Genomic DNA, 72,089 nt, shown 5'->3' with positions numbered 1-72,089 from the left:
TGATTTTTTTTGCTGACCACCCAAGAAATGGGGCTGCTTTTGGGCGGCCAGATGGGATGGGTGGCAGAAGGAGGATGGCTTGCGGAGGAAGCTGGGGAACAGAGAAAGAAAAGAAAGAAAAGAGGGATCAGGGGCTTCGGCTAGAGGGAGGAAGAGGAGACTTGGTGGAAGGAAAAAACCAGAGAGAAGGAGTTTCCTCGGGCGCGGTAAGTTCCCATTTCTGCATGCCTACTTCACCATTTGATAATATATTTCATTGTTTGCTATGGACTTTGAGGGCCACAGGTTTGGTTTTGGGTTGAACCCGTTTGTATGCACACTATGCTCTGTTCCCGTTTTCATTTCTCTTTGGTGTCCATCTCTGTACATGTATGGCCGTTATCATTCTTATGATCCTTGTTTCGGTCTCTATACATGCCTCCATCGTCATGCTCCCTTAGTGCATCTCATTTTCCTTCTCTGAATTTCATGGGTCCTTCACGTCAAAATATCCTCCCCCCCCCCCCCGCGCGCGCGCGCGCGCGCGCGCACCACTTCCCTCTCTACACCGCAGCCATGCCCATTCTTCCTCATTACTGCACCAGTCGCCATGGCAGCAACGTCGAAGACGCCGCCGCGGCAGCACCTCCTCATCGCGTCGCCAAGCCGCCGCCACCCGCCCGGCCACGCGTGCGCCTGCACTAGTCGCCATGGCAGCAGCGTCCAAGACGCCGCCGCGGCAGCACCTCCTCATCACGTCGCCAGGCCGCCGCCACCCTCTCCGGCCACGCGCGCGCCTGCATCGACCACCATGGCAGCAGCGTCTTCTAGACTCCGCCACGACTCCCCTCTTCATCGCGCTGCCGGTGAGGGAGGGCTCCCTTCGAGGTTGACGCACAGGTGGAGAGACGAACGGAGAAGAGAATGGTTGCTTGAGGTTTGCCCATGAGGACCTTGGGCTTGGATTGGGGCACTAGGCCCAAGTTTGGGGTGGTCTGGGCTTGGGATAAGGCAAGGCCCAATTTTGTGTTTGGTTTTTGGATTTGGGCTTGGGCTTGGGGATTGAGTTTTTTATGTTGGGCATGGATTTGGGCTTAAGGAGGCATGGGCTTGGGTTCTATTTATTATTATTATTATTATTATTTCAAAGCCCTATTGTTGTTATTAGTATTATTATTAAAAATCCATATCCTAGTAATTTAATTTCCTAAAGTTCATTTCCTATTATTATTATCATCATCATCATTAATTAGAACTTTCAAAACCTTATTATTATTATTATTATTTCAAAATCTTATTATTATTATTATTAACGGATATTATTATTGTTAATTATTATTATTGTTATTATTATTATTATTATTATTATTATTATTATCATTATTATTAATTTTAATAATTATTATTGTTATTAACTAGTGTTATTATCATTCTTAGCAGATATTATTATTATTATTTATTATTATGGTTGTTATCGGATATTATTATTAACGGATTATTATCATTATTATTGTTAACGGATATTATTATTATTATTATTGTTAACGGATTATTATCATTATTATTATTAGCGAATATTATTATCACTATTATTAGCGGATATTATTATTATTATTATTATAATTATCATTAGCGGAAATTATCTTTACTAGTTATTATTATTGCTATTATTATTATCAATTGTTATTATTATTACCATTGTTATTATTATTATCATTGTCATTATTATTATTTGTTCATTTTTTCGAATTTTATTATTATTATTATTATTATTATTATTATTATTGTTAATTCAACTTTTTCAAAATCCTATTATTATTATCATCACCATGGTCATTATTATTATTAATTCAATTTCTCGAACCTTATTATTGTTATTATTATTATTATTATTATCATTATTATTATTTCTATTATTGTTATTATTATTGGTTATCATTGTTACTATTATTATTATTGTTATTATCATTGTTCTTATTTATCTTATTATTGTTATCATTATAATCGGGTCAACTTTCAAAATCTTATTCTTATTTTTATTAATCCAACCTTTCGAAATCTTATCATTAATCTTATTATTATTATTATTATTATTATTATTATCATCAGTGGTTTATTGTTATTATTGTTATTATTAAAAATTTGTACCCTCGCAATTTAATTTTCTAAAGTTCATTATATTATTATTATTATTATTATTATTATTATTATTATTATTAAAAATCTACACTCTAGCCGTTCAATTTCCTGAATATCATTTCTTATTATTACTATTATCATTAAAAATCTATACTCTAGTTGTTCAATTTCCTGAAGTTCATTTATTATTATTATTAAAAATCCATATTTGCGCAGTTTAATTTCCTAAAGTTCATTCCTCATTATTGTTATTATTACAAATTCAACTTTCAAAACCCGTATTCTCGCAGATCCATTTCCTAAAAGTTTATTCCTCATTTTCTTTGGCAAATTTCATTTTAATTATCGAAGCTCTAATCTTTTAAATTTAATTCCCAAAATCTCCAATTTTCCAATAAACTCCAAGAATCTAGTTTTCACCTGAATAGTTTTAATTCCATTTCAGTTCCTAATTAATCTTCTGATCTTCTTGATTTTACATAAGCAATAGTGAATTTTCCATAATTGTAAAACACGGAATTTGTAAAACTAATTCATGAACCACAAATTGGGCTTTGGTGGGGGCCCGATGTTTGATCCCTTTCGATTGTCAACTATTGCACTTAATGTATTTTGTCTGATCTTCATTTTGCACTTCGATATGCATGAGCTGTATTCCGTATTCATTAATTGTGTGCTAACCCTGTTTCGTGATGGCGCATTTGTGGCTCGTGGCCGAGGTACGCATCCACTCCCATTCTAGTCAACCTCATTGCGTGTTTTGATTTTCATATTGTGCATGATTTAGGCGAATATCCATTGATTTTCTCGTTGATTGCCACGTCAGTTTCATTGTATTAGTAGAGACCCGACTTTAGGGGCTTAGAGGGGTGCTACGGTCTCTACCGTACCTTCCCGATAAGTAACCTGACCCTCGAACCTGATCCGGTTTTTCACAGACCGTCTTTTCCAAAATAAGGAGTCACACTTAGGGTTTTTCTTTCTTATTTTGTTTACCCTTTTAAAAATAAAACAAAAATAAGTGGCGACTCCTAGTTAGTTTTCATAATCAAATAAAATCAAATTTTCAAACAAAAATCGAGCTCGCCATCGAGTGGGAAACACATGAGCCGAAATGCGGGGTCCACACATAGTTATGACATGTATAATCAATGAATCAATAAATGTACATGTCTAGAGCATCGGTAGTGGAGATAAGTCTTACTTTATGACAACACATTTTAGTTGCCCATTTTGACCGCTGCCTCTTCCACTCACTCAATTTCATATTTGATAGATTAAAAAAAAAAAAAAAAAAAAAAAAATACCACACACACAAATTTCAACCTAATGATTTTTTTTCCTCAAATCTTATCCCCATTTTCTCTGCTTCTTGGATGTTTGATTCCCAAAAATAAAATTAAGAGAAATGCTAGGCAAAGTGAAAGATAAAAAACAAATAAATAAATAAATAATTAAAAAATAGATTTAAAATTAATAAAAAATTTATATGTTAATGTAACTTATTTTAATTCTTTATATAAAAATTAAATAATTTTAAAATATATATGTTTCAAATTAATTTTAATTATAAATTTCAATCTAATGATTTTTTGCTTCTTAAAAATATGTTTGATTTAAAAAAAATCAAAAAAATTGAAAGAAACTATCATGAAAAGTGGAAGAAAGGTTAAAAATAGATCTAAAATTAATAAAATTTCTTTATAATTTATTATATAAAAATTAAATAATTTAAAAATATATAAATTTTTAATTAATTTTAATTATATTTTATTTTCTTTTGTATTTTTATAATAAAATTAAAAAGAAATCATTTTTTAATACTTTTTCAGCTTTAAAAAAGGATGTTAGTTCTCATTTTGACATTCAACAAATAGTATCTCAAGTCCATTGGATGTCTTAATCAGCTTATCCAGAAGGTTTTATTCCATCCACCCAAGTGGGTTGTTCCCCCCCCCCCCACTAACTCGTCCCTATTACAGTCAACTCATGGATATGAAATTCAAATTGAATTCCATAACCTCTACCTCACATCCTTTCCAAACCACAAGCCACTTCCATATAAACTCAGTGCTGATACACCAAAAATCATACAACCAAAATGGAGGGGAAAATCATATACATGGTGGCGGTGCTGCTATCTTTACTGGCTTGTGCCACAGCCCAACAGTGCGGCCGCCAGGCCGGTGGCCGGACTTGTGCCAACAACCTCTGCTGCAGTCAGTATGGCTACTGCGGAACAACGGCTGAGTACTGTTCTCCATCCCAAAGCTGTCAAAGTAACTGCCAATCCGGCGGAGGTAGCAGTGGTGGCGGCGGCACAGGTGCTAGTGCAAGTAACGTGAGGGCTACTTACCATTACTACAATCCGGCGCAACATGGATGGGATTTGAATGCAGTGAGCGCCTACTGCGCCACTTGGGATGCCAACAAGTCCTTGGCATGGCGCAGCAAGTATGGGTGGACTGCTTTTTGTGGACCTGCTGGCCCTACTGGCCAAGCTGCCTGTGGCAAGTGCTTGAAGGTAAGATTTATCATATGAAACCGGTTCCTCAATTTCTTATGTATGTTTGTTTTTTCTTAACATTTTGTTGAAAAATGTGATATCCCTCGTTGAATAAGTACGAGCTTCTTTTAATATTGTACATGCATTTTAAAATCCTGAGGCTCCTTTAGATCAAAAGCAGACTACATGGTTGAATGCGGGTTTTGAAATCTTTATCCTTTATCATTAAGAGTGTTTAACAATGAATTTAAGAAATATTACTAATATTTTTAATACTTGAAAAATAAAAATTTTGAAGTGTTAGATATTTTTTAAAATTACTGTCAAACACATTCTAAACTTGTTTATAAATAGTACCATGATTGCTTAATCTAATCATTCTTTCTCGAAGTGTTTGAGCTTCTCCATACCTCTGTTATTTGTTTTCCGATCAAATTCATCTTGGTATCCTGAATTTTGAGGGTCCAGTAGCAAGAAACTCTAGTAATTTCTTTGAAAAAAAGAAGATATTAGTAATTAAAGCCGGTAATTCAAACTACAATATCTTTGGCAAATATTTATTTAGTCAACAATTTTATTTTTATCCTACAAATTTTAATTTTGACAGCGACTTTATGTGAACTGGGCATATTTGCAGGTCACAAATACTGCCACGGGGACACAAGCAACAGTGAGAATTGTGGATCAATGCAGCAATGGAGGACTGGATTTGGATGTCGCAGTATTCAACCAACTGGACACTAATGGGGTTGGCTATGCCCAAGGTCACCTTACAGTCAACTACCAGTTCGTGGACTGTGGTGATTAAATCACTACTCTTATTATTAGTAAGAGATCTTTTCACCAAGAGAAATAAACATGAAGCGAATAGCTTTGTGGAATATTTAATAAAATGATGTCAAGTCTAAGCTTGACTTCAGCCTAAATTTGCAAGAGACGTTGAAAAATTACACCATCTGTCTACCACAAGCTTTCATATCCATATCACAACAAACTAATATAAGTTAATCCTTTAGCTTCTTCAACTATCATCACTGGATTGATTCTTCAAATTAGACTTCCCGATACCCATCCAAGTTGAGGAATAAATAATTCTTAGAATAATCAATACATGCGGGTCATGTTTGATATATGAGAATAAGGAATGAGATTTTCATACGTATTTTTTCTTAAATATGAATTAATTTGGTAATTCTAATGTTATTTGTTACACACCCATAATACCATTCCGTATAGTTTAGGAACGTGACCCATAACCGCTCTGAAATGGGGAAGCCACAACTCTAAATATCAGCTTTTGGTCCCCAAACTCTTGTATTTGGATGTATATAAAAATATAAGATTAAAATGATTATTTATTTCGGTTTCAATATTAAGTAACAAAACAACAGGAATCAGAGTTAAAAAAAAGGGGGAAAATAAATTGAAAATAATATTTATATATATAGTTGAATGAAAATAATATTTTATTTTCATTCAAAAAAAAAAACTCCCACATTATATATAGTTTAAAATAATTTTTAAAAAAACTTTTTTTTGCTAAATAATAAACCTATTTTAGCTTATGATTTAAAAACATTTAAAAAAAAATTAATACTATTGTTTGATTGTTGTTATTGAGAAACAATTTTTTAAAAATAATAAGTTTAATAATTTTTAAAAATAGTATTAACCATTATTAATTTTAAATTATTATTATTATTTATTTTTAACAAAATAAATCAATTATGCTTTTATAAGATGTTAATATCCATATTTTTTATAATATTTATTATAAATATATAATTTATGATTTTATTATAATATTACTATTAATATTTTATTAAAAATATTTTTAAATTTATTTGTAATTAAAAAAATTAATAAGACTTGAATTAAATTTATTTTATATTATATAAATTAAATTTATAATTTGTTTATTAAAAAATCAAAATAATAATGATTTTTATAAACAACTCATCCAAAAAAGTTTTTGGTTTTTTAAATGTTTAAAAAGTGTTTTTAAAAAATAACTTGTATAAAGGAATCAAAATACCTTCATTCTAAGAATGAACTGAAATCCACTTTTATATGAAATTTTATTTGTTTTGTTATCATTACTGACTTCTAGGGATGGCAACGGGGCGGGTTTTTTCGGGTACCCGCCCCGCCCCGCCCCTAATGGGACGGGGTTTAAATTTAATAAACGGGTTTGGGACGGGCATGGGATTTTTTTTAAAACCCGGGGCGGGTTTGGGACGGGTTCGGGTATTACCCCATCCCGCCCCGCCCCGCCCCGTTTACATATAAAATTCCCTGGTACAATATGATTTGTTTCATTCTTCAACTATACATCTGCTTTCAGAGCAACCCATAATCAAATTACAGGAAAAAAAAATTAAAAATAAACATAAAGATAACAGATTGAGCAATGAACTCAAACAGAACTTCATCAAAATGACAAAAGCAAGGATTGGAGTGAAGACCGAACAACAAAAACACCCAGATTGAAAAATGAAACAAGATCAGGAACAAAGAAAACCAAAACTACTTTTCAAGCCAAGAACATGAGGATCCAGGATCAAAAATGCACAAGTCCACCCCGGAACCATAACAATTCCATCAGATTCTCAGGTCATGATTCAATCCCAAAAATTAAACGAAATCACCTTCCCTCTTAGTAAGTCCTCTGTTCTTCTTCTTCTTCTTCACATATTTGCAAAAGATAGTTAACATTCTCTATCTCTCTGTTTTCTGCAGTATCGAAGGGCGGTGATTCGAGCTTGGAGCCATCGTCTTCTTCGCTGAAACCTGACCTAGATGAAGAGAACTCACCGATCAAACAGGTGGCTCTGACCGTGCCCACCACAGACGACCCTTCTCTGCCGGTGCTCACCTTCCGAATGTGGTTCTTGGAACGGTCTCGTGCGTGCTCCTCTCGTTTCTGAACCAGTTCTTTTGGTACAGAACAGAGCCGCTCACCATCACTACAGTCTCAGCTCAGATCCGTGGTGTACCATCAATACGATTCCCAATGGTGTATGTTGAAAAAAACTAAACGGGCCGGGCCGGGCCGGGTACGGGGAATTTCCATACCCGCCCCGCCCCGCCCCGCCCCGTTTAATTTTTTAAACGGGACGGGGATGGGAATTATTTTTAATAAATGGGGCGGGGTTGGGATGGGGACGACCCGTCCCGAACCCGCCCCGTTGCCATTCCTACTGACTTCATTCTTATCATCACTTAAATTATTCAAATAAATAAATGAATGAGAAAATGAATAAGATGATCATTCCTGACCTCATTCCCGCATACCAAACATAGTTGCAGTGAAATTATACCAAAAAAATTCATCACATAGAAACTTGCTCTTATACTAAAATGTTGATTACAATAGACACGATCAAAATGGTAATGAAGTACAATTCATTGACTATTTCACCAACAAAAAGTGTATATCATCATATATGAAATTGGTGAACTTGCTCTTCATTAAAATTCATATTTTTTTTTTAGGGAGAATTGTGTTTTGGGCCCAACTGAGTCCAAAAATTAACATTTGGTCCATATATCATGCATATTTAAGCCCAATACCCAAACAAAGTATAAAAATTAAGATGGAGGATATTATATTTCATTAATCCTTAAAATACCCTTAACCCTAACATAGGCACAAGTGACTGTGAATTTCAAATTTTTTGTATTTTTTTTCCCTTTTCTATTCCCTATTAAGTATTACTCATTTCTAATTTTTTATTTATTTTTCTTCCAATCTATATTTCTATTTTATGTCAAATAAAAAGCAATAATATTTTTTTGTTTTTCATTTTTAAAGATATTGAATCTTTTTGCTCTTATTATAAGCAATGATAAAAATTTTGGGATTTTTCATCCAAATATTTTTTTTATTTATCTTTTAGTTTAATTTTCATTTTTTATTTTAAATTTATATTACCCTTTCATTTATATTTTTCTCTTATTTTTAATTATTTTTTATATTTTCTAAATTAACCATATTTTAAAAAAATTTAAAATTAACTATCACTTCACTTTATTATATATATCCTTTTAGCTTTTTAATTTTTAATGTTTTTATTTTAAAATTTTTAAAAAGATAAATTTATTGAAAAAAATAACTAAGATATGAAGTTCTAAGATTATGTTAATAATTTTTTTTATCTAGATAGACTAATGCAAAGTATTTTGACTCACAACAGGAAAATTGTCAATACAATTTTTTAGTTAAACTTTAGAAATTAAATTTCAAATAAAATATATTATATAAAATTTTATCTAAAAATTATTGAAAGTAGTATTTAATTTTTTTATTGACTTTCAAACTTATCTAATTTTTTACTTGAAAGGTAATAGAACATGTTTACAAAAAAAAAAAATTAATTTTCATTTTTTAAATAAATGAGTATAAATATATTAAAAGAATTAAAGATAATCTTAGTAAAAAATTTGATAAATATGATTATAATTTTAAATAGAGATTCATTTGGATAAAATTTTACAAAAAAAAAAAAAAAATAGTGGAAAGAAAGAACATTGCTAAAACTACAAAAACAAAATATGCAATTACAAAATTTTAATGATGAAATTTAAAAATAAAATTCGAAACAATTCTTGAGTGAGAGAATTTGAGTGGGGAAAAAATCTTTGAGTGGAAAAAAAATGGGAAAGTTTTTCAAAATCACTTGAAATCCTTAACAAAAAGTAGTCTTGTACACCCTTGTACAATTAGTAAATTTGTCTTGTACAGTTAGTGTGATACCTTTGTACAATAACTCAAATTTCATACATCATCTCATGAATATATGACAATAGGTCGGTTAACCATGTTTGCATTGGTTTGATTTTAAAAAAGAAGAAAAATTGTTGTATAATTTTGTTTTACAATCATCATAAGTGAGATACCTATTTAAATGATCATATACAAGTTAGATAAAGTGTATGAGATGAATGTATGCTTAATCAATATGTGTAAAGAATGTCATTTATCCTCGGTTAGGGGAAATAAACAAATAAATTTTTTAGAATCACTTAAAATCCTTTACAAATAATAGTCTTGTACACCCTTGTACAATTAGTATATTTATCATGTACACTTAGTGTAAATGCATTGTACAATGACTCAAATTCCATATACCCCCTACTCAATGTGTAACCATAGGTAGGTTAACCATGTTTTCATTGGTTTGTTTCAAAAAATAGTGGAAGATGGAAAAACAAAATTTTCTCTCAAACATCATTAATGGGATAAGTATTCGAATTATTATGTGCGAATTAAATAAAGTGCATAAGATGAGTATGTAATAGAGGAATGTGTACCTTAAGAGTGTGCAATCCTTATATGACAAGACAAAAAAAAAAAAGTTGTCCAAAATTGATTAAAATCTTTCACAAAGGATAGCCTTGTATACCCCTTATATAGTTAGAACATTTGTTTTGTACAGTTAAAACATTTGTCTTGTCCAATTGAACATTTACCTTGTACAGTTAGTATAACATCCTTGTACAATGGTGCAAATTTCATCCATATGCATACATTATGTGCCACATATGATGTGTGAACCATGTTTCCAATGGTTTAATTTAAAAAATGATATAAAACGTAAAAACAAATTTTTTCTCTAAACATCACTATTAAGGTAAGTATTTAAATTGTTATATGCAAGTTAAATAAAGTACATGAAATAAAAGAATTTGTGGTAGGAGAACGTGTAATCCTTAGATGACAAGAAAAAAAAAAATGTTCAAAATGTACAGTTTTGTACACCCCTTGTACAATTAGTGTAATAACCTTGTATAATGGTATAAATTTCATATATATGTATAAATTATATTTACATGAGTGTGTAAACTATGTTCCCAATAATTTGACATTTAAAATAATTAAAACAAACAAAACGTTATTTTATTTTATTTTCAATGCAAAATCTAATTAAAAATAAGACAAAGAAATTACTTAAAAACTATTATTTAAGTCAAGTTTATTTATTTATTTCCTTTTATTTTTGGAAATAAAGAAAAAAGAATAAAAAATTTATTTAACCATAAGAAATATAAATATAAGATCAGTTAGAAAATACCAAATTTATTTATTTATTTATTTATTTATTTTTGGAATTAAAGAAAAAAATAAAAATTTTATTTAACCATAAAAAATATTGATATAAGATATGTTAAATAATAGAAATAATCCCAAATTTATTTACTTATTTCATTTTATTTATTTAAATTAGAAACTAATTTATTTTAATAGATTAAAATGTGCACAATTGATTTATTATTTTGTTAATTATGGATATATTACAATTTTCTATTAGACAAAAAATAAATAAAGAAAATAAAATTAAAAAGAGTAATAAATATATATATAATTTAGTTATTTAATTGTTTTTCATGTAAAAGATAGTCCCACAAAAAACACATAATTGATCAATTTCTTTGTTTAATTGTAAACATACTATATTTTTTTTATTTTATTATTAAAATAACTAATGGAAAAAATAAAAATGGATAATAAATGAAATTTAATTCTTTTTTCATATAAAAAATAGTAGTAAACAAGGCTTTCAATTTTTATTTTTAAAAATAGTTTTCATTTTTTAATTAAATGTTTTTTCAAAAAGAAAATATAAAAAATATATATCATATTACCATTTTTTTAGAAAGTATTTTTTAAAATAGTTTTTGAACATAATTTTTCTTTATTTATAATTAAAAATAGAAAATAATGTTGATTTTTAATTATTTATAAATTAAAAGATCCGCCAATCAATGCAAGGATCTAAAAAAAAACCTCATGATCTTCCACTAGATGGCTTGGTCTTTAATTCTTAACGCATACATAGAGTAACTACACACCTTCATAAGAGCGGAGGATAGGGGGGAGGCTAAGGTTTTTGGAAGACTACTAGTTTGAAAGTTAGAGTCTACCTAAAAGCCAAGGGGTTTATATAGACTCTTTTTGGAGCTTAAGTGAGTTTGGCCCAACTTAGACTTAAGTTACTTAATCCAGTTCACTAGATCCCAATTAATTAATTAATCCTAATATATTCCAATTAATTAATTAGTTTAATCCAAAAAACTCAAAATAATTAATCATAAATTCTTGTACAACCATGCGTTTTTACAAAAACATCATTTTACATATAAATGATTAACTTTTCATAAAACCTCACGACTTTGTACCAATAGGATTGATAGCGCGATACTAACTCTTTTAGAATCTAATTCTAAAGTTGACTCAATATTTTCTTAAAAATAGTTAATTCCACTTTGGTATCCTATGATGTTATATTGAGACAATTTAATCAACTTTTTGGGTTTGTAACTTACTATCCAATACATGAAAGCTTTTCATAAATTAGTGTTTATAATCTAACAATGTGAAAACTATCAACTTCTCAATATTACCTTTATCATCCTTAAGTTTTAGATCTTCCTATTATGTGATTACTTGACATGTTTTACCTCACAAAAAACATATATCAATTTCCATTAAAGGAATTACCATAACCATATATTTCATCATCACAAGTCTTCAGTATCATCGAAAATGATACACTATCTCAAATCCATGAGATATCATGGTGCCTATCTTGACAATACTTGTTGTTACATACCTTAATTAATACTGATTTAATCCATAGAATATATAACCACCTTAATATCTCAATCGTAAGTTAAAGTCACTAAAGACCTTAACACTATCTCATAAGATTGAGAATTCAATAACATAGTAGTTTGACAAAATCATAACTATTTAATATCATGATTTTTTATAGATCTTATCCGATATGTAACTATATGCACTAATGTGTTTACCATAAAAAAATCTATTTCGATAGAAGACTAAAGTTGGATGTCAAGATATATCAAACAATAGGAGAGTTTCTCTGTGATATTTTGAAAATAAAATAAGATCTTTGAATAAAGATGCAAAATCACAAACAAGTGACATCATAAGATTTGTATTTTAATTTCTTGAATTTTTTCAAACCATTAATGAACCAAAATTGGAAGGATGTTTCCATCATTTACTTGAAAGTACCTTCCACAAATAGTATATTAAATCTTCAAATATAAATTTATTATTTATAGGTGATGATGTTGAGTTAAAAGAACCACTATACTATTTTTTTTTTGTGAATTAAAAAAAAAATACTAAAGATAATCCAAAGTAAATAATCAATTACCTTGAGGAGATGTTTTTGCACAAAACAAATTTAATATGGAATGTCCAATATTGTTATATAACATATGACAAACACTTCATTTGATTTTTCTCTTTTGTATTAGTCATTTTTAATAAAGATGGATATAAATTTCTTACCATGTGCATAATGGTTTTTTAATTAACTCCGATATCTCATTTGTTGTCTTCCTTATATTTAACATTATTTTGTTGTAAAAAACTCATGCAACATAAACCTTATGTCCAACTTCTCATGAAAATTGTATTTTTAATGAAATATTTTGGTGTGGTTAACATGATAGTACCCCAAGCTACCCATAATCTCTAGTTAAATACCATTGAAAATGTCATTAATGGATCACAAATATCCCATTTACATTTCTTACCCTCGAAATGAAAACAATGTGAAGAAGTTGTTTACAATCAATATACCCTATAAATTATATTCAATTGCACATCATCCTCGAATTCGAAGTAACTATTTCTAATTTTTGACGAGCTCGCATCCTTGCGTCAATGTAACAAAAGGTACAATTATATCCTATATTTAGAGCATGTTTGATAGTACACTACAAGGAAAAAGGTATATGGTGACATTTATAACGAGTCACCATAAACATAGGGTGTCACTACAACATAGCGTCACCTTCTCCACTGACACCATAGAGGGTACCAATTGGTGACGTATTTGGAAGTGACACCAAAGTAGATAAATGGTGACCTATTCGGAAGTGACACCATATATTTCTAGTGATGATAAGGTGTCACATTTAATATATCATCTTTGAGTTATGATGTCACATTAAATGCATCACTTTTGAGTTATGGTGTCACATCATTGTAAATTATTGTAGAAGATATGATTGGTTTTAGTTGTTGATTTTTGTAATGCTTATGAATTAATAAGATTAACCTGTTTATATTTTGTCCATAAATATAACAATCATATTATATTTAACTCATTTTTCTGTAATGTTTCTGGAATAACTCATAATACATTGATCATCTAATAATATTTGTATATCAAATGTTCACAAAAGGATAGTATGTCCAACATATCAAACCCATCAAAACTAAAAAAGAAGAGTGAATACATACCAAAACATGATTTATTAATGTTAAAGATCCCAATATTCATGTATACCTCCATTTCATAAGCATAAAACCGGCTAACTGTAAAATAACATAAAAGTCTCATCTAAAAATCTAAATTTCTCAGTTGCAATTAAAGTAATGTTTATGTCCTACAACGTATGACATAAGAGTTGCATTTAAAAACCCAAAATCTTGTTGTCGTCTTCTTTCTTTTTATTCTCCATTTCACCATCCCAAGAGTGTATACCTGCATTTCATAATTTAATGAGTTTTAGAGATTTTTATTGAAGAAAATAAACATGGATCGATGTTATCATAAATGAACAAATCTAAGAAATTTTTTTTTTTCAAATAAAAACATTATTCAAAGAATAAGCAATACTATACAATACCTATGGAAAAATTCATGTAGTAGCTAAGGGACTCACCATGCATGGTGATCATGATGCATCAACATGATTCATGATTAGTTGTAGCACAAAAGTAGCCCATTCTCCTCTAATTTCATCGAATTCTACTTGAGAATATGTTTTTTTATCACCAAACTGAAATCAAATAAGAAAATAACATTAAAATGCATAACATTTGGAAGCCTAAAACTATGTACAATTCATTAAATAAGTAATACCTTTGAAACAATAATTGTAGGATAAAAAATTATCTCTTTAATGAATCTCATAACAAAGTAGCCACATTCGAACCCTCCTTCTTGTCTTGGACACTAATCAATCAATTATAAAATAACATTAGTAGTCACATATATAAATGGTGCAAATGTATAAGCAAATGTGTAAAGAAAAATTTTTGGATGTCACCTGCACTAGTTGCTAAGATGGCTCCCTCTTAGATGTTTTCTTTGCAGATATTCGAAGAACCCTATATAAATAAGTTCAATGGGTACATTTTTAAAATAGGTAAATGTTATATGTCTTAGTATATATAAATAATAAAAAAAATGTGTTTGAGGTGAATGTATTTTTTTTTATTTTAAAATAATACTATGAAAAATAATAGGAAGAACTTACATGTTTACGATATCCTTTAAGTCCTCACATCGTTTGTGATTTATAGGGTCAAGATAGTGGACTATCATTTTCCTTGGCTCAAGCACTACCAAGACCCAATGAAAGCTAAAACATTAAAAACAAAAGTAGCATCTAATTAGAAATATAAATCAATCATAAAACCTCAAATTAAAGTATAATATTCGTCACTTACTCGGGGTTGTAGGGTATGAAAACATATTTAGCATCTTGGCACTCTATTAAGCGTTTTGACAATAATTGTGCTCTTTTCTCTGTTTGAGGAGTACTAAAGCCTGCTCGTGATATTGTAAAAGGATTAACAAATATAAATTGTGATTCCTTTTTGGCAATATGTAGTTGATCATGCATGCGCCTATTATTGTATCAAAACACCAAAAGAAAATTATCATTAGTCATATCCAATCTCGTTCAACATGGGCAACTCATATTAAAAAATAAAAACAAATGAAAATAAAAGGTGCACACCATAAATAGAAGGAGATGCAGTTTGATGACACCTCTAAAGATGAAATAATGTATTCACAATCCTCTCTAGATATATATGTTTGAAATTCGACACCAAATAGTGAAATGGGGAGTTGTATTGGGTATGTCTTGTCATTACCAAGACAACCATCCACAAATTTTTGAAAATTTTTAATGACCGGATGATTTTGAGGCTTAGATTTTCGAATAATTGGTGTCTTCACTATCTTCTTCTTTCCTTTATCCAACACCTATGAAAAGAGAAGGAATGTTAGTAATATATATTCCTAAATAATAAAATACCAAGTTACAATCAAATTCACCACAGACATAAAATGACATACATGAGGATGTTCAGTTTCAAGTATGACAAGGCTTGTTGGCCAGTCAAGCTCAAAGCCAATAGCATCCCCAACATTGATAATCTCATATGGATTTGGAAATGGGAGTCTAGCATTTGGCTTGTGTGCAACATTTATTACAACCAACCTATTTGATCTTTTTTCTTCTATTAGTGTACCAGTTGCAACAACATTTCCTTTTCTTTCCATTGCTAATTTACATTTAATTACCTTCAATACAACAAATAATATCATTTGCATAGGCTTTATATCACTTATATTAATCTTGTATTATTAGTAAGTAAATGCAAAATTGATAGTCTTCAACTCCTTCATCATACTCAACTAACCTTCTATCTTTTGACATCCAATCTCGATTTTCCATTTCAATTAAAATAATGGAATATATATCCTAGACAAGAGAACTGCAAAACTTGTTAATATTAAGAACAAAAAAAATTAAGTACATCTTTCTTCAACATAATATTGGATATATTTAAATAACTAAATGTAGCTTATATATACAAGAACAAAAATTAATATGCATTAGTACACAAAATAGTTGTAAAAAGTTTGTGAAAAAATATACATAAGTATATGCATAAAACTTTGTAACAAAATAAAACATATAAGTATACAAAACATTTGTGAAAAGTTTGTCAATTAACTAATATGTTTAATTAAACAAGCTTCAAAAGCATAATATATAGAAAAAAAAATTAAAATATGGAATGTTTAATTACCTTTACAAGGTAATTTTATCTTCCTTACAATTGATACTATATAAGAGCATGCAATAAATAAACGTACACTTACACTTTTGATAGCTTCTTTGATAATGAATTGCTTACTATTTGAACCTATTACAAAAATAATATATTATCAATATAAAATGTTACAGATTAAATTTTATTTATTTTTTACTAAATGGCAAAATATTAACATAAAAAAATAATAAATAATAAGTTACAAATTTTATTGCAAGAAATATAATTTTTTTAAAAAATAGTTTTTTTTTTTTTAAATATCTTCTTAAACTCCTAAAACACAACAATTGCATAGAATCAATAAAAACTAAAAATAAACCATTTTCAAACGTAAATATAATCACATGGGTTGACTCAAACTAACTAACAAAAAAATTCCTAAAACACAGTCTAAAGTGAGATTGATCAAGAACTGAATCAATATAGAAAAATCGAAACTTGAAATTCTAACAATCACAATTAATCAATCCAATTCTTAAATCTAAAAATCAATCAACTCATAAATTTGGAATCGAAATAATGATAAACAACATAATCAATCAATGTTCTCAATGAAAAAAAAAAAAAAAACCAAAACAAAACTTGGAATCGAAGTTAGTTAACAAAGGAATCAAGAATCTACACTACACAATTAAAAAATTTTGAAACTTGGAATCAACAATAATCATAAACCTAAACCTTGGATGCGTGTTTCTTGTGCGTTTGTGCGTCCTCAGAAATCTGGGCAATGTGTTTGAAGAAGCGTGCCGTTGGTCGCCACCCCTGGACGCGTGCTGCTGGCTGCCTTTTGAATTTACGGACCATGCATGCTGCAGGCCACCCTTATGAATGTTTGGTTAGTTTTCCTCCTAAATCACTCCGGCTGTGTGTCAATCCTTATCAACATTGGCAGCCCGCGTGTAAATCGTCCAATCATGCGCACTGTATATATCTTTTCCGGACTGTGTGTGAAACTCTTTTAATCCCAATATGCTACGTAACCCTCACATCTCCAAGTGGCAGCCCGCGTCTCCTCGCCTGTGCTTCATCCACCCAGACATTTGGTACCTTCTCTTTGTAACCAAATTTTCGGAAACTACAACAACAAGGTATTCCAAGTGATTTTCCAATATGGGGTTCACTTGGGTTCTGCCGGACCTTAGGTTTCACTTCCGGGTTCACGCCGTTGCAACCAAAGCCCTTGGGTTTAATTCTTGATATCGAGAGGGTAAAGGATCGCTCATCCAAGGACATTGCTTTGATTTGGGATGATGTAATAATTTTCATACCCTTACCTTTCATTCTTATTACGAAATCACGAAATCAACAAATCAACAAATCACGAAATCAAGAAATCAAGATCCATGACCTTCACAGAGGCTGAATCAAGAGGCTGCAAAACGAACCTGTGTCGGATACCGATAATCCCGCACTGACGAGTTTGAATTCGGATCCGATGAATCTAAGAGGGTTTCGATTTTCAAACAATTACTTATTAAAAATTATTCCTTTTTTCCTATTTTTCACTTTTTTTTTTTAAGGACTTGATCATGTGTTTGGTTTAGATTAAAAAATCAATTAATCTACAGTTTTTTCTTCTATGTTAGAAGATTAAACCTAAGTTTTCTTCCCTACAACTCAAGAAAACACAATTCACAAAAACCATAATTCAAAGATGTTGAAACAATTAATATAATAACATTAATAAAAGAAAAAAAATAGATTTAAGAGATTTTGAGTTACCTATGAGTCCACAAAGTGAAGAATGTCGGTTGTGAGCGTGTTGACTATGGGTGAGAGAAAACGTAGAAGAAGACCATGATTTTATATATAGGGTTTATATATTGAGATATTTTGGATTGTGGGTGAGATATGGAAACAATGGACTTTTTATATATTATCCATCATTATTAATTCTAAAAGTGGGCTCATTAAGTTATAATACTTAAAAAAATTTATTTTATATGATGTCACTTCCCAAAAAATGACACTATAAATATAAAACTAATATCATCTAACTACTTCAATTGAAGATTTTTTATATAATGTGTCACCTTTATTAATTATAAACCCTATGGTGTCATTATTTTAAAAGTGACACCATAAATAGTGACACCATAAACTATTTTTGTAGTAGTGGTAATTCTAGGAAACGCTTTTAATATTTTTAATACTTGAAAATCTTCATCATTCAAGTATTATAAATGTTAGACACGTTTTCTAGAATAACTCTCAAACGCACTCTTAGTGATCAACTCCAATATCTCATGGTGTTAAGAAATCAAGCTTCTTGTGAGTATGAAAATTGAATCAAGGGCTATGAGTACGGATACAGACCTCCATAACTAGGCTTAGAAATGGACCTGCGGCTAAAGAAGATGCCTTCAATGGCCTAATTGAACCAATTATACTCAAAATTGGCACATGCCTTCAACGACAATAATTAAAACAAATATTAAGAGAGAAAGACAGAGGGTTTTGAATCAAATACATGCTTCACCAAATGAAAATGGCTTAAGCAATAATTAATACAAAGATCTAACAAACCATTTTCTTTCATTTCTTCTCTCTACGCACCCCTCTTTCACTCTTCAGTTTAACTTTGTCCTTTCGCTCACAGGGACATCCCAGACTCGTCATCCTCCTCGAGGGTGGCAGTGTAGGTAAAGTAGAGAGCCCAGATCAAACCAAACACACCGAAAAGTATCCACCCAAGAAGGTTGTTGCTCAACCCAAAGGGCAGCCCTGTCCCCTCCGTGCTCAGTCTCTCATCCACCAGTGCCATTGCTGGCCCTGCGACGCTGCCACTGCAGCAGCAGCTGCCATCAACGACGCCCCCATGCTGATGCTTGACCCCATGTCGCTTCCACAGGGCTTCTCCTCAGACATGCACCGCACTCGTCCCTTCTTCGCCATGGCTGGCAGGCCTACAACCAGAAAAGAAAATGTCCATGTAAGATGGATGGATCAAGCGAAACAAGAAGAGAATTTCATTCAAAAACCTTACCAAGGACGGGTGATGAAATCCATTGAATCCTTTACTCGCTACACTGGCACGCACAAGCGATGTAGCTGGGTTGCTGGCTGTAATGGTGGCCATTTTTCTGCAGTCTGAGAAATATGGATCAAGTATGTAAGAGTAGGAGTTACGAGAAGATTTATCACATCAAATGGGTGGGGGAATTGGAGAATTAATATTATCGGTATATAGTGTATGTTTGGTGCACCACAGAATGTGGATAGATAGATGGACAGACATTTCATATCCTAAATCTTCAGGTGACCAATCGGTGCCCGCCATGTGTGTCTTTACACAGCTTGTGGGTTACCAAAACATATGTTCTGTTTGGACACAAGATGCCTGGTTTCAACAAATATGGCCTGCCTTGGGCCACTCTAGTAACAATTAACAAATGGCCTTTGGGATAAGCCCAAAGGAATAAGCCCTCTCTCTCTCTTCCCTCTCAAGCCCTATGGCCCATGTCAATGAGGAAATAGTTTATATGTGTCAGTAGATGGGCTAACAAGACCAATATTTTTATTATTTACTGTAGGATACTATATAAAATAGTAGTAATTTTAATATAAAATTTAAGGCTTACATTGAAAATTTAATGATTTATATTAGAAAATTGAGGTATCAAAATCTTTAATTGTCTTAAATTTAAAATTTTAAAAATAATTTTTAAAGACATAAGATAAATATATATTTAAAGAAAATTCACTTTTAGAATAAATTTCTATTTTAAAAAAATACATAAAATATATTCACACTAGGAGAATGTTTAGTAAATCAACTTAATAACTTAATTTAAGTCATTAAGCAAACTAAGTATGTTTGGTAAAATAACTTAATGACATGCTTCAAAGTAAAAAACAACTTTAATTAATAAGTAAAATAATTAACTATTTTTAAATTCATATTTCCTTTTCCTTTTTTACTATAATTTGCATTAATTACCTCCACGATCTCTTTCACTACTACAACGACTTTCATTTTTACTTGACCTCATTTACTCTAATTATAATTTATAAGTATAAATATGTTAATTTGATGATTTAGAATAAATTTTATCAAAAAACCTTAATATTAAAATAAAAATTAAATAACAAGTTTTAAGTTAATAACTTAACTATGATTAACTTAAAATCAACTTAAGTCATTATGTAATAAGTATTAAATTTTATCAAATACCCCGTAAAACTTAATTATCTTGGTTTGTTTTGATTCCATTGTGTGATATTTAGTTCAAATTAGTCAATTATGGTCACATGGTAGTTAAGGAAAGTACAAAGGAAACTTAAAAAACAAATTCAAAGCTCCTAGATGCCTAAAGTACGTAGTATAAGAAAATCAGCTAAATCACTCAAAATAATAGGTTTGCAATGTCAAAGAATTCAGTAGAAAAGGTGGGAACTGAACTACATTTATAGTGCAAGAAGGAGCCCACATAGCTGACCAAGGAGTTAGGACTTCTAACAGATAGTGAAGAAAAGCTAAGCATGGAAATGGTACATAATTAAAAGTAAGGTCAGTACTAATTGACATATTTGGGTTTTTGAATAACAGCACCATGCCAGGCTGAGTGGCTACCTTGCCAACCCAACTCCAAGGGCATGCCATCTTTTTCCAAAGCTGGCATCCAGGAGGAAGAGCAACATTCACACCTTCTACAGCCCACTTTTATTACTCTGAAGCCCCACTCCCAGAAAGACCGAAAGCAAATATGAGAAACCCCATGATGCATGCTAGAGAAAGGTCAAGGCATCTGACTAATATTACCACAATCATCATGTGAATGCATCTGTCTGTAGGGGAATTTAATCGACGGCTTCAACTCCTTGTATATGGTAAAATTTTGCTTCACATTCATGAATGAGCATCTATGATTATCTCATATCCGATAGAGAAGCAAATGGGTTGCTTTGAATGGTATTAGAGCTGATGTAGATACGTTTTAAAGTTGTGATGACTCAATAGACCCAAAGCAAACAATATCTAAATAGAAAAAAGTGAGTTATCTAAATGATATTAGATATGATCCTTAATTTCGATGTGGGAGTTTATTTAGCCTCTTAAGAATGTTTGCCTTTTTTATCCTTTAATCCCACGGAATATAACAAGGATGTAATATGATAAAGGGTGATTGTAATTTCTCATATTAAATTAAAGATATATACACTTCTTTTAATCATATAAATGTATTTAAAAGTCGTAAGAACTTATTAGATTCAAATATATAATATCTACATAAAAGGAATGGATCGTTACATCATCCCTCTTACATATGTATATATAACTTGTCAACTTGAACTTATTTGGATAAAAGGGAATTGTCCCATATATATTAAGTCGGTCTTTTAATGAACCAAACACAACAATCCAAATCTAACTGGTTAGTCCAAGGAATCAGTTAGTGATGGGGTCATGATCTTGTTAGTTAGCTTGTTCAAGTCATAAAATAGAACAAACCAAAACGAAGCCCACAATGCTTCAAGCTCCACCTACTTAATATGGATTGATTGAGCTCATCATCAACTGTTGAGTTAGGCATCACAAGGTTGTTGATTATAGACCCTATCAATTCTATAACTTAGCAAAAGAAAACTCCAATTACAGAGGTTTTTAAAGATACGTGTTGTATTTGCCAATATCCATTGATAAAGATGGGAGCCATGGATTTATTTGTACACAAATCAAAATGAGGCTAATGAAAGGGACCACTTAGTTATTGAGCTCCGCCCACAACCAACTTTGAGAAGGTTACATACTCAATCCATCACTAAGCCCAACCTCTATGCTACTATTCGGCTTTGCGAGGTTGGTTAGAACTTAGAACTCATAGTAAGAATAAGAATATCTAAGTATGTGTTGGGAACATTATTACATACTAGGGGAAGCTTAATCAAGTTAGGTTTCCTTGATCTTAACTTATCTCAATCTATTTTTACTTCAAATTATGAATTTTAGTTCCAACTCTTAGAGGGTGTTTGTTTTTTTGGCTTTTTACTGAAAATAATTTGTTTTTAGACTTTAGATTATTTGTTTTTCTACTTTTTTTCATGACTTGTTATAAATCTTTTGTTGAATAGAAAAAATTGAAATATTTGACTTTTTTCTAAATGGAAAATGCAATATGTTGATTTTTCTTTAATTTTTAGGTTATGTTTGGTTCCCGGAAAATACTAAGGAAAGAAAAAAATGCAAAGGAAAATGATTTTTTCATGTTTGGTTGTCCTATGAAAAACATAAAAGAAAATCAAATATAATTAAAACTAATTAAAAACTTATGTATTTTAAAATTATTTAATCTTTATATTAATGAGTTAAAATAAATAAAATGAGTTTAAAGTAAAAAATAAAATAATGTATCAACTTTTAATCCATTTTTTATTTTCCTTTACTTTTTCTTTCTTTCTATTTTTCCTTTGTATTTTCTTTCCCTGCATTTTCCCCTCAAATTTTCTGAGAACCAAACATAGCCTTAATGTTTAATAGAAATAAATATTACAAAACAAATAACATAATATTTAATATTATTAAGCATTAAAGTTATATTTAGACTTAAGTAAAAAAACAAATATCATTTTAGCTCACACTCTATGATAAGACTAGTAACTACGGTTAAAAGCGTTTTTATTACTTAAAATAATATTTTAAAAAATCGGTCGAAAACGTTCTTGAACTCATATTTAATAGATGTTTCTTTTTAAAAATCCTCATATAGCCTTTAATTTCAAATAAAAAATTCATTCGTGATTCTCAAAATTATAGTTAAAGTTTACTTTTCCAAAAAAAAAACCATTTATGACAAAAATGTTATTCATAAAAAGTATTATAACTAGAAGTGATTTTATCATATTAGACAAAGCTTGTTGAAATAATATCAATTATTGTGGGGATGACTTATTATTACCAAGAATTTGTCCAAAAAACCATTTTTTGTATTATTAATTTTAAAATAAAATGATGACGCATCATTCAAATGTTGCAAAAATGGAGTTATGCTACAATATCCCTTATTTTTGTTTTTCAAATAGGCTTTTTATAGGATAACATATCAAGCATGAATAATTTTTTATTTTTTTTACTTTGTTGGTATCAGGTATGTATCTTTTTTTAAAAAATATAATATAAAATAAAATTATAAAAAAATAAAAAGGGGAAAAAAAGAGGGGGAATTTGGGTGGGGGTGGGGGGTGGGGTTATACATGTCGTCTACTTGCCCGTCTACCCACCAGCGTACTTGAGTGTATCGGACAGGAAGGGAAGTGAGAAGCGTTTTTCACATTACACGCGTACGAGAGACTCTGCTTTGTGTGTTTTTTGGCCGTGCCTTCCTTCATGGACTTTCGTTGAAACTGTCTCTTGTATAAAAGCCTCACCCTCAAGCCTCAAGCCTCAAGCCTCAAGCCTATCGCCTCACGCCTCACGCCTCATCAGCTCATCACCCACTTCAGTCCGTTCTATTCTGTTTTTCTCGAATTCCTACAATCCCCACTCACTTTTCTACCAAATTACCCTAACCCATCTCCAAATTCACCTCTGAATCTATTATTTTTCTTCCAATCAACCCCAAGATCCTGTCTCTCTCCCCACGTCCCCATAATGCCACAACCTCTCTAAAATTTCCTCGTTGTTTCTTGCTGCTTTTCTTGGTGATTCTCTGCGTTGAATCAGTGCACGAGAGATGACGAGTCAGGTGGTGAAGGTACGGCGGGAGACAATAGCAGCATGCATGACATGCCCTCTTTGTAATAAGCTTTTGAAGGAAGCTACGACAATATCTCTATGTCTTCATACGTGTAAGTCTTACTGTTATGTTTCTCTTTTTTGGCTGATTCTGATCTGCGCTCTTGTTATTTTGCATTTTAGCAGCTGGGTTTCCTTTACTTTGTGCTTATATGATACCGATTTTCATGTATTTCTTTATGTAATTTCACAATTCATACGTGTAAGCTTCACTATTGTCTTTCTCTCTTTTGGCCGATTCTGATCTGGCCTTTTGTTCTCTTGCATTTTATTAACTGGGCTTCTTTTACTTTGTGTTTCCGTGGTATGGATTTAATGTCTTTTATGCAATTTCAGAATTCATACGTGTTTGTTTCTCAATCTCCCTTTTCTTTATTATGTTGTTTTTGATCTGGGTTTGTTCTTAGCTTCCATTATATGAACTGGGTTCCTTCTGCTTTGTGTTTTCATGATCTGGGTTCTCATGTACTATTCCATATCAGAATCTTGGTTTTATGAACTGGGTTTAGATTTGTGAATTACATAGAAGAAAGAGAGAAATGCTGTGTGTTTATGATGTTGATGTGATTATCCTTTCTTTCTTTTTATTTGTTAATTTAGGAAATAAGGAACAATAAAAGCTGTATTTTTTAGGCCTTAGGGGGTCCAATTAATGTACCTGGGTTTCTCTCTGAGAAAATATTTAATCAGTCATTATGGACGTGAAAATACGGATCTGAAAACTCAAATTGAAATGATAATCAAATATCATCTGTTGAACACTGGTTGTCTGAACTTCTTAAGGTCAAAAACTGGTGACACTAGTATAGCTCTCTGAACTCTTAATTGCCTCTTCAGGAAAGCTCTTTCCTTTCCATTGGTTAACATTGCTAGTGACCATGTGGTATAAATTGTCCTTCTCTTATTCAAATTTATGTCATCTTTTTCTTCTTTCAATTGATAAACCCTTCCTCTCCAAAGCTTTTAATTCATATGTTTTGGAAAGGAATCGAAGCTTTCTTTATGGCCTTGAAGAATCTGAAGTTCTGAAAAATCTAGTTTAATTTGATTATTTCTGGACTTTATTGAAAATTGTGTAGGTTTATATCATCTAGTTAGTTCAGTTCAGTACTTCCTATGGTTCATTCTTCCATAATAAGGTTCCTGTTCAATTTTTTGATCATTTTTTTTTTCAATGTGTGTTAATTTTAGTTCTTCTCTCTCTTGTTCCTGTCACCATTGAGAAATCTGAGTTATGCCATAACCATGACAACCCTGAGTTGATTTTAATATTGCCTTATTTTTCATTCTGTATGATTTTGGTTTAATTCATTTGATTCTGTGATTTTCGTAATTCAATCTCATACTGATCTTGATGTGCTTTTTTCCTTCTGATCCTTTTCATGATGTGCATGGCTGTCAATCAACTTGTTCTCTTTATTTTTTTGCGGACTAGGGTCGTTTTTATAGTTACACAATCTATTTTGGTGGTTTTCAGTTGGCCATCATGACTAAGCTCTTTTCTTTATGAGCCTTTTTATTTTCTTGGGATCCCATCTAGAAGCTAAATTAACCTACTACTGTAGATTGTTCTCTCCTTTCTTTTGTTTTTTATTTTTATTTTTGATTGGCAAATTAAGAGAAAGAATATAGTTAGGCTCCTAAAAGGAATGGGGACCAACCAAGATACATAGGGGGTAAACAAGGCTTGCAAAGGCCAATTTAACATTTTGAATTATTCCATCCATCTGATAACTCATTTAAGAATTTGTCTCAATTTTCAGTTGCAGCATGCTACAGGTTTGACGGCCAACATTAGTAATATTGGAAGGATGTTATTTTTTTTGTTAATTATGGTCATTAACGTGGACTAAGTAGTAGCTGTAATTGAATTTCATTAGGTGTTAGCCGTCTCTCTATATGGAGTTGATACATTCTAATCTATATATATTTATTACAGCTTATTTGTTCCAGTGGAATTCATTTCCTTAGCAGCAAGCTGCTGTCATAGAAACCACCTTTGGTCTAGGCTGTTGGCAACTCCTACTTGTTTTCACATCAGATCTTTTCCATATTCACAATTCTCTATGTTAGTAGTTACAAAATGGGAGGAAGTTGTTTATAGCATATTTCCTGCATGAGAGAAGCATATGCATCACTATTGTCATTAGCTGTACTTATTGGAAGCCGCTGTTATATATTATGTCTTCTTCTGGATGCCATTGATATCAATTGCAATAAATAACTTAATAAAAAAATGGAACCTTAAGAATAAATTTGTTGATTTGGTAGCAACTTGTATTATTTCCCTATAACTTTCCTTGCTAGCTGGCTTTCCAATTTGATAGAAACATTTTTTATGATACATTAATTTTCATTTCAGAGGAATGTCCTTTTCTTTTCCTTTTTAATTAATATATGATATTACCCATAGAAGGCATAGGGCAAATCCAATGGATAGATACACAGAGGAAACAAAGTTCACCTGGAAAATTTACGGATATCTGGTCTATGCTTCGAGTAATTGAGATGCTTAAGCATGCATTAATGTTCTGTTTTTGATGCAAGATATTGGCAGAGATACCTTTGGCAAATGTGCCCAATTTCATAATTTCCTTTATGCCTCCCAATTTTGAGTTGCTAAGGAAGTTTAATGTTTCTTCACATTTTGAAATCCTAATTATCATAGCTTGGATAGAATCCTATTGTGATTGCAATTTTTCCTTTTTCTTTTCTTTTTTCTTATAGGCACTGTTAGAGTGTAATTTATGTTTCCTTTTTCATCAATAACTATAATGGTCCTGTATGATATGCTACTTAGAGAACCAAGAGAAAAATTTTCAGATCTCTTGTCATCTCCTTTGTTCTTGTGCCATCACTATGTTTCTTGCATTTGGTGATGAATTAAGAACATGGAGTGCTGCCTTTTTTTTTTGGGGGGGGGGGGGGGGGGTTGCATTAATTATACATTGCTAGCAGTGAAGGGCATAAAGTTACGAGTCCTTTATCTCCTGAAAGTGTTATTGACTTGTTCAATATGTAATTTTTTATGCATTGAATTTTCAACTCCAAACCAGTTTGCAGGAAATGCATTTATGAGAAGCTCTCAGATGAAGAGGTAGATTGCTGTCCTGTATGCAATATTGATTTGGGCTGTGTTCCTGTGGATAAACTCAGGTCAGTCCTGTCTGAACTGTAACTAGGCTTCACTCTCTCCTTCTCCTTGTCCCTCTGGTTTAGAAATTCAAGGAGATACACATGCACATTCACAAATGTGTTTTAAGACAATGGATATGAATGCACGCACATAGTCCTCAGTGGCAAGGATCTACCATATACATGCTGTACTTTCAAATTTGCTTTAGTAATATGAATGTTTGGTTTTTGATAAGGCATGTAGATCCTTAAATCTTATTGTTCAATTTTAGGAATTTATATCAAAACATGTTATTTTATGAACCTAATAAGTGGAATTAGTTTTACTATGCAAAGATAATGATGGTAATAGTGATTGAACATTGTTCTAAAGATCTTTTAATGGATTTCATAGTTCCCTACAATCTCGATTGGTTGTCCAAATACCTTAAATGAACCCAAACCTGAAACCAAATATGAAGTAGAATAAAGGCAGTGTCACTTTACATCACCTTCGATGATCCCATTCAAAAGCCTAGGGTTTTGATGTAACACTATAGAGCAAGTTGAACACTTGTCAGATGCTCGAAAAGAACAATGATAAGGAAAGAGTTCTCAAACAGTTTGTCCACTTGGAAGAAGCTATCTGGTGTTGGTAGACAAATCTGCATTAACCTTTCGTCCCCACACCTCTTGTTTCTCTATGGTTGTTAAGGAGAGCAAGAACCTCAACATGATATCATTACCAACCCTAGTTGGCTTAGAGAACGTTAATTTTACTTCCTTCTTAAGGTTCTTAAACAAGCCTCCGATTTTAACTTGGCCTGGATAACTGAGGCAACTATTTTTGAAGTTAAATTCTCTGATCAACTGGTGGTGCCTCAGCTTAGGAACACAAGGAGGTCATTGATTACCAACTTGCAATTACCCAAAATATAATGAGCCTCGGTCACCAAGGTCACCTAGTAGGCAATTATCCCTAATCATCACCTCTTGGTTGGACTACTCAAAAACTACAGATTGTTTAATGGAATCAATGGGTACACATCACGAGTCTTGTAATGCTTTAAAGGTATCCTTCTCTCTGATCATGGAGAGAATTATTAGTCACAGCATCCACTTTTCCTAATAGAGGGACTTTCACAGCAACAAAATAAAGGGGTTTCAGAATAGCTTGAACCTTCCCAATAGAGTTGATGGAGGAAGCTGGACTGGATTAGTGTTTGTTTGCATACTAAAGACTAGCTTGGGTTGGTTTTTGGGAGGCTGACTTGGTAGCTTTCTTTTTGGATCTTAGTCAAATTTGTGTATTTTTCTGTTGATATAGTCAGGAAGATACAGATTTGGTGATGACCTGAGGGCTTAACACCTCTAGTTGCCTGTGGGGATATGCACATCGTATAAGAGAGCCGTGGCCTCTCTCCCATTGGACCTGAACACTTCCAGCCAACTTCCAAACATCTTCAACTATTTATATTGATACCCAGCTACTTACACTCTCAAACCATCATGTTGTTTCCTTCACTTTTTTCAACAACTAGTTGCTTTTCGCTTTGTGAATTTAATGCACTTGCTTAAATAGGTAATTTTTCTTTTCCTTTTTTTGGCTTTTGCAGCAGACCTTTTATATATATATAATAAGCACTAATGACATTGTGCATGAGGCCTATTGGGATCAGGAGAACCTTTTGTTTTGTTTGTTCTGTTTATTTATTAATTTTTTTTCTATCAGCTCATCTCTGTCATTGCTTTGGTATAAATGATCCTCCTTCATACTAATATATACATACCCATCTTTACTTATCAGAAAAAAAACAAAAAACAAAAAATCCTCCTTCATCTCCATAAAACCACAAAATTTAAGATATTATAAGAGTCGATGACAGGCTGCTCTAGGTCATTGTCAAGTTTCTATTTCTTCAAACATTTTCTGATGTATGCTGGTTTTTCATTTTTTCCCCTTCTAATTTAGACCAATATCCAGATATTGCTGCAACTGGTGATTTTCCAATTTGGCCCCATTTGGCATTAGGGAAACTAGATGTGGTATTGGTTATCTAAAGGCCTACTCTATTGAAGTTGATGCATTGTCAATAACTACAATGCTGAGATTCACTTAAATTCACAGCTACAAAATTACAGACCCCTTGGGAATATTGATTCAATTCCTTCTCTCTTCGAGACTTCTGTCGGACTAAGGCACCCTTTATCTGGAAAAGCTGAAAGAAATCACACCTGGAGTTGGAATGATCTAGGGCTTCTGATTCACAGGCTACGAGAAGGCCTTCTAACTCTTCTTTCATAATTGCCTTAAAGGGTATATGGTATAAGATCAATTGGTTGTGAACCTTGCAACACCGAGCATTGGTACTTCATTGTAAATAACTACAATGCAGAGATTCACTTAAATTCACAGCTACAAAATTCTGGAGTTATTTCCAGAATTCTTGAATATTTGATTTGACAAACAAAATCCACATATATTCTGATGTTCTGGTTATTCCCAATTACTACAAACAATTCAAAAATTCCAAGTTTGTAACTGTATATATTTATAAGCCTCCAAAATGAAGGAGGCGCCTTTTTTCAGTTGCCTTCTGTTTTTTCTTCTTTTGCGGAACTTTGCTTTCAGCCAGATAGGCTGGCTACACAAACTTTATTCATCTGATAATGCAAATGCTAAAACAGTTTAGATTACAGGCTCCCCAATCATTAGTGTGTGCTACCTCTAACAGCATTTCCACCTTCAGATAATTTTTTTTTATCCCCTAGCATCTGTCTTTTGGGTTTTTATGGAAAGATTATGGTTAAAACAGTTAAGACATTTTTTGTATGTTCTGGGGACTTGTGTTTAGATTTTCTCATATTTACTTAAGTGTGCTTGATAATAATATGCAGGCCTGACCACAATTTGCAAGATATAAGGGCCAAAATTTTTCCTTTCAAAAGAAGAAAGATCAGTGTTCCTGAAGTTATGCCTCCAATTCCACTGCCAGTTAAAAGGAAGGAAAGATCACTTTCATCTTTGGTCGTAAGCACTCCCCGAGTATCAATGCAGACTGGCTTGACCGGAAGGAGAACAAAAGCTGTTGCAAGAAAGAGTACTGCTCTACGAGGTTCCAGTTTTTCCATTGTGGAACCCATTAAGAAAGAGGAAGATTCTGTGGAAGATTGTCCAGAAAGCTCAAGCTCACCTGAGTCTCGAAACAAAGTTGCTCAAACTAAGAAGCAGGTAAAGGAGGCAAGGAGTTTTGACTCTTTGGGCTTGTGTGACAAACTTCAAATTGGTTTCATTGAGCTATCCCTTTTAGGTAATGATATATTTGCCATACTGTGATAACACCTCTGCATTATTGTTAAATCAATTGTAGAATTCTTCCATATCTGAAGCTTCAAAAGATCAAAAGCCTAATAAAGATACTGAGAATGATGCTGATCCATGGGATGGAAAAGTTGATCTGTGGACACCCTTAAACTGTCTTGTTGAAGCTGCAAACAGAACCAAGTCCTCTAAATTTAATTCTCAAGGGACGTCTCTTGCTAAGTCGGAACCATTTAATGCTCCTGACAGTGAAGTATATATGCCTAAAACTAAAGCTAAAGCAGAGCCACTGAATGCCGCTGATGGTGAAGTCTGCATTCCTAAGACCAAAATGAAGGAGCATGGACACAAAATAAAAGTTCAAGATGATAAGAATGGAGCCGCCTTGCTTCCAGGACCAGTGAAACGTAGAAGAATGCGTGCAGTGGGCCGAAAAAGAATATCTGCATCTGGGGAAATGTGCACCCCAGCACAAGTTGTGCTAAGTGCTGCAGGGGCCAAACGCGGCAGAAGAAATTGTCCAATTTGGTTCTCATTAGTTGCTTCTGAAAACCAGTAAGAAATCACTTTGATCATGAAATTTAATTATCATAGGTATTTCTTTTGAGGGGGAGCTTGATTTATGATTTCTTTAAATTTTTTTATTTTTATTTTTGCTGATTATATGGTTAATGGATTCAGGGAAGGAAATGGTCCCTTGTCAAAGATACCTGCATATTACTTGAGGGTAAAGTGAGTATATTTGGTTCCACCACCTGCTTTCTGTTTTTCTGCATTTTTCCCTTTTTTGATAAGATAAATTTGGCATTCGAAGTTTTTTTTTTCCTATTTCATTCTATTTGTTTACTTTATTATGCTCCACATTTCTGTTGTATAGGAACATCTTTAAATGTCATCCTGGAAGTAGGATTTGTGGGTTAATGTTGGTATATATTTTGTTTTATTATCATTATCATATATGTATGATTCTGGAGGAGGAGGAACTCTACTGGAAGAAAAAAGTGACTGAAAGAAAGACTTCATTGGAAAATATAGGAAAAACACCTTATCCACCGTGCCCACATACACATGCACACAGGCACACGCATGCATGCCAACACACATGAGATAGTTAAGAGCTTTGTGGCTTGCTGTAACCTGGAACTTCATATTGTCAAATGGAGTTTTCAGACAAAATGTGCATTTCATATTTTACCTAATTGACATACTCTATGACCATGAAGTTATGACCACATCCAAGGAAAACTCTTGAACAGGACTAGATTCACCAATTCTCATCCTTAATGGATGCTAAATTAGTTTGCTAAGTGCATAATGCATGGACATGGTGAAGATAAAATAAGAGAACAACAAAGACCTCTTGAATAGCAACAAACTCAGGAATTTACATGACTCTTTCAAAAAATCCATGAGTAAGACGATATAAGTTTCTCCTCATCTGGAAATTTGGTTTCAAAAATAGGGTTTTGGAGGCAGAAGAAAATGTTATATGCATACTGTTGTCCTTACAGTTTGAAGCATCGTTGGTGTACATCACAGTATCACAGTATTACTGTATTCTTTACTGCTGTCTATGAGGACTTCATTTGTCCCTTTGATTGATTAATACTTTGATGTCAAGATGAAACATAGCCCGCTTGCTGCTTTAGAGGTAAATTGTGTCGTGAATAGAAGGATCATGTATTTTTGCTAGTGTTACTTTCTTTTGTTATATGAATAAGATGAGCAAAGACATTCTCATTCGTGATAGGCAAAATAGGACTTATATAGTAATTACAAATAGGGAGCAGGATACCCTTTCCAACATTGTGTTTTTGGATATCTTCTAGGAAGTATTTTCTATCTCTACTTTTAGGAGTAAGATATGTTTTAAGTCAAGAATAGCTCATTTTGATGTAAGATCTGCACACTCCCTAAGAGGATAAAACCATTTGAAACCTTTTGACTATTATGATATTTTTATTGAAAATATCATCCCAAGCACATAAACATCCTTTGATATCTCTCAGAAAACTGCTGACCTTTATGTAGATCCAAAATGGAGCAAGTGGAGTAATTTAGCATTAATAATATTGTCAGGTGGTAAGCTCAAGAGTATCTAGGGCTCTGGGCTGCATCAAAATAATAAAAAAATCAATGCATTGAAAGAAACAGATAAAATAAGAAATTTCTTTTTTATATTGATTTCCTATTTACAGACACCCCACTTGATATTTATGCAGATTAAGTTCCTTTTTTTCACATTAATGTGATTCTTTTTTTTCTTTTTTCTTTTTTTAATTTTGTTGCATCCGCTTTTATGATGAAACATGATATCATTATTTTGTGTATCAATTATATCTTGACAAGAGAGGTTTTAAATTACTTCAAAGTTTCCCAACAAGATTGTTCAGCTTCTTTAGAACATCTGTATTAAGTGATGTATGAATTGTTCTGAACCATAAAATTGTCAAGATTTGGGAGTAAATCATAAAATATGGTGAAAGTATAAATCAAGAATGAAGTATCTTTTCAATTTTAAATCTAATTTAATTTAATTTAATTGTGCAGTTTATAAACAAAAGTGAGTTTTCCAATATTCTTTTACAAGATCAAGGAATTTTTTCTTCTTTCATTTAGACATCACTTGAAACAATTATAATATTGCAACTAATTCCTGAATTAGTTACCAACTTTGAGGTACATTAGAGTAAATTCCCGAGTTACTGAATTGCATGAAACTAGATCAGATTTAGCACTTGAAGAATTTTGTTATCAGTGGGATAAAATTTTTTGGTTCTTGAGATTTATGTCACAGGATGCTTCAAATGACCCTCCCCGTGGTCTTATATAGAGTCTAGGAAGCTTCTGGAGACTCCTACATTAGTGGGAAGAGTGTGGAAGGTTCTAGAGATGCCTAGAGAAGTTCACACATCTCTACACTATGGTGGAAGGCATGAGAGGAGTCTAAGGCTTTCTAGAAAAATCTAGAAATTTCTTGTATATTCTTGTACATAACTCTTGTACATAGAATTATGTAGGGTGTTCTAGAATTTTCTTGGTTTGTAAGGAACCCTCCAAGGTTCCAGAGAGTTCCATTGGTGCCTATAAATAGGTAAGGCCCTCATTTAGCCAAGGCACCACCCAAGATCCTAACCAACCAAGCAAGTGAGTTCCCAAAAGCACTTATAAAGCTTCCTTTGAGCAATAAAAGCTTCCATTCTTTAAACGTCACCTACTACACCTTCTAAAGTTTCCAAGTCGTGAGCATCTTAGCCTAGTAAGCTAAGCATTGGGAGTAAGGCTAACTTAGTAAGCTCTGTTTGATTTTTATCTTGCTCATTGAATTAGGATATCACCTATTACGCAAACATTACAAAATGGGCCTTCTTTATGACCATGTTCTTGCAATTATAAATCCTGCAATTTTGTCTGTCAAATTTTCAGAACATGATAATGAGGTTGGCATCAACATTGATGTTTTTACCGGTAAATTCTCGCCTGCACTCATGTTTTTCTATTTTTGCATTGCAGGGATGGTAACTTGCCTGTCTCATTTATTCAGAAGTACCTTGTAAAGAAACTTGATCTGACCAACGAAGCTGAGGTAAGCACTTATTTTACCTTCCCTGACAGCTAGAAATGTCTGGGTGTGTCTTTGTCTGTGCTCCTTACAAAGATACTGTTAGTTGTTAAATGCATGAATCCCCTTCCTGGTTATTGTTTGCTAAAAGCAGGAAACTTAACATTTTCAAAAGAATTAGAGGGAAGCCAACAAATGTTAAGCTTTGAGGTCTTACACTTTCCTGGAGATTCATGGCAATGGATTTGAAGGAGAGTTTATTCCAGTTGCTTATTTGTTCCTATAGTCCTCATCCTTAGGAGTTTGCTCACAGCTTGATAACTCCACTGCCGGCATGCTGCTTAGAAACCAGTAATGTAACGACCCGTTCCCTCCCATGTAAATACCGTCCACTTTGAATTTACTAGGCCGTCACAACTTTAAAACCCGTCTATATGATTAAAAAGAACTCTACCATATATATATATATATATATATAGTATCAGAAACTTGTTCTGCTATCTGATATGGAATAGAAGCATCTGTGAGTGGTAGCCGCATGATCCCAGATTCCCAATTCATCTATTTTCAGAAATCTTGGCACCAAAACATCACAAACTAGATCTTTTTTCTTTTCTTTTGGACCAAACACAGGTCAAATCATTTGCATCCCAGAAGATTTGTCCTTTGTCATCAACACCTTCCAATTAGCCAAAGCAGTATGTTGTGTGTTTGATTTGCTGATTGTGTCTGTTAATTGTGTTGGTGAAGGTGGAGATAAGGTGCCAGGGTGAAGCAGTGGTTCCGACGCTGCAGCTGCAGAAGTTGGTGGAGCTATGGCTGCGAACAGCATCGACATCCAAAAGAGTGGCAACATCAGTAGGCACCTCAGCCAAGGAATTTGTGATGGTCTTGACATACACAAGGGTCCAAGCCCGTTGAAGACACAAACAAACCTCTATCATTCTTCTTCTCCATCTTCATTATTTAAATCTTCAATAATATATGTCCCCTTGTAGGATGTCATAAAAATCCACCCATTTTCTGGGTGCACTATGTGTGAACGGTGTGATTAAGCCACAATTTTCCAAAAAAAATTCTGTACAATGTACACCCTTTTTCATTGCTCTTAGCAATGATCCGGAAACAATTAGAAATTTTCTGTTTACCATTTGGATATAATTGCATCTCTCTCCTGGTGGCTGAGCTTCTTTGAAAAATGGAAATTGAAAATTGTATTAAGTATTTTAATCATAATCCCATAGATTTTCTGTTTTATGTTCTCAAAAGTAGAAACTTTTGTATAAAAAAAATATGGACATGTATTATGTTCTTAAAAATTAATTTCAAAAATTTTACAATTTGAGGTAGTAAAAGGTTTCTGGTGTCTCAAATTTTTAGTTAAGATTCAAAAATTATAATAGTTTTAATGTAAATTTTTAAGAATTTTCGTATTTAATATTAAAGTTATTATTTGTATTTTACAAACATTTAGGTGATGTTTGTTTTTTTATAACTCATTAAAAGCAATATAATTAGATTGAATATATTGATAATCAATTCTTTTTAATTATATTGGTTGATATTAATGTTATTTTTAGTTGAATAAAAAAAAGTCTAATATTTTGGATTTTTCAATTCAACTAAAAAATAAACACTATTTTAAAGTGTGTTTGGCAAGTTTCTACATGTTTTTAATGAAAATGTTTTCTTAAAAGTATTTTGATGATAATCATTTATTAAGAGTGTGTTTAGTAATATTTTTAATCATTCTAATACTTTGAATAAAAAAAATTTTGAGTATTAAAAATATTATAAACCCTTCCTAAAATTATTGTCAAACAGGTTTTAAGTATTTTTTTAAAAACACTATAAATGATTTTTGAACAATACAAATGATTTTTTGGATTTTTAAAAGTATTTCATAAATTTTATAAAATACTTTTTTTTTTCAAAAACATTTTTAGCTTTTAGAATCACTCTAATATGATATGAGATTATTATAATTTCATTAAAATAAATAAATAAATAAAAACTACAATCAAAGGTGACTCATTGTTTATATTTAAAAAATTTATTATTAGAATTATAATATATAAACTTTGGAGGGAAACAAGTATAAAATGTATATATTTAAATATTAAGGATTTATAAGATATTTATTTTAGGGATACAAAATGATTTTAGAAAAATGCTAAGTAAATGTTAGATAGCATATTGCAAAGCATTTTTATTTCTAGAAATCAAAATTGAAAAGGGATTAGAAAATTGTCTCACTCTCTCCTTTTTTTTCTTTTTTCTTTTTTTGTTTGTGATTTCCTATTAATAATAATAATAATAATTGAAAAAAATAATAATAATTTTTGGAAGACGGTTATTATTTTCATTTGTCCAGCCAAACGGCCCACTTCTATTTGACTGATGCCCGACCGCATTGAGATCCAGGCCAAGCCCTTCTACTAGTTTCCATTTCTACACGCCCTTTTCCTCGACCCCAGCCCTCGTCGCCTTCATCTATCAAATATGCAACAGGTATGTAAAACCCTACCAAAACCCTAATTTTTTTCGTTCTTACTATTTTCTTCATAATACTGATAAGGCATTACAACATGGAAGAGTGGAGGATCTGAAACAGAGGTGACATGGGAGGATCAGCAGAACATTAACAAATTCGGAAGACTAAACAACAGATTTCACGAGCTCGAAGATGAGATCAAGATGGCCAAGGTAATAAAGAAAAAAGAAAGGACTTTTCTGTTTTCCTTTTCGATCTATGATTTTTGTTAATTTTTTAAAAATTTGCTTCTATTTTTTAACTGTGTTTTTATGCTAAATTTGAGCTCGGTTTTAAAAATTAGAGGGAACCCTGATTTGTTTTTGTCTTCATTTGGTGGGTTTATTGAATAAAGTTCTTCTTTTCACTGGATTTTTCTGTTAGTTTTCGGATTAGGGTTCTGATTCTGGATCTTGAGTTATTCACTGTATTGCATGATCTTAAATGGATTTTAAAAACCTACAGAAGGGCTTTTTTCTACCTCGTTTTTCTATGGGTATTAGGAAAAAAAAGATTCTTTCTTTCAATTTCATATGGGATTTACTTGATTGCTGTTGATTTCTGAATATTAGAAAAACGCAGCTTTACCTTTTAAGTTTGATGGATATTAATAGAAGAAATATGGATTTGGGCTTAACTTTTGTGATTGGTGAAAGTGAAGTGAGAAAAGTTGGAAAATAGTGGTCACTGGTGTGCTAGGAGCTTGTTTTTATAAATATAACACATTTAAATTTAAATAAAATGGAGAAATGGAGCTAAAAAATGCACTTGAAGCAGAGAAGCAATGGAGACATCTTAAAGGCAAGTGTAGAATTTGAAATTGGTTTTTCTTGTCTGAATTCCAAAGCAATGTAACATTTACATGTTGAAAAATGCTTGCATTGTATAGCGTATGTACGATACACTGTAACTATGAGATTCAGATTTAAAATATTTATTAGAGACATTTCTGTTTGTGAAGATTAGAAATGATTTTGCTACAAATCATCACTAATCTCACATGCCTTGTCATGCACAAGGGCATATGCCACAAATTGAAATGATCTGGGAGGGTGTTGGAAAAGCAGTTAGCTAATGATGTTGCTAGCTTTCCATGATCCTATTTGATTGACATCTTTGTTTATCTACACCAATGATGCTCACAGTGAAAAGATGTGAAAGTTTTCTTCTGTCAGCGAGATATTTTATATTGGATAAACTAAAGGTTGGTTGCATGATGTTTTAAGAGCAATCATTAGATTGAAGGAAGCAATATAACACACTCAAACAATGCAAAAATGAAAAAAAAAAACAAAAGAAAGACCTTATTGTGAACTCTTTGAAAAACTTTGATGTTGGAAATATAATCTGTTTGTCTTACTGAGGTTAAAAGTGGCTAAACTTTAATGAATTTTCTCCTACATTTGGTCTTGGGATTCATTTGTTCATGGGTTAACTTTGAGTTCTACTCTTGAGCATAATAGCTCGTCCTTATTTTTGGTTCACATTATGTATCATTTCTCGTGGACGTGAATTTCAAGCATCTAGCATCTCATTTAACACCACTGCCAAAGTGCATCTTCTAAGTCTTTTCCATAAAATTGTTTCCTAATATTGGTTTCCATACTTGATAAAATAGACAACATTTATATGCATGTATCATTCTTCTATGCTTCTTACAACTGCATTTCTCTGTTTTTGCATATTTAAGAAGTTGGGCTAGATCCACAGATTGTTGATGTAGCCTCAGGCTGAGTTTGTGACAAACCAATCTTGCATTGAGCTGGATCAGCTTGGCAATTGAAAATGCTAAAATTTTGTGAAAATGGAAGTTTCTTTGAAGATTACTTAAGAAAATATAAATTGTATGTGTGATTGATTGTGTACAAATGAGATATATTTGCCCAAACCAACTGTAGCATTCAAGATTGAAAATTGTACTTAGTATTGGTTTCTCTTCTGAACCTAAGTTAGTTTTCTCTATTACTCAAGTTGGCATGTTTGGTTATGTCCTTCAAACATTTTTCTCAACTCTACTTAATGATGCTTTATCTCAACTACTTATTTCAGTCATGTGAATCAGTTTGCACCTTTCTACCCTATGTAGTGTCATTTCTTTCATTGAGTCCTTCACTTCAATGTCCTCTCTATCAAGTTCTCTGGCACATTTCCCCTTATTCTTGTAGTACCCATTAACTTGACCTATGTCAACCAATATTAATGAAAACACATGTTCCTGTTATGCATGGCCACAACACAAGGATCAGTAACAGAAAAGGAAAAGGTCATATTTAGTTCTCTATCTCCTTGAGGAATCAAGCCCTTCTAGGTAAGTAGGTGTGGAGGTTGCCTTGAGAGAACAACACTTTTTGGTATAGGGTCATCCTAATTATTTATAGGTTGCGCCCCCAATGGTTGGGATCCAACTTTGTTGTTAGGTGCTCACATTGTTCCCCCTGAAAGCCATTTGTCAACTCTTAAACAATTTTTCTAATTTCACACCATACTTGGTGAGAAATGGCACAAAAATTCGTTTTTAGGAGAATGCTTTGCTAGACAAATGTCCTCTCAAGCTTCAATTTCCAAATATTTTCAAAGTTACAAGGACTAGAGATATGCCTGTTTCGTCAAAACCTTTATGACCCAAAGATTGAATATCTAATTAGCCTCCCTTCATTCCTACCTCATGCAAATATATCACCTTCCCTTCTAGATAAAAGAGTTTAGTCATTAACACCCTCAATATTTTCTCTATGAGCTCTTTCTATAAAGCTCTCTTCGTTTTTCCTCACTTTCCTGTTATGACCTCTTTTGCTTTAACTAAGTTAATCTGGAACTCAAAAGCTCCACCAAAGGTTAATCTTTTGTTTGGCTTGTGGCTACCAAGAAGGTTAATACCAACAGCTTCAATTGAGGAGGCCTTACAAAGTTCTTGGCCCGAACCATTGTGTTATGTTCTTGAAGAGTAGTAAATCAGCCAACCATCTTTTTTCTTCATTGCCCCACTGCACTTTTACTTTGGTATAGATTGTTATGCATGGCCAATGTTGAATGGTTTCCCCTTGAGGCATTGTAGAGATGTTGGGAATCTCTTTTAAGGGCTTTAAAAGCCTAACAAAAGGGAAGGCTCGCATATGGTTATTTTATCCTTGATATGGTTTATATGGTTGGAGAGGAATGCAAGGATTTTTGAGGATAAATGAAGATCTGTGGATGCCATCTGGGACAATTTACTGTTTCCTCCTCCCTATGGGCCTCGGTCACCAAGCCTTTTGTAGATATTCCTTTGTATCTTTTAATGCAAAATTGGAAGAGTGCTTGCCACTCAATTAGGTCGAAGAAGAAAGTTATGATTGATTGGTTACCCTCCCTAGTAGGTTTGGTAAAGTTAAACTTTGACGAGTGTTCTTTGAGTAAACCCTAGTCAGATATGTACTAGAGGTGTGACTGGAGATCACTCTTATCCATGATTAAGAGCTTATTCTAAGCATGAAGAAGCGGAGTTGGCTAATGAGATATAAATATTGGCATTATTGGACAACATGCAACAAGCCAAAGCTTTATGCCTATCCAATCTAACTGTAGAGGGAGATTTTGACTGTAATATCTTGGATGAGTAACAGAGAAAGAGATCCATGGAAGTTTGTGAAATGGATGCACAAAATCATAGATGTTGCTAGCGAGTTGGGTTGTTCCTTCTCTTTGATTCCTTGTTCAGCTAACCAAGTCACTAAGTTAACCAAATAAGGAGCAAAGCATTTAGCCTCCTTTTTGGAGATTTCCCTCCCCCTTGAGTGTCTTAATGTTTCTCTACTGTATGTATATCGGTTTTCTCCTAGTGAGGTTGGCTAGTTTTTGTGGATCTGGTTACTTGGTCACTTTCTAATGAACCTTTGTACATCATTTTTATAGATTGCTTGTCTTTGTATTCATCACTTGATTGATGAATGAAGATGTTTGTTTCTGATTTTAAAGAAAGTTATCTATCTTGCAGTTTGGTCCATTCCTCTTGCAGCATGACATCACAATATAAGTGACCCAGCATTGCACTAAAAGAAATAACGCCAATGAAGTAATGGATTATCTTTGCTTGTGGATGAAATGACAATTACTGTCTTGATATATGGAATCAAACAATATATATTACTCCCTCCTGTGCAAAAAATGTTCTGTTACTTACTGCCATGAATTGTGTCAGATCTTTCCATACCTGTTCCATCTCTTTATAAGTAATTAAAACATTGGTCAATCTGTGTACGTTTAGTTGACATCCCCTTTTAACTTAATGGCTTATTTCTTCAGGAAACAAATGAAAATCTGGAGGATGCAAGCAATGAGTTGATTCTCACAGACGAGGAGATGGTCCGCTTCCAGATAGGAGAGGTTTTTGCTCATGTGCCGAAGGAAGAAGTTGAGGAGAGAATAGAACAGATGAAAGAGGTGACTAGTAAGAAGTTGGAGAAACTAGAGGAGGAGAAGGATTCTGTAGTTGCACAGATGGCAGAACTGAAAAAGATTTTGTATGGGAAGTTTAAGGAGTCAATCAATCTAGAGGAGGATTAGTGGGAAGTTCAAGCATTCCCCCCATCTGGCTCCTTCTCTTTTAATATTGTGTGTTTCCCTGTCGCTAGGATGTATGTGGGGAATTGTTGATTATTTTTCTTTACAATATGATATCAATGGCTCATTTGAGGATTATTCCCATTTGCCGTCTTTACCGTCAATTCACGGCTTCCCTTGAAAATTCATTTGTTTCCTCAGCATTTTCATTAAAGATATCTTTCACAAAGTCATGCTACAATGCACTTCCTTTTCATATATAAGGAGAGAGATCCTTCTCAATCAAACTATATTGGGAATCCTTGAATTCCCATCTAGTCTGAATGCTCACCATGAAAGAATCCAACTCAGGCTCACAGTGGAATGAAACGTTGATTTGGCATTTGCCCTGAGCAGTGTATTCTTGGCGTTCGCTTCATGGGTTTGATGATATTTTGGGTTTTTTTGCATCTTATAACAAAGATGATATATCCCTTCTGATCCTACTTTCCTTTAGGTCATGGTTTCACGTCCCATGAAAGTGGAACCACCCCATACCATGTACTCTTGGAACATTCAAAAAGCTAGACATTTGTCTGTCAATGAATTGGCCTTAATGTATCAAGAAAAAATAAAATATATTACTCAAGCTGAATCTTAATCCATGTGTTAACCAAAGAACCCAGTCCGTCAACATAACAGCTTGGCCCCAAATTATTTTAAGAGAATGTAGGCTGTCAAGACAAGACCACAACTTGTCCCATTTGTAAATGAAAAACCAGCTAAAACCAGGTAGTCAACAGCTGCCCTGCCTCAATACTCAAAAGCAATTTCCCCTAGAGAGCAATATGTTCTTTATTTCCATTGTCTTAAGAAATGGAAGCATGGGCTCATCCAAGCCTAGTCATAATTGTAGTTTACATGAATTTCACCCTTTCTTCAGGCGATTGCTGTCACTTGGGGCTGATTGATGATGTATCCTGGGAGCAACAAGTCTAACAACACAAATGAATCTCACTTTCTATGTTTCGGTAGGTTTATATTCTCGGCACCATCATCAGGAAGAGGCAACTAGTTTCACAATACTATTCATTATGCGGCTTAAATTTGCAGAAAAAGCAATCAAATGGTTCTAAGTTTTAACAATAATAATTGCTAGATACCATTTGCATTTCACATTAGAAACATGATTCTTAACACAGACAAGTGCTGCCCAAAAAGCAAAAATAAGCATCCCCCTTTTTCCAGCACATGATCAAATCCCAAGCACAATAAGCATACTAGCATATTTTAGGGACATCAGATAAAAGCTCAAACAGCACATAATGATATCCAAACCAAATATACCTGCTATATCTAGACATCCCACAAACAGTTACATTTTGTTTTTCATAGAATTTCAAGCAACAAATCAAAAGAGAATCTATCAATTAAAATGATCCCCCTTCACTTTAGTCAGCAGACAGATTTAGAGAAATTGTTTTATGACATCATAATGATGCCCCTCTTCACTCGTTAAGATGCCACCGGAAATACATTGGAGTCACTTCCAACACAGTGTACAATGGAAAAACTGGCCCAGTAACCCTGGAGCTTCCAATATGTGATATTGAATTAAGACAACAGAAAGAAATATCACCAATTGAACATCATAATCATAGCACAACTAATATCAATGCAAGCACATGTGAGTTGATCACCATAAAATCCAGATAAAACAGCACAAAATCCCAGCCATTTAGTATCACAAGAAGAGAACCATCCAATTTGAATGTGCTGCTTATTAACATATGGAACATCACCATCCAACTAAGCTTAAATAAGCATTTTAAAGTACAACTGAACAAAGCTGTAGAGGATGGTATTGCTTAAAACATGAACTACTTTCTTTAATGTAGCTTAGAAACAATCTATTGTGTTCTAAAGATAATGGTGATCCAAAAATATAACCTTTCAATGCTCTGTCATAAATAAAATTTAAAAGAGAATTACAAGCCAAAAAGGGGAAACCAACTTGCACTCATGGGAGTAAATTATAGCCCCCTTTTTAATTTCATACTCCCTCCTTTTGTGCATGGAGGCAGGTTCGATCAAGTGAATTTTCCTTCCCTATTTCTGTGTAAAAAGGGCCATTGCTGAATAAGTAAATCTTAACTGCTAAAGGTTGTTATGAAGAAGAGTAACACAAGCTAAAAATTAGCTGTCTTCCCATATTAGCAACAGATATCTGGCAGCAAACTCTAATGAGTTGATGCTATTCTATAGCACTCCTTTCCAAGGAAAGGAACCTGTCAATTCTAACATTTGCCCCTTTCCTTATTTAACTCAAGCACCAAAAATTGTAACGATGGAAATTGAGTGACACAAACGCCGCAATTCAAATGCGTGCATGCACACAACATACTCAATCATGGTCAACTGTTAAAGTAGATTAATAATATCCTGCTAAAAACTATGATAAAAGGTACAGCTAACATTATGAATTCAAGGCCTGCCATGTTTCATTCTTTAGTGAAGACCAAAAGCCGCTTAAAAATACATTCAGGCGCATCGGAAAATGAATCCAAAGACCAATTAATAATTAAATTGGGGATTATACTTCAATTCTAATCAAATTTTCCAGTATTGCCACACTAATGTTTCTTTTAGAGGAATCACATGTATATTGTATTGATCGAATCACAAAGATCTTACATTTAGTATTCACACTCATTTCTCTCCAAAGGTAGTTTATAAATGGTAATACTGCAAGCTGAGTATTTTAAATTGGCTGTATCGATAAGAAAGGGAGCATAGGCATCTTAAGCATAATCTCCATAAAATTTTGAAAAAAAAATCTTTATATTAATTTAAGAACTTCCAAAATATGAATTAGATACAATAATAATATTCTAAATCACAAACCATCAAGACCTGCCTGCTTTGGATGCTATTTGAGCTCTTGAATGAACAAAATCTCTTTTCCTTAGTAGCCTCTGGTGATAAGTCAGCCAGAGCACAACATATTTGCATGATAGTTTTGCCAATTCACAGCTATAAAATAGCAATTACTAACCAATATGTGGCAAGCTGGAAATTCTGCAATAAGAATAATCCTTGCTGCAATTTTGACGACCAAAAACCAATTGACACCCACTTGAACTAATATAAAAGGGTTTTTATGTTAAGGCCAACCTATCCAAGAACTGATGACTTAGCATTAATCCATGTACCTCACAATGGAATTATATTATTAAAAAGAATATGTTCGATATGTAGCTCAATTCGTTAACTGTCGTGTTCGGAAGCAACCACTTGCCTGTTTTGTTAAAGAGAGAATTCATCATTAAACAAGGGACTGATAATTTTAGGAGAATGATTACCTAAAAAAGAAAACAAGATCTAACTTCAAACTGGTTTGAGGCAAACAAACACATTTTTTTCTATAGGAAAAGGGAATTTATTAAATAGCACCTAACAACAAAGGAGACGCAACCCAAGAACACGACCATTCAAAGAAACATGAAAGAAGAAACAAAAACAGAAAAAACAAGTGCAAACAAACAAATTGATTAGATCAAACAAGTGATTAATAGAACTTGTCATTCACAGGAATAACGCATACTAATATCAGCCACACGTGTCTGAGATGACCAACAGCACAACACAAGAATTTCAGGAGCAGGTTAATCATCAAAACTTTCCAAGTGCTGCTAAAGTAAAGAAATTACACTACTTTTTCCATTTAAAGGATATCAGAAACAGAAAGTTGAAATTACTTTCAATGATGACGACAAATTTATTAGCTGGTCTAAAAGTTCCATGTAACAACCTAAAATTCTGTTGCCACAGACCGAAAACACACAATTGGATCTGAAAGATTTGATATTGTTGATTCCAGCACAAAATTCCAAACTCATCCCTATCCAAATGAAGATTACATCAAAATCCAGGTTAAGGAGAAATCAGAAAATCGACAAAATACATATTCCCAGTCATTGATACGGAACCAGTATACAGCACAAGTTTCTTGTAGTCCTGTAAGGTAGCACCAAAACAAGAATGATAGAAATAGGCATAGGATCCTACCTCCTTTGAAACAATTACATGAGGATAACCAAAAGAATCAATGATAACTGCTTCGAAATAAAGCCTAAAAGACCAATAATCAATACCCACTTCCATGGAGTTTGAGCCACTTGCATCCTTAAAGGAGAGCGCAATTTATGCACCTCAAATAGAATTCAATAAGTCCAAGAACCAGTCCCCAATTCCTTCAGGCTTGAACCAATTGTAGAAAAAATAACAAGCACCCAACAACAACAGCTTTGAGCCCAAATTAATTCCATCCAAAAAACAAGAAAATCTAACAATACTCCCTTCAAATTGAACTTCAAAACCCCGATAACTAGAACAAAAGAAAGAAAAAAAATCAAACCCGAGTATAATTGGTTGGCCGCAACTGCTGGCCACCCGCAACCGAGAGCAACCCTCCTTCTGCCACTTCCTCCTCATTCAGAAACAAGTCTTCTGTGCCCCTAAACGCAGCGTGTAGCCCAACCACCGCAACCCCAATTATTAAAGAAACTAAAACGTTCAAACCCACATCAGTAAACACCAATGCCACAACTGTAATCAATCCCAGCAGTACCAACACAACACGGTCATCGATTGTTTGGTGAAACAACACTACAGGGTTGTCCCGGAAGAAGTACAGAAAGAACCAAGCAACGAAGATTATCAAGAAGACAATCATGGATGTTGGGTGCCACAAAAGGCTCACAAATAGTATGAAAAGCATTACCATCGCGTAGTTCACGCGGAAGTAGTTGACATTTCTCTTGATTCGAGCCATTGCATCGCTGTAGTTGTGGGGACGGGAGAGAGCTGAGTAGTCCAAGAACTCCCGCCATGGGCGTCTTGTGGCCATTAGAGTTTGGGTCCGTTGGGTGGCGCGTGAGATGAAGGTGAACTGTTCGGAGGTTGACGACGATGGAACGGCGGTGGAGGCGTTGGGAAGCGTGCCATAACCGGCGGGTGATTTTAGCGACATCTGAGAGAAATTGAGAAGCAATAATCCTTTACCCAAGAGAGAAAAAACAGAAGGGCTCTGGATTTGAGTTAATAAAGTGGAAATTCCAAGCTCAGATTGATGAAGAGAGGAAAAAGCTAAAGAGAGAGAGCAAGCCTTAAACCTATATTTATGAAGAAGAGAGAAAGCTTGGCTTAGAATTTAGGGCTTCACTGTAACCATAATGCAGAGGCAGACCCCAAGACGAGAAAAACGTTTTCTTGGGGTTTTCTTTTTCCTGAGAAAATGAATTAAGGAAAGAAAACGGAGAAATAGGTTCAGATCGTTGCGTGATGACGACGTTATCAAAACAGTGGCTAGGGTAAAGTCAAGACACAGATTCCAAGCCTTCCACCTCACCAAGCTTCCCTTTCTGGCTGTACAATCACATTTGGCTACTTCAAAGTGGCCACCTCTCAACTAACTCATTATTTAGAAAACATGTTTTACAACGCTTCTTTTTAGTTTTTACAACAACTTATTTTTTAAAATGGGGTGTTTCTTAAAAATAATTATATTTTTATTTTTTAAAAATTTTAAAACGCATAAATTAGGTTGAAAATATTTTAATTTTTTTAGAATTTTATATGTTTTTTATTCTAAATAAAAAAATAAAACTATGAAACAGGTGAAAAACATTTTTTAAATTTAATAATATTTTTGTATTTATGTTGATAATTTTACTTGTAAGTGGTAACTTATGCCATAAGTTGTTTTATATTTAATGAAATATTGAAAATTATATATATATTTATGAAAGGAGACTAAGCATAACATCTACAAATTTGATTGAAAGATGATCGATAATAATAGTCAAAACTAAACTTTATAATATCTTTAGGAAAATTAGACTACTAAATGATTGATTCTAAATTACAAATATCTTTATTAACTAAGCAATTTGTTGTTTTATTTGTTTCCTTATAAATACGACAACAATTATAAATATTTAGATTGCAAGATAACTTCCGATTATCCCTCACTGATAATAGAATTAGAAATATTAATCTTTTTATTATAACAATTTTCTATTCACTTTCAATTTCTAAGTTTATCAACCCATTGTTCGTAACATGTCATCTCTTAAGTCATACATTCTATAATGATAATCATAATTTTTCTTACAGTTATCTTTATGTTCTTTCTTTTTATTTTATTTCCCAAAAACTTTATTTCTTACTTTAAAATAAAATAAAATAAATAAATAAATAAGTATTGTGTTACATACACTTTCTATTTGTTTTAAAAATAAAAAGGGCAATATATTCAATCTAGCATGTGCTAGTTGTTATATAAAATATATAGATTTATCATGTACCCTTAAATATTACTTTTAAAAGAAAATTGAATTTAAGGTACTATGACTTCTTCTTTAAAAAATATATAGATATTTTAGCATTTTAAATAGTTTTTAATTTTAAAAGTAATTATCTTTTTAGAGTAAGTTTCAAACATTTTATATTGAAACTATTATTATTTTTCATTTCTAATGACAAAACAAGAAATATAACCAAATCAACCTTAAATAAACAACAATCAAATAAATCAATAAATAGAAGAAACCATGATGAATGAAATTGCAAGGTATCTTTCATAGTAAGCCATCAAAAACCCGTATTTTTTATGTGTGTCATCACTCAATGGCAAAACTTGTTTTTTTATTTATGAAAATTTAATTTTAATTTTAAAGAAAAAATAGAATAAAAAATAAAACTCTAATATGACTCTTTTTTTTTTATGGAAAAACATGTTTTTAAAAACGAGTCCAAATCTAGGGTTAAGTTACTTGTTGGATAAAGAGAATTATGATAATTAATTAATTATTATAAATACAAAAAAAATACAATAGAAATATATACAACAAGATAAGATGAAAAGCAAATTACATTAATATACAACACCGGTAAAGGATTACACAAATTAATTTATTAGACTAATTATAATTTTTTTTTATTTCCAAATATTACAAATTTTTAAAGAAATTTCAAAAGAATTTATTTACATTAAAAGCAATTTCAAGTTAATGATTCCAATTTATTTATTCACAAAAAACTTAGTTTATTAACAAAAGATTTGATCTTTATTGGCATTCAAATTTATTAAAATACTAATAATAATAATTTGTATATAAAATAAAAAAAAATATAGAAGTTTTCACGTAATATTTTTAAAAATTATTTTAAAAGATTAAATTATTAAAAAAATTATTATCTCAAATTTTAATTTTTTTTAAAAATAATTTTGAATGATATAAATAAATATGAACTTTTGGTATAAATAAGAAATATATCCAATTAATTTAAAATAAAGAAGAAAAAGGATAAAAGAAATGAGATTTCTATTTCACCCCTATTTTCTCTTTATTCGTATTCCTTTTAAGTGACATATTTTTATTTTTATTGACCAAATTGACCAGAATGCTGATCTTCTAACTCTTGAAGAATGAGGGTTATATTAGTATTTTTAAATTTTCATGCTGTGGAATACTCGGATATTGGGATAGATCATGTATAAAGATAAGGAAGCGGGGTAGGAAGGGAAGCGGTGGACACAAGTATTTCATAGAAGGATGCCCTAAAGAAAGGTGGCGGCGTAGATTCGGCGTTGCAGGCCGCAGAAGAACGAAAGCTCAGGATGATAGGAAGGGCTGTTGCTGCTTGGAGTTGGAGATCATCTTCTTCTTCTTCTTCATCTTTTGGTACTCTGCATTCTCTTCCTCGCTTCAACTGTTCATCTGTTTTTGTTTCTTCTGATTTGCTTTCCAAAACCCTACCACCGCTTGATCACATCGATGGTGTTATATCTCGTGCTAATCCTATGCTTTGCTTGCGATCGCAGCCCTCCATTGCCAAATTTAATGGATTTTTATTAGGGCTAGTTTCCAAAAGCAAGCATCACTCTATCGTCATTTCTATGTGTAAACTTGAGATTTCCTCTGGAATTCCACTTGTTAATTCTTTCTGCCATTCGAGTAGGTGAGGTTTCTCTCTCCCCATTTTCGGAGATTTCCTTAAGCTTGCCCTCAACGAGGGACTGCAATTTGGTGCTTGTAGTCATCAGGCTACTTAGAAGCATGGCCTGTAATTGAGCATGAGATTGTCACTTATTCATAGCCTTTGTGAGGATAGACAAGTAACCGAGGCTTTGAACCTTTTCTCTGAAATGACCACTTGATAATTCATGGCCTATGTGATGAATGTAACCAAAAACAAGTTACCACAATGTTGAATGAAATGGTAGATAGCAAGATAATGCCAAATGTAGTTCTACCTTTAATACATTGGTGGTTGGATTTTGTAAAAAAGCAATGGTGATAAAAGCATATGATGTAGTTGACATGATGATCCAAAGATGTTTGACATTGTTTGTAGTCCGCAATGAGTAAGACAGTTAAATTATTTGATGGGATGGCAAGGGCTTCGCGTTCGATGTTGTTAGCTATAATATCTTGATCAATGAATACTGCAAGATTCAAAGGATAGATGAGGTCACGAGTCTCTTTGAAGAAACATATATGCTCCTATGCACAGTTTGTGCCATGTGGGAAGACTCCAGGATGCAATAGAACTTTTTCAAGAGATGGTAGCTCATGGCCAAATTCGAAATCATTTTACTCGGGTACCTATCCAAAAATGGACATCTTGCCAAGGTTTTGACATTGCTTAAAGCTTTTGAAGATTGTAATTTGGATCCTGATATGCCAAATTTATACTATAGGTCATTGATGGCATAGATATGAAAGGCTGATGAACTTGAAGCTACAAGGGACCTCTTTTCCAATCTCTCTTCCAAAGGATTGCTACCTAATGTTCGAACTTATTGTATAATGATCACTGGGCTTTGTCAAGAAGGTTTGTCAGGGGAGGCAGGTGAGTTGTTTGAGGAAATGGATATAACGAGACATCCCGGGCAATTCAACTTCTTAAAGAAATGGCTGCAAGGGGATTTCTATTGATGCATCCACTGCAACCTTGTAAGTGTAAATGGTTTATGATGATGGATTGGATCAACCTGTAAAACAAATTTTGTATGAGTTTATGCAACAGGGCTATGATTTTCATCAACTCAAAAGTATGGAGTTCTTGGCAGTACCCTCTTGTGCATTTGCTTGTGAATTGTGATTTTGGAACCAAAAGAGTTTGATTTTATGACAATGTCATGTTGTTGCAGTAGTTCCAATTTCTTTTGGGATTTGTATGAGCACTGTATGAGCAATGATTCATTGGTTATATGTATTTGAATTTTTTTTCCCCTTGTATGGTATAGTATGCTCTCACCATACTGGCTTGACTACCATTGCAGGTTGTTTTGGTTGCAAGTATTCCCTTATCATATTGGGGCCATAAATTTTTTTTGAAGAACAAGGAAATCATAATAAATTATGTCTTTATTTCACACATTTGAATGTATCTAAATTCTTACTACTCTCACATTTCATTCTTGTAGCATCTTTGATTATTTTGATACTTTATGAAACATTGAAATACTTATAATTTGACATTTTGGATTCCCTGTTTGAAGTGATTCTAATTAAAACATTTTTATTTGTAGTGCTTTTGTTTGTAGAGTTTCTATTAGAAATGTTTTTAAAAAGATTACTAGGCTGTTATATAAAAAGTATGAATTTATCTTATATTTTAAAAATTACTTTTAATTTTTTTAAAATTTGAGATGTCGAAACATTTTTAATATCTTAATTTTTTTAACTAGATTTTAAACAAGCATTATTATGAAAAAAATATATGCAAACAAAATTTTTGCATTAAAATTAATTATTGGATACCGTCTTTGTAGTGGTATTCTCTACAAAAGAATATCCTTCTGTTATTTTATAAGAGAAATTATGTTATTTTTTTTAAAAAAACCCAAGCCTTGATGTTACAGGTTTAAGGAAGGAATACCTCAATCGACAAATTTAAGGATGACTTTTTCAAATTAATAAAGGAAAGATGATTGAAATTATTGTAAAAATACTTTTTCTCCTTCAAGCAATTGAAGATGAAGATGGTTATGAGAAGGCCTTCTTCTCGTCCTTCTGGTACGCAGATGCTTTCTCTTCGTCCTCATTTCTTGTCTTTGTCACATAATAGATTTCATTCCAAATCCCTACATTTTAATACCATTGACGATGCCATCTCGTCATTTAATCGAATGCTTCGTATGCAACCTCCTCCCTCCACTGTTGATTTTAATAAACTTTTAACCACCATTGCTAAAATGAAACACCACTCCACTCTGCTTTCTCTTTCTCACCAAATGGCTTCTTTTGGAATTCCCCCCAATATTTACACCCTTCACATCCTCATTAACTCTTTCTGCCACTTGAATCGGGTGGGTTTCGCTTTCTCCGTCTTAGCCAAAATCCTCAAACTTGGGCATCAACCCGACACTGCAACGTTCACCACTCTGATTAGGGGGATCTGTGTTGAGGGTAAAATCGGTGAAGCCCTCCACTTGTTTGATAAAATGATTGGGGAAGGTTTTCGACCCGATGTAGTTACATATGGAACTCTGATAAATGGGTTGTGCAAAGTGGGCAACACTAGTGCCGCTATCAGGTTACTTAGGAGCATGGTACAAAAAAATTGTCAGCCTAATGTATTTGCTTATAACACCATTATTGATAGCCTTTGTAAGGATAGACAAGTAACTGAGGCTTTCAACCTTTTCTCTGAGATGGTCACGAAAGGCATTTCACCTGATATTTTTACTTACAACTCATTAATCCACGCTCTTTGTACTTTATGTGAGTGGAAACATGTCGCAACACTGTTGAACGAAATGGTAGATAGCAAGATAATGCCAGATGTAGTTAGTTTTAATACAGTGGTGGATGCACTCTGTAAAGAAGGAAAGGTCACAGAGGCACATGATGTAGTCGACAAGATGATTCAAAGAGGTGTGGAGCCTAATGTAGTCACCTACACTGCATTGATGGATGGACACTGTCTGCGATCTGAAATGGATGAGGCAGTTAAAGTATTTGATACGATGGTTTGTAAGGGCTGTATGCCTAATGTTATCAGCTATAACACCTTAATCAATGGTTATTGCAAGATTCAAAGGATAGATAAGGCCATGTATCTTTTCGGAGAGATGTGTCGACAAGAATTGATTCCTGACACTGTGACTTACAGCACTCTTATACATGGCTTGTGGCATGTGGAAAGACTCCAGGATGCAATAGCACTTTTTCATGAGATGGTAGCTTGCGGCCAAATTCCAAATCTTGTCACTTACCGAATTTTATTGGACTATCTATGCAAAAATCGTTATCTTGCTGAAGCTATGGCTTTGCTGAAAGCTATTGAAGGTAGTAATTTGGATCCTGATATACAAGTTAATAATATTGCCATTGATGGGATGTGTAGAGCTGGCGAACTTGAAGCTGCAAGGGACCTCTTTTCCAATCTCTCCTCCAAAGGATTGCAGCCTGATGTTTGGACTTATAGTATAATGATCAATGGGCTTTGTAGAAGAGGGTTATTAGATGAGGCAAGTAAGTTATTTAGGGAAATGGATGAGAATGGTTGCACACAGAATGGTTGCATTTACAATACAATTACCCGGGGATTTTTACGAAATAATGAGACATCAAGAGCTATTCAACTTCTTCAAGAAATGTTTGCGAGGGGATTTTCTGCTGATGCATCCACTATGACCTTATTTGTGAAAATGTTATCTGATGATGGATTGGATCAATCTGTAAAACAAATTCTATGTGAGTTTGTGCAGTAAAGAGTTCTGGTATTCATCAACTCTAGATGTGGTATTCTTAGGGGGTCCCACTTGTCTCTGTTATTGTTAATGCCTTTTGATTGTATCAACAAGTTTTTGCAAGCAAAAGAGTTGGATTTATGAAAATGTCATGGTTTTGCAAGAGATAATTCTTGTTAATTATAATTTCTGTTGTTACCATATTTTTACCTGCCATTGATTTCCTTCCAATTGGATTTCATTTAATGGACCTTACAGTGATTGTCTTTTGGAAATGATATGAGCAACGATTCATTGGTTATTGCCACTAGCGTCACTTGAAGCAGTTCTTAGGTTTTAGTTCCCTTGGTTGCACTAGAGTTCAATATATATAGAAACCGTAGCCTTGAGATTTACAACTATATCATATTATGTATAGTAGAGATTCTATACATTTATCTAATTATTACTTGGAAACTTTATAGGAACATTCTTTCTGCTTGAATTGGTGATCTAAATGATCTAAGTTTTAAATGACATTTAAGTTTTATTTCATTTAGAAATTCAATGAAGTGCAATAGTTGAGGATGATGGTATATATTAAAGTTTGGTGGCACATACATCTATACCCAGTGTGTTGATAAATAAAAAATAAAAAACAAGAAAGAAAAGGAGAACAATTGCAAGAAAAGTTTTGCCTTTTCTTTTAAGAGATAAATATGAATGCCAGAAAGAAAGTGAAACCATGGTAATGCCTCTGTTGCTTTGGCTGCATGTGGGGCACTTAGCTTTCATACCTACCTTCTTAGTTAATGAGGGGTGAAGATGTAGCTGGGAAGACTATTCTGGTGATGAGGTTGGGAGTATGGATGTTTTGTTCATTGATGTGATTTTTTTTCTTTTTTCCCTTTTATTTGTGGTGATGTGTTTTTGTATTTGTTCCATTTTAGAAAAAATCAATAGGAGAAAGTGGGAAGCCTGTCTTCTTCTTTCTTTTGCTTATTTCTTGTTCCCTCCCTGCAATTGAATCACCTAACATAGAGATTTGTGCTATTGTCATCGATGGCATGTGCAGAGGTGCTGAACCTTAAAGCTGTGAGGAAGCTCTTTTCCAGTCTCTTCTCCGAAAGTTTGCAACTAATATTGGACGTATGATATATTGATCAATGGGCTCTGCAGAGAAGGCTTTTGGATGAGGGGAGTTACTTGCGGAGATGGATGAAAATGGTTGCTTGCGAGATGGTTACACTTGAGATACAACTACACAAGGATTATATAAGATAATGAGGCACTAAGAGTAATTACTTTCTCCAGGAAATGGGTGCAAATGGATTTCTACCTGTGACTCTTCTAGTTCTACCGGATTGCATATACTTCAAAAAGGGCATCTCACTTGAGAGAAATGAATCTGATCTTGTCCAGGCAGAAGAACTGCCAATGAAATAGTGGGTGAGAGCATGGTTGATTGATTAAATTGTCCAGCTGATCATGACAGGAATTGGAAGAAAAAGTAAATTCTCTGCTGTTTCCACGTATCAGACAATGGTGATGGTTACTAGAATGCAGGAGGGGAAGACAACACTCCATATGGAAGCATTGTAATATTTCTGAATGGTGGAAGTGCAGGCTGAGTATGATAGGGAAGCAATGCAAAATGCAAATGACCTTTCTCTCTCTCTCTCTCTCTTTCTCTCTCTTTTAATACAAGTTAACTTAAAATGAGTATTTTATAGGGAAAAGATATGGATTTGAAGAAGGAACTATGCTCTTAAAATGGGCTTAGAGCAGATGGATGAATTCATGGGGGCAGAACTTCATTCTCCCTCTCCAGCATTGTTAAAGAGTCTGGATGGCCTGAAGAAGAGGAGACATGTGATGCTCAAGAGTAGTAGTAACAGTACTGAATTTGAAGAACCTCTCTATTCTGAAGGATTGCAACAAAGGCCTAGCTTCTTTCTCTTAGCTCATGGTGCTCAAAGTCAATTTGAATCTAAAGCAAGATAGTATGTATTGGAATGAAGAGCAAGTGTGTGCTAAGAAATAACAGAGTGATGTTGGAAAGGAAATGTAGGCTTTCCTTTTTCCCTTTTTTTTTTTTTGTCTCTTTTTCGGATTTTTCCCTGTGTTGAAATTGATTAGGATTTTTTTTTCTTTCCTTTCCTTTTCTTTCTTGAAAGGGTAAAAGGGGGATGATTTTGTGTGTAGGACGAGAAGTATTGTGTTATTATGAATGGAGACTTCGAGAGTTGAGTTAAAATTTGGTCAGGTTTTCAAAACATTGAAGGAGAGTTGAGTTAAAGTCTGTTTTAGCGTGTTTATAAAAAAGTATTTCTATTCTAAGAAGTATTGTTGAAAAAAAAAAATCAGTCATATGATAAAATTTAGAAAATACTTTAGAAGGTTAAAAATTCACTTGTAGCACTTCCTAGAGTAAAGTTTACTAAGAGCATATTTGACAACGTGAAACTCGAAGTGTTTTTATAATAAAATTTTCACCAATTTAAGGAAATAAAGTTTGTCGTAACATTTTTTTCTCTATATTTTAACACACTAAAAACAAAGTAAAATATAAAACTGTCTTTGGAAAATAAGTAGAAGTTTTTATCTAATTTTAAAAACAAAAGGAAAATGAGAAAATTTTAAAGATGACAAGAAACAAATAAAATTGAACACGTCTTCTTTTTCAATTATCTAATATTAATATTGAAAATCTTCACGTATGATCTTCTTTTAAATTACACATACTTTTTTTTTTTTATTTCTCTAAAGTTTGTTATTAAACAAATAGATTCTAACTCAAACTATACTTGATAAATAAAATTTATTAATTTTCAAAAATAATTGAAACTCAAAAAGTGATTTAATTAGTGGTAGACAATTATAGAAGTCAATAACATTTGAAAGTCATAAACTAAAATTTATTTTAAATGACATTATTAGTTTCTTCTTTACATATATCATATTTTTACAAATTTTTTCACTAGGTAAATAAACTTCAAATTGAGTAAGATTTAATACTATAGATTTATTAATGAGTCTAGTAATTTTTAAAAAATGATTTAAAACTCAAATAACAACCTAATTACTATTAGAAATTTATGGATAAAAATTGGCTTAGAACAACTCTATTTATTTTTCTTCTTCATAAAATAATATTTTTCTGATTTTTTCACTAGGGGAATAAATTTTAAATTAAACAAGATTTAATGCATTAAATTGGTTAACGAGTTTAATAATATTTAAAAATAATTTGAAACTCAAATAATGAATCCATTAATACTATACATTTATGGATAAAAATTGGTTTACAATGAGCCTATTAATTTTTTTCTTGTTGTAAATGAAGAGTGGTGAATGACCACATTGATGATCATTATGAACTCCATTCACTCATCTTTAAGATGAGAATGGGAGTTCATATTATGAAGCCTATAAAAGGCTTCTTACACCCCATGTAAGAGCATCCCGAGAAAAAGAAAGAAAAGTTCTTCCTCTCATTCTCTCTCTTTTTCTTTCATTTTCTCAACTCTCTTCTCTGATTTCTTATTCCCTATTATATATCAAAGTAAGATATATTTCATTTCTACTACTTTGATTTGTATTGTATTTGTCCTTATTTTACAACACGTTATCAGCACAAATTGCTCTGAATGTAATTCTCGTATCTTAAACTTGAAGTTATTTATATAGAATAAAATTTTACATATTTATATTATTGTTGATTTGTTTTGTTACATATTCTTAAAAGTTATAAACAAATTATTTGATTTTGTTTATAATCAAAGTTATACCAATGCTATCAAGTTGTTATAATTGATTCTAATAATATTGTTTTGTCATATATATGAAGTTATTTGACAATGTCGAATATCACAAAACTCGAATTTGTGGCACTTGACATTTCGGGAAAGAACTATCTATCTTGAATCCTTGATGCTGAATTACATCTTGATGCAATGAACCTTGGAGCTACAATCAAACAAGGAAATCAAGCATCCCTGTAGGATCGCGCAAAAGCATTGATTTTCCTTCACCATCACCTCCATGAAGGTTTAAAAAATGAGTATCTTACGGTAAAGGACTCTTTTACTCTATGGAGTAATTTGAAGGAAAGATATGACCACCAGAAAATTGTGATTCACCCAAAAGCTCGATATGATTGGATGCACCTAAGGTTGCAAGATTTTAAAACTGTTAGTGAATACAACTCCGCACTTTTCAAAATCAGCTCTCAATTAAAGCTGTGTGGAGAAAAAATCACAGAAGAAGACATGTTAGAGAAAACTTTTACTACGTTTCATGCCTCGAATGTGCTCCTGCAGCAGCAATATCGAGAGCGTAGATTTACAAAATATTCTGAATTAATATCGTGTCTTCTTGTTGCTGAACAAAATAATAAGCTTTTGATGAGAAATCACTAGTCTCGTCCAACTGGATCTGAACCATTCCCTGAAGTGAATGTAATATCGTCCCAAACTCGTGGACGTGGACGTGGACGAGGACGAGGAAGTGGTCGTGGTCATGGAAGAAATCCCCGATAGCATGGTTCTTATAGTAATAATTCTTAGAAAATGAAAGCCTCATTGCACCACCGGAAGTGAAACAATACTGAGACAAAACAAGAAAATGGGAATCGTTTACAAGATAAACCTCCTAAGAACCATGATAATAATTGTTATCGGTGTGGTATGAAGGGGCATTGGTCGCGTACCTGTCGTACGCCCAAACATTTGGTCGACCTTTACCAAGCATCAATAAAAGCAAAAGGAAAAGAGATAGAAATGAACTTTACTGATGGTGGTGGAGTGGACCTAACCTACTATGACATTGATTTCTTTGGAGGTCCCAATGAAAAAACAGATCATTTGATAAATGATGAGAAAATTAAAATTGATTGATGTTACTTTTATATAAAATAATATATTATTATGTCTTATATTTACATATGATTTTCTTTGTTATTTACATTATGCCTTGTTTTTTTTTTTTTTTGTTATATCTGAAATCCATGTGTTATTTGGTCTCAAGATGAATGAAGATGATGTATGTCTCGCAAACTGTGCGACCATGCACACAATTCTTCGAGATAAAAGATATTTTCTCTATTTGACATTAATAAAAGCTAATGTAAGTACTATATCTGGTACTACAAACTTAGTTAAAGGCTCTGGAAGAGTAAACATAACGTTGCCAAATGGAACTAGATTCCATATAAATGACGCTTTATATTATAGCAAATCCAGAATAAATTTGCTCAGTTTTGAAGATATCCGCAGAAATGGATATCATATTGAAACTATGAATGAAGATAATGTAGAATATCTTTACATTACTTCCATTATATCTGGCCAGAAGCTTATAATGGAAAAACTCCCGGCTTTCTCCTCTGGGTTGTATCATACAACTATAAAGCCTATTGAATCATATGTTGTTGTGAACCAGAAGTTCAACGACCCAAAAGTTTTTGTCCTTTGGCATGATAGGCTAGGTCACCCAGGGTCTTCAATGATGCGTCGAATAATCGAACACTCACATGGGCATCCACTAAAGAACCAGAAGATTCTTTCGCCCAATGAATACTCATGTGCTGCCTGCTCACAAGGTAAATTGATAATCAGACCATATTTTACTAAAGTCATATCTGAGTCACCAACCTTTTTAGAAAGAATACATGGGGACTTATGTGGGCCAATCCATCCACCATGTGGACCATTTCGTTATTTTATGATCTTAATAGATGCTTCTACTAGGTGGTCACATGTTTGTCTCCTTTCTACACGTAACGTTGCCTTTGCTAGACTCTTTGCACAAATAATCAGATTACGAGCACAATTTCTAGATTATCTAATTAAGATAATATATCTTGATAATGCTGGCGAATTTACTTCTCAAACATTCATTGACTATTGCATGTCAGTAGGGATAAATATTGAGCATCTTGTTGCTCATATTCATACCCAAAATGGTTTAGTAGAATCCTTCATCAAATGTCTCTAATTAATAGTTCAATCATTACTAATGAAAACCAAATTACCTACTTCTGCCTGGGGACATGCTATTATGCATGCTGCAACTTTAGTCCGTATTCGACCTACAACTTACCATAAATACTCCCGTTCACAACTTGTGCTTGGAAAACAACCAAATATCTCTCACTTATGAATCTTTGGTTGTGCAGTATATGTACCAATTGCACCTACACAACACACTAAAATGGGTCCCCAACGAAGACTTGGAATTTATGTAGGTTTTGATTCTCCATCTGTCATAAGATATCTTGAACCTTTGACAAGAGATGTTTTTGCAATCCGCTTTGTGGATTGTTATTTTAATGAGAGTGTTTTCCCGTCATTAGGGGGACAAAATTCGATTCCTGAAGAACGACGAGAAATTAGTTGGAAGACATCTACTATGACCCATCTTGATCCTTGTACAAATCAATGTGAACTAGAAGTTCAAAGGATCATTCATTTGCAAAATCTTGCAAATCAATTACCAGATGCATTGATTGATACAAAGAAAGTGACAAAGTCACATATCCCGGCGGCAAATACTCCAGCACGGATTGATGTCCTTGTAGGACAGTTAACAAATGAATCTAAGATACGCCTGAAGCGTGGTAGGCCTGTCAGCTCAAAGGATGTAACTCCCCGGAAGAGGAGAACCCAAGAAAAACTTGGCACTCTAGAAGAGGCCATCAAAATGACTAATCAGTTTAAAATTGATAAATCTATAACCCTAGAAAAGGCACAAATAATGTAGAAAGCCCCTGAAGAGGCAGATATTGAACAAGAAGCCCCTAAAGACCCACATATTGAACAAGAAGCCCTTGAAGAGGCACAAATACCTGAAAATTGTTAGATCTCAATAAATTATGTACACACGGGAGAAAAATGGGATCGAAATAATATTGTTATTAACAATATTTTTGCTTTCCAAGTGGCCTCTGAAGTCATAAGAAATGATGAAGATCCTGAACCACGAAATGTGGAAGAATGTCGACAAAGAAATGATTGGCCAAAATGGAAAAAAGCTATACATGCAAAATTAAACTCATTAACAAAATGAGAAGTTTTTGGACATGTAGTCCAAACACCTGAAGATGTAAAGCCTATTGGGTACAAATGGGTATTTGTACGAAAACGCAATGAGAATAATGAGATCATAAGATATAAAGTGCGATTAGTAGCACAAGGTTTTTCGCAGAGACCTGGTATTGACTTCGAGGAAACATATTCTCTCGTCATGGACGCAATCACTTTTGTTTCTTAATTAGTTTGGCATTCTCAGAAGGACTGGATATGCGTCTCATGGATGTTATTACAACATATTTATACGGATCCATGGATAATGATATATACATGAAAATCCCTGAAGGATTTAAATTGCCTGAAACAAATAATGCAAAGCCTCGTAGTATGTACTTAATCAAGTTACAACGATCCTTGTATGGATTAAAGCAATCTGGACGCATGTGGTACAATCGCCTTAGCGAATACTTGCTAAAAGAAGGGTATGTGAATAACCCTATATGCTCATGCATCTTCATTAAGAAATCAGAAACTGGATTTGCAATTATTGTAGTGTATGTTGATGACTTAAATCTTGTTGGAACTCTTGTAGAGCTCACAAGAACAACAAATTACTTGAAAAATGAATTTGAGATGAAAGATCTTGGAAAAACAAAATTTTGTCTCGGCCTGCAGATCGAGCATTTTCCAAATGGAGTTTTAGTACATCAATCAACATACATTAAGAAAGTTTTGACGTGTTTTTATATGGATAAAGCGCATCCTTTAAGTTCTCCAATGGTTGTCTGATCACTTGATGTGAAAAAAGACCCATTTCGTTCTTGCGAAAAAGATGAAGAGTTACTTGGTCCTGAAGTACCATATCTTGGTGTTATTGGTGCACTTATGTATCTTGCCAATTGTACACGTCCAGACATTGCTTTTTCTGTCAATTTATTAGCAAGATACAGTTCCGCTCCAACTCGAAGACATTGGAATGGTATCAAACATATATTGCGTTATCTTCACGGGACTACTGATATGGATTTATTTTACTCAAGGGAATCAAAACAACAATTGTTTGGATATGCAGATGTAGGATATCTTTCAGATCCACATAAAGGTAGGTCACAAACAGGGCATGTGTTTAATTGCAATGGTACTGTTATTTCATGGAGATCTGTCAAACAAACAATGGTAGCCACATCATCAAATCATTAAGAAATACTGGCAATTCATAAAGCAAATCGTGAATGTATATGGCTAAGGTCTATGATCCAGCATATTCAGGAATCATGTGGACTCTCCTCTATCAAAGGTGACTCGAAAATAATATTTGAAGATAATGCTGCATGCATTGCACAAATAATTGGGGGTTATATTAAAGGAGATAGAACTAAACACATTTCACCAAAATTCTTTTATACACATGAACTCCAAAAGAGTGGTGAAATTGATGTGCAACAAATACGCTCAAGTGATAATCTAGCAGATTTATTCACAAAATCATTGCCAACCTCAACATTCAAGAAGTTAATACACAGGATTGGAATGTGTCAATTCAAGGATATCGACATGAGGGGGAGTAAGCTTGTAAAAGAGTGTTAGTGTACTGTACTCTTTTTTCCTTCGTCCAGGTTTTGTCCTACTGGGTTTTATTGGCAAGGTTTTTAACGAGGTAGTCCTAATATACCAAGAAAACAATATTGCACTCTTTTTCCTTCGCTAGGTTTTTCTTATAAGGTTTTTTACTAGCAAGGTTTTAATGAGACATATTCTTTTAATATGGTGGTCATCCAAGGGGGAGTGTTGTAAATGAAGAGTGGTGAATGACCACATTGATGGTCATTATGAACTCCATTTACTCATCTTTAAGATGAGTAATAGGAGTTCATATTATGAAGCCTATAAAAGGCTTCTTACACCCCATGTAAGAGCATCCCGAGAAAAAGAAAGAAAAGTTCTTCCTCTCATTCTCTCTCTCTTTCTTTCATTCTTTCAACTCTCTTCTCTAATTTCTTCTTCTCTATTATATATCAAAGTAAGATATATTTCATTTCTACTATGATTTGCATTGTATTTGTCCTTGTTTTACAACATTTCTTATATATAATTATATTTTCATAAATTTTCTCACAGGAGAAATGAACTTCAAATTAGAAGACGCTTTGTATTTAATTTATTAAGGAGCTTAATAATTTTAAAAAATAATTTGGAACTCAAAAAATAGATTTAATCACAACAAAAAACAATAGACCAAAATTGATAAATTATGAGTAATGACTTTACTATTTCTTTTATACACATAACCATATTTTTTTTTAAATTTTCTCACCACGTAATAGATTTTAAATTAAGTGAGGGATAATTAATAATTTTAAATAATAATTTGAAAATAAAAAACTCATTCAATTAGTTGCATATTAAAATCAAAGCATTCTAATGTTCATAACTGAATATTAAATATATAAATGTAATAAAAAACTTGACTCATTTACATGTTAAAAAAAGTTCAACTTTATTCATTATTCATTTTAAATAAAATATTATTAACAATAAAAATATTATTATTATTATTATTATCATTCATTTTAATAAAAAAGCAATTGCGCTTTTATTAATATGTTAATATCCATATTTTTTTATTTATGTTAAAATAATATTTTTATAAAAAATATCATTTATAATTTTATTATAATATTTATATTCATGTTTTACTAAAAACTGTTTATTTTTAAATTTATTTGTAATCACAAATAATTTTTTATTTTTAATAAGATTTGAATTAGATTTAATTAATATTATATAAATTGAATTTACCATATTTTTACAAAATCAAAATAAAAAAATTTTTTAAAAATAATTCATCCAAACTAAAATCTTTTTTGGTCATGTGATTGAAAAACAATATTTTATTTTTAAAAATAGAAAATGATTTTTTAAAATTCACAACATTTGCCTATTATTTTCTATTTTTAATTTTTAAAAACAAAGTGAAATAAATAATAGTTTTTAAAGAATAAGTAGAAGTAGTTTTCACAAATTTTTTTTTTTAAAAAAAAAAACTATAAAAACAAATAAAATTGAACATGATATCGGTTTTTTCCTCTCCACAATCTACTATCGATGCTACCTTATTCCTTTAAAGTACACTTGTTTTTATATGAATCTCTTTTAACATCTCTAAAATTTTTCATTAAGTAAACAAATTCTAAATCAAATTATTCTTTTTATATAAAATTTATTAATATTCAAAATAATATAAAATTTAAAAATCGATTTAATTAGTATTAAAAAGTCATGAAACTCAATAATATTAGAAAGTCATAAACCAAAATTTATTTTAAATGACTTGATTACTTTCTTATTTACATATATATATATATTATAATTTTACAAATTATCAGTGGACAAATAAACTCCAAATTAAAGAAGGCCTAATATGTTGGATTTATTAACAAGTTTAGTAATTTTTTTTTTAAAAAAAACTTAAAACTTAAATAGTAATCCAATCAATACTAGAAATCTATGAACACATATTGGTTTATAACGACTATTATTTCTCTTCTATATAGAATCATTATTTTTTGATTTTTTTTTCATTAAGCAAATGAACTCCAAATTAAAAAAAAAAATGTTGGATTGATTAACTAGTCTATTAATTTTTAAAAATAGCTTAAAATTTAAATAATGATCCAATCAATATGAAAAAATTATGAACAAAAATCGGTTTATAATGATTCTATTGTTTCTTTTCTATATAAAATCATTATATACATATACATACATATATATATATATATATATATATATATATATATATATATATGTATATATTCACTAAGCAAATAAACTTCGAATTAAGCAAAACTTAATGTGTTGGATTCATTAGCGAGTCTAATAACTTTTAAAAATAACTTAAAACTTAAATAATAAATCCATTAATACCAAAATTTTTTGGATAAAATGGTTTACAATAACTTTTTTTTTTTTTTTTACACATGATTATATTTTTATAAATTTTCTTACCAAAAAAAATGAACAAAAAATCAAAACTAATATATTATGAGTAGCGGTGGATCCAAGTAGGCTCGGGGGTGGGGAGGCTAAAGCCCATATATGTTGTTATTGACAAACTTTACATATGTTTTAGAAGTTGCACGCCGCCCCCATAAACACCCGAAATCTTGACTCTGCCCCTAATTATAAGTTATGATTTATAAATATTTTTGAATTTTCTCACTAGCTAAATAATTATAAATTAAGTAAAATATTAAATTAATAATTTAAATTCCTTAATAACTCTTTTAATTTTTAACAATACTTTGGTTATTTAATTTTTAAGAATAATTTAGAATTCAAAAAACCAATTCAATTAATTGCAAATTGAATCAAAATATTTCAAAATATTATGCTCGTAATTAAGGACTAACTGTGTGCATGTAATAAAAAACTTAGGTTATTTATATGTTAAAAAAATTAAACTTTATTCATTATTCATTTTAAATAAAATATTATGTTTGTAACGTATATTAAAATAAAGGGATAACCGATTAAAAGGGATAAAATTCCCTTAATATTGCAAAACTAACCCCCCCATTTATTTAAGTTTAAAAAATGACCCAACTTGGACAAAAATACCCCTCAGCTATCTCTTCAACCCATTTTCCCTCCAACTCCAATTTTTCCCTATGTTGTGTCCATTCCTTACCCTACAAACCCATTTGTTCCATTTGTTAACCTACAAGAAAGAAATCACGAAGGACTTTTTCGTTCATTACAAGAGAACAAAAAAGTAACACAACACAAGGAAAAAACATAAAGTAAGTTTCACTTTTTTTTTTTTTTTATTTTATTTTATTTCAGTTTTTCGAACTGTACATATGAACCGTCATCCATGAAATGAAAAGAAACTCTAAGTGTCTTATTTTGGTTCCTTTTATTTTTTATTTTTAAATAAAACCCTATTTTTCATCTTTCTGATATTGTGTGTTGATTCAATTTATGAAAATGGCAAATGAAGAAAATCCGTTGATGAAAAATATGAAAGGGAAGAGTTATAAAATTTTGAGAAAAAATGGAAGTGAAACAAAACAAGATTTTGAAACCTCGTCATCATCATCAGAAAATAAAAAGAAATCAATTGATTCAGTAAACATTAATTTTCTACTTGAAATTTTGGTTTTTATTTTTAAATTTTATCCATTTTAATTGATTTTTTTTTAATGAATTTATTTTTCATGAATTGATAATCTAATTGAATAAAACTTTTATGGAATTGAAGTTGAAAATTTTCTTAGTGAGGTTATAGTCCAAGGTTTAAAGCAATATTTGAATGATTAGAGAAAAATAAACTTAACTACTATCAAGTTCACCATCAAAAGGTTTTGAAATTTTGTGTAATGAAGTTATTTGTTATGAATTTATAACGTATTTGAATATAATTTTTATGAAATTATTTTATCCAAATATTTAGAATTTTGATTTAAATATATATGTTAAGAAAAAGTTGAACTTAACTGCTATCAAGTTCATTGTCAACAGGTTCTAATTTCAAAATGGTTTGGTTTTATTTCAAATTTCAATAAACATTAGAATAATGTTTGCATTTTTTTAGCTGCAACTTAGTAAAATATAATAGCTTCAATTGCATTAGTAAAATAATATCTTTAGAATATTAGCATTTGACATGACATCCTTAAATAATATGAAAATAAAGTCTATATTAAGAAGTAATACGAAATGATGGATTTAACATAGTTGGATAAGTTTGGTAATATAATTTTACTCAATTTATATTGATATTTTTACAAATTGTTATTATCTTGTAGATTGACATTCCTTCTCATCTCCTATCTTTTACATCTAAAATACCTAAAGAGGAGTACTTTCCTAGAAAAATTGCATGCTTGTCTCACTTGGTAGTCATTGAAAATGTTAAGAAGAAATTGACTAAACCACAATTGGAGATGTTTATGAAATCATGTTCTGGTCATTTTTTACTCTTTCCCGAACTTAGATTTTCAGTCCAAATTGTTCATCAATTGTTGTTACGCCAATGTGAAACCAAAAGAGACAATGAAATATGGATTTTATTAAAGTCAATGGGCTTAAGATTTAGTAAAGAAGAGTTTGCATTGATTACAGACTTGAGATTTGATCATATTCCAAAATGTGATTAAAAATCATTACGAATAAGGGACACATACTTTAAAGGAGAAAACAAGGTGTGTAATAATGAGTTGGAGAAAGTTTTCTTTTCTTTAGGAGAGGTAAAAAAAAAAAAAAAAGAATAAGAAGATGAAGAGGTGATAAAGTTGGCACTTTTGTATTTTTTAAAGCATGTTTTATTTGGGAAAGAAGGGAAAATTTTAATAGATATGGAATTGGTTATTTTGGTTGATAATTTGGAGGCTTTTAACAAGTATCCATGGGAGGGATTTGTTATGAGAGGACACTATTTAGTTTGCAAAGAGCTTTGGAGAATCGGGTATCTAAATACCAAGATAAGAAGAAAACAAAGGGAGAAGTTGCAGTTAAAGCATATAGTCTTGTTGAATTTCCATATGCCTTCCAGGTTTGGGCATACGAGGCTATTCCACTTATTGGATTGAAATATGTCAATTATGTATTTGGGAGCTATCCTCGAATATTAAATTGGAGTGCAACTAGTGTTCCAAGGTCTACTGAGGTTGAAAATGTATTTCTAGAGCCTAATGCAAGTAATTCTTTACCTTTAAATTTTACGAGTGCAATTATAAATATTATTGTATTATTGTTTATTAATAATTATATTTGATTTGGATTTTGTAGTTAACTTTTCATTTGCTCCTAACATCCAGTTTAGAAGAGCAACAACAAGATTATTGCAAACATGTAGATAAACAAGAAGCTTTAGCAGAAATGTTGCACCAATCAAATGCCTCACAAGGTGCCAAGAAGGATGACTTAAGGCCTGAAAAAAGCTCATTTGACACTACCACATATGTTGTTGCTGCTACTGCTACAATGGCAGAAGAAACAACAAATGATGCAGTTGCGTTATCAATAGAGGTAATTTAACCTAAACTTAGCCATTATAAATAATGCATACATATTTTTTTTTTGTACTTTATTTAATACAAGATGTTCACTCCATAATTAACATGTGGAACCTAACCTTGACTAGTGTTAAGTTCATTATAAATAAACTTATGGGAAGTTAAGTCTGCAAGGATCATGAAAAAACCTAAATTTAACAAGTGTGTTATTTCAAAGTGAACAAACTTGTCATATATATATATATATATATATATATATATTTAAATGTTGTAAGTGTTAAATTTTTATTTCATTTATGTGCAATATGTGCAGAAATTATGGATGGAGTTTGTGAAATTCAGACAAAGCTTAGAGTTAAATTTCAATCATCTAAAGAAAGAAATTGAAAGACTCAACTTGAAGATGGATGAATTGAAAAAACTTTTATTAGAAGTTAATGACATGTTTACTATGTTTATATTTTCTAATACTTCAATGTTTTGACATTTGTGTTTTATGGTATTTATTATTATTAGGTGGTGTATGCAATTTCAGGTTAAGAGTTCGAATGAGGAACATGTTATGCATGACACTAGATTCACAAAATCTAGTACAAAGGAAAATGACAACAATATGGGCTTTGATTTCCAGACTAGAATTTTTGAGGATGCTATAGATGATGAAGTGGAGAGGAATGACATTCCCATGGATGTGAACATTGGCATGGAAGCTTCTAGAAACCTTCAACTTGTAGAAAAACACATGACTAAAGAGTTGAAAGATGATTAATCTAATGATGACCCAGTTATTGATATTGCCAAGTTGTTTGGTACCCCAACTATGTAGGGTGAGCTTTCAGTATATGTCATACTTTACTATCTATCTCCTACCATTTTTAAGCGAAGACATGAGATTAAAAAATCTCGCATCTTGTAGCACCCTTTTATAGATCCCACCAAGAGAAAGAAACTAAGAAAAGGAATTGAGGAACCATTAACTTTATTTGGTCCTTTGCGTCTAACCTCTAAAGAAGCATTAGAGTCCTTTCGAAAGTGGATGAGTGATGACCAAGGGTGAGTTTTATACATCCATACTTGTAAATTTGTGTTCTTCACAAGTTATAAAATTACTAATGTTTTTTTTTTTGCTTTGATGTCAAAGGTCCACAATTGATATTGACTACATGCATATAGATGAAAAATGGTTTCAATCATTGTTTAATCATGGTTTATGGCTTACTGACATGGTTTGTAAATGATGCATTTTGTTTTTATTTATATTTATTATTATGTTCAGCTTACAACTAAATAACATAACTAATTTACTTTATTGTAATTTTTAGCACATTGATGTTGCCTTCTTCTTTTTCCAGAAGCAACGAATAGAAAATCCTCATATTTTTCCCCAAAAGTTTACCACAGTGGATACTATGTTTTAGGTATGTGTAGTTTGAATTTTAGTTATCATTTTTAATTTGTTGTAATAATGAATCTTATGATCTTGGTTATTTATTTATGCATGTTAACTTTATTCTATGTAGCAAAATGCTCAAGCAAGATGGATTAAGCATGACAAGAAATGGAACCAATTCAAATTACCAGATAATGACATTCTTATTGATTATGCCAATGGTTCGCAGCCTCTTTATTCTGTCAAATGACCTAATGTTGACATTATGCATGTCCCCATCAATGTTCGGGCTAGTCACTGGGTATTAGGAATTGTCCACCTTTATCGAAGGATTATATATGTATATGACTCATTGATGGACATCAATAATAATGCAAGATTGCAAGTTACCATTAAACCATTAGCCAAATTGTTGCGCATATATTGAATGTCATAATATATGGGTTTCATGGAGACACAAAAATTAACTACCAAGAACCGGAAATTAAACGACTGCAAGATATTCCTCAACAGGAACATGAGTAAGTGATCTTAAATTTACTTTCATATCTTATACACTTAATCTTTAATAATAGCTCTAGCATTTATTATTTGTGTACCAAGCAGTGGTGACTGTGTCATGTTTGCTATCAAATATGTTGAATACTTAATGTACAACCATCCATTGAAGTCATTAACAAGTGCTCGAATGGATTGGTTTAGGGAAAAGATGGCAGCAGAGTTATTTTATATGAAATACTTGCCTATGTAATGAATTCATGTTGATATTTCACATTTTGATAATGTAGTTGGATGGTTTGTTATATGTAATTGGATAACTTGATATATGTAGTTAGATATTTTGATAAATATAGTTGGACAACTTGATATATATACTTGGATATTTTGATGAATGTAGTTCGATAGTTATGTATACAATTGACCTTTTAAACTAAAATTGACTTTTGTCAAGTTGTTTTGTGTACAAACATGAAGGTAGTTAAGTCCACAGTCTTAATAAAACACCTGAACTTAACTACTATCAAGTTAACTATGAACAAACTTGAAAGATATTAAGTCGAACTCTATTCCAAAATAACATATTTAATCTGGACTTAACAAGTATCAAGTTGATCTTGTATAGACTCATAGGAAATTGTGTCTACAATTTCCATTTTAACCTGAACTTAACTATTTTCAAGTAATTTTATGAACAAACTTGAAGGTAGTTAAGTCCACAGTCTTCAAACAAAACATGAACTTAACTATTGTCAAGTTGTTTTATGTACAAACTTGAAGGTAGTTAAGTCTATAGTCTTCAAACAAAACATGAACTTAACTATTGTCAAGTTGTTTTATGTACAAACTTGAAAGTAGTTAAGTCCACAGTCTTCAGACAAAACCTTAACTTATGATACGTTCCCAATTGGTGTCTCAGCTGATTCATGTCCTCTCAATGGTCCCTAACAGTGGTACCATTTGATTCGTGTCCAGTTGGTGTCCCTTGATTGTGGTCCTCAGAAGGGAGTAATCAACAAAATTTATAACCTATTACACCATGTACTAGGATAGCCTTAGCTAGCATAGCATAGTGGTTCTAGGGTCATTCACTGGGATGGGTTTTCACTTCACAATTGATATCAATTCAAAGCTGAATTGGTGCTTTTTCATTTCAAGGTTAGCTTTAAAAGAAAACATAATCTTTGGTGGAAAAATGATTGGTTTTAAGCTAACAAAAAATAATAGTAACTGATTTTAATTACAAAGAAAAGTGTTTCTTGGAGTTTCAGATCACTAGGCTCAGGTTCCTTGTACAAAAAAGGAGTTCCGGTCACTTGTTTCTTTTCCTCGCATTAGAGAATTAACATATAGTTAATTCTCTAACCGGTGTGGTACAGATGCTTCCCCTTAATGGGTTCAAACACTAAATCCCTCTCACTGATGCATCTTGCAATGGCTCGTGCCTCTCACCTAGCATTTGCCATTCAAGGTGATCTTTAACCTTGGATTACCCGTCAAAAGCTCACAAGAGATAACTAATGGATGTCTCTTAAGAGTCTAAAAACTTACCAAGTGTTGGCTATTCTAGAAAATCCTACCTTTAAACCACCTCCCAAAGGCTCGCAAGAGATAAACTAGTGTATCTCAATGGACGGAGACCACTTGCCTTATCAAGTGTTGGCCCAAGTGATTTTAAGGCGTTTTAAGTTAACTAAAAAGATAAAAACCATTAACGGGTCACACTTTCTCTTCATTAAAAACTAAAACAACAAAACTTCCAATTTATGCATGAGGAAACTTACCCGGATTTCTTCACTCCAAGAGACAAAGAGCCTAGCCTCTCATCCTCTGAGGAAAAATCCTCAGAGTTTGATTGGTTAGAAATAAAAAGTAAATAATATACAATACAATCAAAACGAGAAGGTAAGGCAGAACAAAGGCTTTGTATTTTACTTCCTTGCAAAACTGTACAAAGGATGCGTCTCTGAGAACAAGCTCCCGAGATGCGATTTTTTTATGTAAAGAAAATTACAAATTATATATAAGAGGTTATTCACCCTTTGTTCTTACTTAAAGACTAAGGAATCCTATGATAGGTGGGTTACAAGGAGAGTTTGGGGATTTAGACATCAAATATCTAAAGCAAAATATCTCAAAATGTCGGTTGCAAATATCGGGAAGCTTCAGGAGAACACCGCAGCCGTACGTGCAAGAGGGCTGCGAAATTTTGCAGCAAAAGGACACCATTTTCACAGCCCAAGGCTGATTTCGTAGCCGTGCAAAATTTTCCTTCAGCTTGGAGTGATTGGCTTCCAATGGCTGTAACTCCTTCATTTCAACTCCGAATCGCACACCGTTTGAAGCATTGGATTTTTGACTTCCTGAGATTCGAAATGACATATAGCATGAATAAATTGAACTCCAGGAAGTACTCCAAAAGTGGCTGACATGACTGTCATCTAGAATGCTTCATGGCAGATTTATCTTTGCTTCCCCTCATTGCATTTCGGATTAGCTTATGGCAAAGGACTTCAAAGCTTCGGTTCTTCATGTTTCTGAGCTTTCCATTGCTTTGCCATGGATTCCAAAGAACTCTCCTCAATCTTGGATTGCTTTGGTGATCAAATTACTAACAAAAACACCAAAACTTACACAAAGTGATTAGAAATGATTGCAAAGGTTCTTAATATGTTAATTGGGTTAAAAGGCAATAACTACTACTCAAAAGTGTTTAAAAGAGTTAATTACTAGCTATAAAATAGCACTTTTTGAGTAGTAATCACTCCCTCCAACCAACATATTGCTAGTCCCTTAGCAATGAAGGAGAGAAAAATAAAAATAAACAATACTATAATTTACAACATCATGCTGATCAAAAAACAATTTTCAATTGGCATGATGATCTAACTTTCACATGGAACATTAAAGAAATAAAACTCAAACTTCAATAAGAGTTATCAAATAACTTGTCTAATCACAATTCTTAAAGAGAAGACATTATGCAAATTTAAGCTTTAAAAGAGTTTCCACTCCCAAAGGGTTAAACCTTACTCTTCCACAAAAATCTAAGTGTTATTTATTAGCTTCCGAATATAGTATGTTGAACTAATCTCTCCCCC

General features: G+C 32.3%; 5 protein-coding genes, 1 long non-coding RNA gene and 1 pseudogene across 7 annotated transcripts; 5 read left to right on the top strand and 2 right to left on the bottom strand.

Annotated features, from left to right (window-relative positions):
- Window positions 1-4,193: 4,193 nt before the first annotated feature.
- LOC117930930 (pathogenesis-related protein PR-4-like) lies at window positions 4,194-5,574 on the top strand. The gene is made up of 2 exons (XM_034851737.1): window positions 4,194-4,642; window positions 5,262-5,574. The coding sequence occupies exons 1-2, from the start codon at window positions 4,220-4,222 to the stop codon at window positions 5,430-5,432; spliced, it is 594 nt and encodes a 197-aa protein (XP_034707628.1). The 5' UTR covers window positions 4,194-4,219; the 3' UTR covers window positions 5,433-5,574.
- A 13,215-nt stretch (window positions 5,575-18,789) lies between these two features.
- LOC117929871 lies at window positions 18,790-19,700 on the bottom strand (annotated as a pseudogene).
- Window positions 19,701-23,869: 4,169 nt separating this feature from the next.
- LOC117929539 (E3 ubiquitin protein ligase DRIP2-like) lies at window positions 23,870-35,411 on the top strand. 2 transcript variants are annotated; one of them, XM_034849850.1, is made up of 7 exons: window positions 23,870-24,308; window positions 27,312-27,411; window positions 30,268-30,601; window positions 30,741-31,246; window positions 31,373-31,423; window positions 34,205-34,277; window positions 35,004-35,411. In XM_034849850.1, exons 1-7 carry the CDS (start codon window positions 24,194-24,196, stop codon window positions 35,172-35,174), a joined length of 1,350 nt encoding a protein of 449 aa, XP_034705741.1. In that variant the 5' UTR covers window positions 23,870-24,193; the 3' UTR covers window positions 35,175-35,411. The 2 variants fall into 2 exon arrangements, with proteins under 2 accessions (XP_034705741.1, XP_034705742.1); XM_034849851.1 differs by lacking the exon at window positions 27,312-27,411 and having other exon boundaries at window positions 24,209-24,308.
- Window positions 35,412-36,653: 1,242 nt separating this feature from the next.
- LOC117929468 (probable prefoldin subunit 4) lies at window positions 36,654-41,504 on the top strand. Its single transcript, XM_034849752.1, has 3 exons — window positions 36,654-36,764; window positions 36,849-36,959; window positions 41,068-41,504. Exons 1-3 carry the CDS (start codon window positions 36,756-36,758, stop codon window positions 41,326-41,328), a joined length of 381 nt encoding a protein of 126 aa, XP_034705643.1. The 5' UTR covers window positions 36,654-36,755; the 3' UTR covers window positions 41,329-41,504.
- A 3,554-nt stretch (window positions 41,505-45,058) lies between these two features.
- LOC117929633 (PRA1 family protein E) lies at window positions 45,059-46,695 on the bottom strand. The gene has a single exon (XM_034849983.1). The coding sequence runs from the start codon at window positions 46,334-46,336 to the stop codon at window positions 45,716-45,718; it is 621 nt and encodes a 206-aa protein (XP_034705874.1). The 5' UTR covers window positions 46,337-46,695; the 3' UTR covers window positions 45,059-45,715.
- Window positions 46,696-48,906: 2,211 nt separating this feature from the next.
- Window positions 48,907-50,736, top strand: LOC117929450. The gene is made up of 2 exons (XR_004653765.1): window positions 48,907-49,052; window positions 49,193-50,736. It is a non-coding gene; the product is annotated as an uncharacterized LOC117929450 (long non-coding RNA).
- Window positions 50,737-51,610: 874 nt separating this feature from the next.
- On the top strand, window positions 51,611-53,092 carry LOC117930537 (pentatricopeptide repeat-containing protein At1g63080, mitochondrial-like). The gene has a single exon (XM_034851181.1). The coding sequence runs from the start codon at window positions 51,611-51,613 to the stop codon at window positions 53,090-53,092; it is 1,482 nt and encodes a 493-aa protein (XP_034707072.1).
- The last annotated feature ends 18,997 nt before the right edge of the window (window positions 53,093-72,089 follow it).

This window comes from Vitis riparia, chromosome 14 (assembly GCF_004353265.1).
Source record: "Vitis riparia cultivar Riparia Gloire de Montpellier isolate 1030 chromosome 14, EGFV_Vit.rip_1.0, whole genome shotgun sequence".
Classification (NCBI taxonomy): domain Eukaryota; kingdom Viridiplantae; phylum Streptophyta; class Magnoliopsida; order Vitales; family Vitaceae; genus Vitis; species Vitis riparia.
This window is presented reverse-complemented; position numbering and strand designations above follow the sequence as displayed.

What these genes read in the sequence shown, in the direction of transcription:
- LOC117930930 (XM_034851737.1), top strand. Translation starts at nt 4,220, where the DNA reads ATGGAGGGGAAAATCATATACATGGTGGCGGTGCTGCTATCTTTACTG. An exon ending in CCTGTGGCAAGTGCTTGAAG is followed by an intron (nt 4,643 to 5,261) that starts GTAAGATTTATC and finishes GCATATTTGCAG; the next exon opens with GTCACAAATACTGCCACGGG.
- LOC117929539 (XM_034849850.1), top strand. Translation starts at nt 24,194, where the DNA reads ATGACGAGTCAGGTGGTGAAGGTACGGCGGGAGACAATAGCAGCATGC. An exon ending in TTAGTTGCTTCTGAAAACCA is followed by an intron (nt 31,247 to 31,372) that starts GTAAGAAATCAC and finishes TAATGGATTCAG; the next exon opens with GGAAGGAAATGGTCCCTTGT. An exon ending in GCATATTACTTGAGGGTAAA is followed by an intron (nt 31,424 to 34,204) that starts GTGAGTATATTT and finishes TTTGCATTGCAG; the next exon opens with GGATGGTAACTTGCCTGTCT.
- LOC117929468 (XM_034849752.1), top strand. An exon ending in ATGAGATCAAGATGGCCAAG is followed by an intron (nt 36,960 to 41,067) that starts GTAATAAAGAAA and finishes TTATTTCTTCAG; the next exon opens with GAAACAAATGAAAATCTGGA.
- LOC117929633 (XM_034849983.1), bottom strand. Translation starts at nt 46,336, where the DNA reads ATGTCGCTAAAATCACCCGCCGGTTATGGCACGCTTCCCAACGCCTCC.
- LOC117930537 (XM_034851181.1), top strand. Translation starts at nt 51,611, where the DNA reads ATGGCTTCTTTTGGAATTCCCCCCAATATTTACACCCTTCACATCCTC.